The sequence below is a fragment of the Telopea speciosissima genome, chromosome 3 (genome assembly GCF_018873765.1).
Source record: "Telopea speciosissima isolate NSW1024214 ecotype Mountain lineage chromosome 3, Tspe_v1, whole genome shotgun sequence".
Taxonomy (NCBI): domain Eukaryota; kingdom Viridiplantae; phylum Streptophyta; class Magnoliopsida; order Proteales; family Proteaceae; genus Telopea; species Telopea speciosissima.
In genome coordinates this window covers 50733780-50805868 of record NC_057918.1, presented here as the reverse complement: position 1 = coordinate 50805868, position 72089 = coordinate 50733780, and the positions used below count along the sequence as shown (strand labels likewise).

At 40.7% G+C, this 72089-nt stretch overlaps 1 protein-coding gene across 2 annotated transcripts; it reads left to right on the top strand.

Annotated features, from left to right (window-relative positions):
- The first annotated feature begins 16450 nt into the window (after positions 1 to 16450).
- LOC122655907 (probable membrane-associated 30 kDa protein, chloroplastic) lies at positions 16451 to 68613 on the top strand. Of its 2 annotated transcripts, none has more exons than XM_043850287.1 (11): positions 16451 to 16784; positions 25976 to 26085; positions 26194 to 26304; positions 26438 to 26502; positions 26586 to 26667; positions 32607 to 32681; positions 53866 to 53936; positions 54037 to 54119; positions 67428 to 67492; positions 67715 to 67789; positions 68152 to 68613. In XM_043850287.1, the coding sequence occupies exons 1-11, from the start codon at positions 16658 to 16660 to the stop codon at positions 68269 to 68271; spliced, it is 984 nt and encodes a 327-aa protein (XP_043706222.1). In that variant the 5' UTR covers positions 16451 to 16657; the 3' UTR covers positions 68272 to 68613. The 2 variants fall into 2 exon arrangements, with proteins under 2 accessions (XP_043706222.1, XP_043706223.1); XM_043850288.1 differs by having other exon boundaries at positions 16452 to 16784; positions 25982 to 26085.
- Positions 68614 to 72089: the final 3476 nt, after the last annotated feature.

Below are 72089 nucleotides of genomic sequence, written 5' to 3'. Positions count from 1 at the left end.
TGAAGATGGGCTTAGAGCAAATTTGGATTTTTTAGATGAAGTACGAGAAAAGGCTTTATTATGGAATGTTGCATATCAACATAGAATAGCTCGATACTACAATTCACGAGTTCGACCACGAACCTTCAGTCCGGAGACCTGGTCCTTTGCAAAGCAAGTGCATCCAACCCACGAAACTTGAGCAAGTTATCTCCAAATTGGGAAGGACCATACATAGTTTCCAGAATGATCCGACCTAGAATGTATCATCTAAAAACTCCGGGGGTGAAGAAATACCAAGGCCATGGAACTTTGAGAATTTAAAGAAATTTTATCAGTAAAATCTAAGCTGGCCCACTACTTTTTAGTGAAATTTTGTATGACTTTCGGCTACTTATATCTTCTGTACCGACTACAAAAGCAAGAGGAATACTCAGATTTACAATCCAAAATTACTTGTCTTATTAACCACATTATTATCACAGAATACTGACCTCAGGGTCAGGAAAGTCTTCGCTCGTGAGGCATAAAAGTCCTCATCCGTGAGTTAGATTACTAACCTCAAGGTCGGGAAAGTCCTCACCCATGAGGCAGATTACTGACTTCAGGGTCGGGAACGTCCTCATCCGTGAACCACAAAAGACCTCATTTGTGAGGCAGATTACTGACCTCAGGGTTGAGAAAGTCTTCACTCGTGAGGCACAAAAGACCTCATCCGTGAGGCAAATTACTGACCTCAGGTTCGGGAAAGTCCTCACCCGTGAGGCACAAAAGACCTCATCCGCGAGGCAGAGTACTGACCTCAGAGTCAGGAAAGTCCTTACCCATGAGGTACAAAAGACCTCATCCGTGAGATAGACTACTACACTCAGGGTCGGGAAAGTCCTCACCCGTGAGGCACAAAAGACCTCATCCGTAAGGCAGACTACTGACCTCAAGGTCAGAAAAACCTTTACCCGTGAGGCCTAAAAGATCTCACCCATGAGGCCCGATAAGCAATACTGACCTCATGGTTGGGATAAAACCCCATCCGAAAGAAAGGAAATCATATATAAAAAGATAAAGGAGAGACTTTTAAAAGATAAAGAGGAATGTATATCACATGAACCCAAAAGATTACATCATATATATATATGAAGAGGGTTATATATCTATATATATATATATATGTAATTCCCATGAAAATTATATAAAAAAACCCTTACAGGGTTAGTCAACAATGTTCGCCTCCTCATTGAGTTTCTTCAATTCTTTGGGGTCAGGAATGGCCAACTTGGACGCTTCAACGGCAGGTACTTGGGAGGTAACATTAGGGTCTATGCTCTTCAGGTCTTCAGTCTGAGCAGTGGCTTCGGATCGGCACTGATGATCGTCAACATCATCCTTCTTCACCTGACCATCCTTCGCCTCTACTTCCTCCTTCTGAGTTCTTACTTCAGCCTCAGCCACATCCTTTGCCACCTCAGGATCATAATGCTTATAACCTAAGAAGCTACACCCAGGATCGGCCTTGTGAACCCAGTTATAGGTGGTGTTGGCACCTAGAGAGAAGGCCTCACCATTATACTCATAAACCAAGTCCTTGAATTCTTTTAACAACTTGAAATCCTTAATGGCCTTCTCCCTAGTGGCTTTCATCTCAACCCCAAAATCCTCCTTAAGCTTTTCCTTTTTCGACCTGACCCGCTTCCGTTCTTCCGCCATTGTCTTAATACTATCATTGAGATGAGTTTATTCATCTAGAAGCTAACCATTATGCATCATCAACAAAGAAAGCTCATTCTTGATCTTGGCCAGGTCGGCATCAGCCTCGACCTTGTTCTTGTTCAGAGTCTCTATGTACTCAGTTGCTTCCTTCGGCTTGTGGGCTAGCTTTTGGTTCATCTTAAGGAAGTCTTCGAGACGAGAGAGGGCTTCCAAAGATGTAAGCAGACCCTAAGAAGGGCATACCAATATACATATCATGCCAAAATAATAATAATAAAAAGGTTATAAGGATAAAAGTATTAAGGACCGACTGTGGCCACATCCTTATATGCGGAGTTGGCGAATTTGCCATTAGGAATGGCCTTTAGACGAGCGACATCCCGAGGGAGCTGACCTTCTTTAGGACTTCGCGCACCACTGCGAAAACATCCATTGTCGAATCCTGAGGACCGACCTTCCATCTTGGATGATAGAAGTTGGGATGATTCGAACTAAGGTGAGCCAAAATCACAGTGAAAGGAAGTTATTCGTCACTAACCCGATCTAAAGAATGGCTTCCCTCAGCATGCTTGGACAATTTGGCCCGACAGTCAGGGGCGAGTTCCATTTCTTCCTTTTTTCCTCTTTTGAGTAGAGGACTTGACATCGGGCTTGGGGGAGGAGTAGGACCTCTAGTTGCCGAGCCCTTGGGGATGGTAGCTCCAATAGCACCCTTCCCTTTCTTGCCTTCAAAATGCCTAACCCAACCATCTGCTCGAGCTTGGACTTCGCAGCAGCATCAGCTGCTTCCTTCTTCTATAACGCCTTGGCCGTTTTCAGCTTAGTAGCCATAGCACTCAGTTTTGCAGGATCCAACTTCACTGAAAAACAAAACGAATTTGTTAAGAATAACTACAGAAGAAATCAGAACAATATACTGAATGGAAGAAGGATGGTCATACTGACCCGAACTGAGACTCCATTTGCGTAGGAAAGCCTCAAAGGATAAGTTTCAAAACATCAAATTTTGGCCCACGAAGAGTGGCTTTAACCAACTCATGTTCTTCTCAAGTTAAAGCAACAACTCAGTTCACAACTTTAAGGTTGATCTTTGGCCACCCCGATCTCAAAGGATCCCCCGGGATGACCGTAAAAAAGAACCGACCCTTCCAAAACTTGTTCGAGCTCGGTACTTCGTCATAAAAATTGAATTCCTTCCAAGCTTTACCAAGATCCCGACGAGTGAAGTAGTACCAATCCCTTAAATTTATGTAACAAATAAAAATGGGCAAACAATAGAAGGGTCGGCTCACACCCTCGGATGGATAAATAAATAAAATAAAAAATTGAAAATGGCCTTCCAGGCATTGGGCATAGGGGTGTCAATTGGTCCAGTTCTCTAGCGGTTTTGGCTCTAAGTTGTCAAGACCAGATCTGGACCAATAAGCTCACCAGTTCCAACTCTGAGATCCAGGACCATTAAGTAATGGGTAGTCCAGTTCCGGTTCCTAAGCGATTCCAAACATTATTATAATGTAGAGCCTAAAATAAGGACAATAGGGGCTGCTCTAGAAAAATGGTAGACGTTCCAATGTGTCAATGTATATATTATCATCTCATGCAAACAGATATGTTAGACTTGAACTAATTTTCGTGTCTACAACTTTTACATAATTCCTCATATTTAGACATTATTTATGCAGAGAAAGAGAGAGAGAGAGAGAGAGAGTTTAGAAATAGCGAACTATTATAATAATTCGCCATCTATCATCACCAATTTGGTGGTTCGTGAATAAAGATTTTTATTGAAATAATAATTTATACATTGCATTTGTTAGGTATGATTGGAGATAATATAAAAAATATATCTTCTGAAGTTGTTTTTCTTTTGTATGACATCATTTGTCAAATTTTATTAGATGATAATCTAGTCCTGGTCATTTCTTTCGGTTTTAATGGTTCCTGGGACCAGACCAGATCCAGACCAATAACCTATCACTAAGACCAGATCCGGACCAATAAGCTATTGGGTAGATCGGTTCCCGTTTCGATCCAAAATTGACACCCTTAGTTGGGCATGAGCTGACATGGTGCCAGTTCCAAGTGATCAAGTACATCAATAATGAACCAATGAACGGGAAAACGAAAACCGACCTTGAAAGCATCCAATTGGAGACACACTTCGGGGTTACGAGTTGATGAAGCCCTCTCAAGCCGATTTGGTCGACGAATCATTACATCAGAAGGAATAAAATTTTTATTTTTAATCCTGTCCAGATCGGAATCCTTCAGAGTACAGGTATATTCTTCGACGTTGATCGGGGCTCATTCTTGGACTTCGAGTGTCACACCCCAAACCACGTCCTGGGAGGATTAGGTAGGTGACCCGAATTGCATGTCAGCAATCTGCCAAATCCCACGGATCTAGAAGCAGTTACTCCATTCATAAGCACACACTTCCATCATACTACATAAAGTAAAATTCAGAGTACTGTGGAAAGCTATATTTACATTAGAACATTTTAAGAGAGCAGTAGAACAGAAAGAGAAAATATATACATAACTGTGTTTGTTCACTCTCTCACTCACTTTCAAAACTACAGTAGTACCTACCCCTACCATATACAACTCTTAACAAAAAGGATATATATACAGGGCAAAGTAACCCGAGCCCCAAAAAGAGAAAGTTGAAAAAGTAAAAAGGAAACAAAAAGAGGAAAAACTCCAATAAAACAAGAAGGAGTCCCCAAAGACAAAGAGAGTAAGCAGCAACACCCTTCACGGGTCATCCTCAGCTGTTATTGAAAACACTCGCACCAACAGTATGACCTCCATCCAAGTCCATACCAATACAATCATAACCACCATAGCTCGCCTCCGGGTGATAAGTCTCCCCGCTACAGTAACATCCACTTATAGGATCATCTAATAGAAAAACATACATAACAGAGTGTGAGCTCCACCGAGCCTGTGAATGAAATACATCACCAGGCATGCACATGCAATCACAACCATATGAGTCCTACATGAGGTGCAGTTCATTTTATTTATTAGCTACCTAACATCACAACTAAGGCAGGTTAGTGCTACTACAATCCCCAATACATGTATCATTGGTGCGGGCTTTTATCCTCTTCCCGTGATACACCCATTGAGTTGTTGGAGAGGACCAATCAGCTCCCGCATCAGTCACTAAGGTCAGCCCGACCAGCCCTCTGGGATTAACCTATGAGGCATCCATCCTTTTTATCACTTTTCTTTTCTCTGGCTTATAGCCCATAATCACCTTTTCAGTGCAATAACATTTCTTTCTTTTCTTTTCTTTTATTTTCTTTTCTATTCTCATTCATATGGTCACTCTCACAGGCATCCAATACCTTAACCCCTGTTGGCAAGGGTGCATAGCACGGGTGATGAAACTCTAGCCCAATGCATCTATATGGCATCGTATGAGTCGGGTGGTGTCAATCGCATCCCATTCTACGGGCTACCACAAGCCTCATTTCCAAGTCGACTACGGCATCTAGTCTAGCAAATCACATACAACATTCAATGTTCATTCACAAATTTCAGCAGTCATCACATCTTTATTTCAGAATTTCAAGATTTATGAATTAAGTAAATAGAATAATATTATTATATTATAATTCATTTAAGCATATTTGTTATGTTACATTTACATACACGATGTAATTTCATTCACCTTGTTCTGGTCCTACTGGTTCAATTGTTGGTTCAGTTTCGGCTGGTGTCTGGCTGTGCACCTCGAGCACGGGGTCAAATCCTAATTCATTAGATCAGAAGTGTATGTCAATTAATATTCATAGTTGTTTTGATATCCTAGTGTTGGTCTAGCCTTACTAGTCTGGCTTTGTGTTTAGTCCAGTGTTACCTGGAACTCTCCGGGCCTTAACTGGGCTTTCAGGTCCATGTCCCGGTGCATCATCCAGAGATGTGGGATGGGATCTAATTTGATACATAGCAGTATGAATAGTTTGTACATGGTCTAGATAGTCATATAAACCAGTGCCCAGGTCAGCAGTTCAGTTGAAACCATTCCTGACATGGTCACCTGGTCTTGTGGGGCCCACTTGGGTACCCAAGGTGTGGATATCATCAAACATATGTGAAGAGGGGTATTTTGGTCATTTAACACCTCCACACACTGTTCATAGCCCACTGGTGAAGGCCCACAGAGATAGGACAACGGTTCAGCCCAAAACATATCTCTGGGCGTTTCACTGGGTGATTGGGCCAATTGCCCAGTGCATCGCCCAGAGCCTGTTTGAGGCGAGTTCAGGCTTGGTTTCTTGGATTTTGCTGCATGGGCAGCCATGGGATCGATCATGGATGCATATATGATGGTCATGGACCATATTTAATGTATGATCCAATGGTTCCATGGGTTTTGGGCTCAGTTCACCCATTTGGGAACCAGGAGCTATTTTGACAGCTCTGGCTGTGTTCCAGCTCAGAGCCACGGTTTGGGCTGCATGCAAGGGCAGTTCTACATGTATAATCATGGTAGGATGCTGTTCCTACATAGAACCAAGCTAGGAGCAGCTTGCATGCAAGGATCCATGCCCAGACTGCCTGTTCTGGGTGCAACTGGCCGGGTAATGCAGTCTGGCACAGAGACTGATCTTAGTCCCATCAACAAAACAGCAGCATAATCATGCACATAATGCTCAGATCTTACATACAACAGGTTTGCATGTCCGATCAGAAGCATCCCAAGGAATATGCTTGGTGTCATGGGTTTTACTAGCCAAGAACACCACCAACAGAGCAGAGATCAACTAAGCAATACAGAGGACAGCAGCATGTGATGGTAAGATTTATTACCTGAGATGGAGATACAGCAGAGGCAGAGTGTAGGTAGCTATCCAGGTAATCTCCCTCTCCCTTCCTCTTCTTCTTCCTCTTTCCTCTCTTTCTCTCCTTTTCTGTTCAGCTAGGTAGTAAAACGAAAATGAGGGGCTGGCCCCCTCCTATTTATAGAATGGGCCCTACAAAGGTTTGTTTGGCTTTAGGCTCCCCTCCTCCAAAATGCATTTTTAACTGTATTCTATACCACTCTGGCTTCTCTGGTGGGGTCCACATGGTTCCAAGGGTGGGTAATTGCTCCTAAAATTCCCATCTACCCCTAGAGGGTGTTCATGGTCTGTATGGGTGGTCCCCACATGTCTGGAGTCCAAAAAACATAATTCAGCCACTCTGGGCGATTCTCTAGGCCTTTGGGCCAATCGCCCAGAGAATACAACATTGTTGTATAGGCCCTGTGCTTGCACAGGTGCTTGGCCCAGGGCTTGGGCTTTGCACCAACACCTCATCCGATACACATCTGAATAGGTGTGGGCCCCACATTTATGGATTGGAGAGAGAATACCTGGGGTTGATGCAATACATCATGCTGTGGGCAGTACAGCTGCATGGGTGTGCAGTCCATCTTATGGTAGGTATATAGGAGGACATCCTCAGGGGTTCAACCACTGAAGTGATGCTCCACAGTGTGTTTGGGTGACTGGTCAGAGGTCCCTGTACTTCATCCAAAAATTTTCAGTCAGTCAGGGGCAGGCTTGACATTTCTCCCCACCTTAAAAAAAAATTCGTCCTCTAAATTGGCTTACCTTGTAGTTCAAATAGTTAAGGATACTTCTCTCGCATTTCCTCTTCACGTTCCCATGATGCCTCCTCTATGGGACAACTTCCTCACCGAACCTTGACGAATGTGACTGTGCAGTTATGGAGGTTATGCTCCTTTTTGTCCAATATCTCCGTTGGCTGCTCTTCATAAGTCATATCCGCATCCAATTGTTCAGGTTCAGCTGAGAGTACATGTGTCGGGTTGTTGATGTACTTTCTTATCATCGACACATGGATAACATCATGGACACCTTGCAAGGATGGCGGTAGTGCCAGTCAATACGCTACGGGTCCCACTCCGTTGAGGACTTCGTAAAGACCAATAAATCTTGGGCTTAGCTTGCCCCTTTTGTTGAAGTGTAGCAACCCCCTTGTTGGAGACACTCGGAGAAATACCTGTTCTCTCACTCTAAACTCAATATTCTTCCTCTGATTGTCGGCATAGCTTTTCTATTTGGATTGAGCCGCTTTGATCTTTTCTCTGATTATATCCACCTTCTCACAGGTTGCCTATATCATTTCGGGCCCAAGATATTTTTGTTCTCCTACTTCGTCCCAATACAACGGTGTCCGGCACTTCCGACCATTTAAAGCTTCATATGGTGCCATGCCAATGGTGGAGTGGTAGCTGTTGTTGTATGCAACCATGCACAAAAATGCGTTAGAGATTTTCACACCCTCTGCCTTCATTAGAAATAGGGGTGATGTCATGTCGACATCACACTCCACTATAAATTAATTATTTCCTTTATTTCCTCCTTTTTCTTTTTCTTTCTTTTTCTTTTAATGAACCAAATCTGATGCAAGATGCCGATCCGACGCTTGAGAAAATTCTAGAGTTTTAACAAAACAAATGAGAACATCTGTATACAGTATAGCATTTAAAAATAAGCCAAAAATTTTGGCTATGCATATAAGCTTTTGCCTATTCTAGATTTGCTCCATTTTCGCACGTCAACGCAAAAACATTTGTAACTTTCTGGTCCGACACTGAAATGATGCAAAACCAGTTGCTTTGGAACCATGACACAATAAAATTTGTTTCTCATGAAGAGTGCTTCACCAAAAACTGCCATTAAACCTTCCAAAAATTTCCTTAAAGTCATTGCCATTGCATGAACCTGTGAAATCACAACTTTTAATACACGGAGCCTTCACCTGCTGCTTTGCCCCTTTGCCAAACATTGTATAAGGACTTAATACTGTTAAATGGTGTTCTTCAAATGTGGGTACCCCTGTAACCTTGCCAAATGACCAAAATACCCTTACTATTGTGTAGGTGACTGTTTGACCATTTCAGCTCTTCTAACTCACCAAATACCACTGTTGCATCACCAATATGGCTAATAAAGGGCTAATAAGGTTGCCAATAATGACAACACCACTCCAGCAAACCTTAGTTGATCCAGTTGACCAACAAAATGTTTTAAAGTATTTTCAACTCATTGGGCGTTAGTTGTTTACCCCTTGTGGAATCTCTCTTTTTCAGAGCCTTTAGAAGTAGAAGGTGGCGACCTCATTGGGTGACGAATGATACATGAAGATGTTTTCCATTTGTGGTTTTGTACAAGTGTTGTACATGCTTGTATAGGCATTGTTGTTTTATACATGATAAATGATTTTCATATAATTATTTTGTAATGCCATCAGGGAAGGGAGACCATGTAAGATGTTCTTCAGTGTTATCTCCGTTGCATATGTACTCTGACAAATACTTTTTATGATGATGAAGAGCTTACATGTTCTGTTTATTTATTCATATGTGATTAAATGCTATGATTTCCTTATGATCTTAGGATCACTGCTCGTGAGGGCTGCACTTTCCCTAATCTTGGGACAAGGGTGCTACAATATATTGCAATAGTTACACAGTGTTTCCAACTATCTTCTTACATATTGCTTATGTGGAAGATTTCAAATGATGTAACTATTTAAAAGAATAAAAATATTTCAGACGCAAGATTCCACAACAACATTTATCACAATTGTTTTATGACAATCCAGTTGAGATGCATTCCAATATGATGATAAGATGAACATCCTATGGAATATGATGTACCAAAATCTAATTAATGCAACTGTCAAATACAACAGTTCTTAAATGAAAATTATCTTTCAAATGAGTAGTACATTATATGTGGAGACGTCAGGTGTTCCCATGTCTCCTTTTGTCTAAATAGGTCAAAACCAGACAATGGGTTGTTTCATTGCTTAATTTACAAACTTGATAAATAGATAGAACATCGTCCCAAGCTGATCCTCTTATACAATATGTACCGATGTTAATATTGGTTTTCCAGCAAACTCATATAGTTGGTTCTTATGTGGATTCATCAATCACATTCTTGACACAGAGGAACATACCTCAATAATAAGAGATGAGATTCGAGGAATCAGTTCTTCACCATTGTGCACAATTTTTTTGAAAGTAAGACCTTATCATAATCCCATCCGTAGTTTGCCTTTTGATCCTTCAGCCCTCGATTCAAGTGCCTTGCAGTGCGTTCTAAGGGGAATGTGTCCACTGCAACGGTATCGAATACTAATGTACGGCCCAATAAATGCACGAGGAATCGAATCTTCTTACTTCAGGAACTGGTTTTGTCCACTATCCTACTTTATTGAACGAGAAACCTTACCATATTCCCATCCACAACATCATTACATTATTGAAACGTAGGAGTACAATTGGTTTCGTTGGAAAGCTCCATAAGTTAAAGGCTGGGACTGATGAATAAAGGGAGAACACAACTACCAACACACAACAAAGAGACGATTTCTAGTCTTACATGTCCTACAGAATCATGATTTTGACAAACATTAGATAAGGTAAATTTCCTTGTTACCCCTACACTGTCAAAAGGATGGGAAATTGTGTGTCAGATGTCAAAAAGATTGAAAATACCCTTAAACTCTTGTGCATTGGGGGTAACACGATCATAGTTACAAGCTCTTTGTAACTCACCATGGTTACATGGAGGTTGATCCTCTTTTTCATATCCCAAATTTTAAAAAAATTTCGGCCATGTATTGCATGCAGGGCTTCTGGTTAATGATACAATTTCGAACTGGAGTCAGATTGATTCCACTTGTGCATTCTGTGGCACTTGTGTCGAGATCCACTAACATATCTTCCTCGCTTGTGAATGGGTTAAACATGTTTGGGCAGCTGGTCCTTTGGGTCTAGGAATAGAGTTTATCAATCACCCCTCTTTGGAACAACAACAACAAACTCAGCCTTATCACAACTTAATGGGGTCGGCTACATGGATCCAAACAAAACGAAGTATGGGAAACATAGTTTTAACAAAAAAAAAATGTGGAAAGAGATGAGAGAAAGATGGGAAATAATTAGAGAAATGAAAGATGTAAGATAGTAAGAGAAATGAAAGATGAAACCTAGTAAGAGGAAAGAGGCATAGCCCAATTCGACAGGAGAATCTCAGCTAAATGGGGTATGTGACATGGATCATAGACCTCCAGTAGGCTCTGCCTGAGGTCATACTTGGAACGAGCCCTAGCCCTCTCCTATGGTCATTTTAGGTCTGCCCCTAGCTCTTTTAGCTCCTTCAAATGGAATCATATCACTTATCCTTACTGGGATGTCACTAGGCCGCCGTTGAATATGACCATACCACCTTAAATGACTCTCTTGGAGTTTGTCATTGATTGGGGCTACTCTTAAGTCTGATTTAATAAGTTCATTTCATACTTTATCCTTCCTTATTTTTCCACACATCCATCTTAACATCCTCATCTCTACTACACAATGCTTATCAATATGACACTTTTTAACTGCCCAACATTCTGCCCCATACATCATGGCCGGTGGAACAACAGTCTTATAGAATTTTCCTTTAAGCTTTAAAGGAAAATGCCGATCACACAACACTCCGGACACTCCTCTCCACTTCATCCATCCCACTTTAATTTTTGTGAAACATCATCCTCTATGTCACCTTCTTTATTTTTTATAGATCCCAGATATCTAAAATAGTCACTTTGCGGTATCTCTCTTTCCTTAATTCGCACCATATCAGTATCTATCATAGTGTGACTAAAATTGCACATCATATACTCCGTCTTCGTTCTACTAACCTTAAGGCCTCTTGTTTCTAAGGTTGTTCTCCAAAGCTCTAGCATAGCATTAATCCCTTCTTTTGTCTCATCTACTAAAACTGTCACCCCCCATTCTGGGTAGGAATAAAGTATAGTAAAGGGGGTGACTAGGACGATGTGTGCCATCCCTATAAGCTACCAGGATCACGAATGCAGTCTCCCAATCCACAATCAATAAACAATGTAAGGCAAAGCAATAACAAAGTGCGAATGTAAAAGGAATAATCCATTCCAAATTAGATCAGTAACAAACGAAAGTGTTTAACTAGTAGTTACAATATGTTCAACAGGCTATGTGGTATATTAGAGTTTAGTATTGTTTATCGACTGACCATGGCGTAACTACTCAAAATATATGTATAATAGAAAATATTTATACACAGCTCAAAGCTCAAAAGTAAATCAAAATAAAGATGTCCCAAGCGCCACTATGGCCTATAGGCATAATCGTCGTAAGGGCATCCATCATCATGATCCTCAGTCACGGTCTCTGGATCCACGATGCCTATATCATCATAGCTCGAGGTCTGAACCTTGAGGACAGTGAGATAACCGTCATCTGCATCAAAGTCTAAAAAGATATGTACACAAGGGGTTAGCTCCACTGAGCCAGTGAAGGGATGGGGAGATGCACAAACACACAAGTCACAAATAGTCCATAATGAATGTATATGTTAATTAATTTTTCACCTAACACACAGTCTAAGTCAATGGTGTATGCTACTGTGACAACTCAGGAGACACTAAGGGTCACTTATATTATCGCCACAGTGAAACCTCAATTGTCACGAGGGGGTCCGTGTCGGTCGAACCCACCAAAACCACTCAGAGGCAGACCTCGATGATCAGTGGTCATCCTTGACCTAACCTCTCTCCCCCACAGGCTAAGAAGCCATGATAACCCAATACCTAAACCCCTATTGGTAAGGGTCATAGCATAAGGGAAATTAAACCTAGTCATAGATATGCTACAAGCAAATCCTATCATCCCGAGAAGTATTCCGGGTGCATCAACGTCACATTCCATCTAGCACCTGGGTACTAGTAAGACACGACACATATAGACCAATATGACAAGCAACATATGTTCGTAAATAATTCTAGGGTTTCGGTACCGGCACACCCGACACCGTCATCTGATACAATATGGAACAAGCACATAACACAATCATATCTTTGCACAATTAAAATAAGAATATGCAATTATGCAACATGCTTGATGAGTATGCCTTACCATGGTTAATACATGTATAAATAATAGCAAACCCAAACCAACTCACTTGTTGTCCATGTATCATTCGGTGTGATTGCTAAGGATTGCTTTGGTACACACTCTCCCATAATAATTAGATCACCTAAGGATGCGTGAACATTGTTAGAAGATGTAGGAGGGATCCTAAGGGGAGTCTCCAGGAGTTAATGTTGAGTATTACAAAACACAGCACGAACGGACTCAGGAATGGAGGCAGTAGCATGAGTCCGTCCCTGGATCCGTCCAGGCATAAGGGCCAAAATATAAGAAACGGATTAAAAAATGGAGTCTAGTGTTGGATCCGTTCGTGCATCCGTTCATTATCCTGAGACATTCCTGAGTGGAACGGAACTACGGACGGAGTCTATTATTGGATCCGTTGGCCCATCCGTTCCTAACCCTGAGACATTCCCTAGGGGAATGAAACTACGGACGGAGGGAACAGGTGAGTCCTTTCGTTAGTCTGTCCGGTTATAACACCTAGAATGTGGAACGGATCTACGGACGGAGTCCCGATGCTGGATTTGTTTGTTGATCCGTCCAGGGTTAAACTAGAATTTTGTAGGTCTTTATCTCCCAGTCTTTTCCTTAGGATCCATCAGCTTCAAAGGCTAGGATAGGGTGTCCTAAACCTTCCTAGGGTCACAATGTTCCCAACAATCCCTCGGTTTTAGGATTCATAAGATATCTAGCTTCCATTGTTCAAATCTAGGGTTTAGAGCTGGTAGGTCATTATGATGGTAATGGGGTTCTCATTTAGGTTTTAATAGACTCATGAAGGAGGGTGGAGCATCATTAATGAGGCTCAAAGCTTAGTTAAGTTTGAACCTTGGGTTCCAAGTGGAACCCCAGATTAAATCCATTCCTTAGAGAATTTCCCCCAAACCCAAAATAGAATAGAGGAAAAAAAAGAGAGATGGGAAGAGAGCCTACCTTAATCAATGTAGTTAACGTCACCCACCACCAATCGATCAAGCCTTGAACTCCAACCTTCTTCCCCACCTTCCTTTCTCTTCCCAAGCTCAAGCCTTCCACGATTTGGTTGGTGTGGTGAAATGAATGAGCCAGTAAAGGCCAAGGCCCCTATTAACTAAGTTTAAGGCCTTAGGGCCTGTTTGGCTTGGGTCACTTAAGGCATGCAGTATATTTAAATAGATTGCCAGACTTGTGGGTCCAACTACATGGCACACACAATACAAGGAAGTCAAGAGTAGGGTTTACCATGCTCGGGGACATAGTCACGATGTTCGGGTTACAGGGACGTGGGTCCCGCACAAGAAAACATCCAAAAAGCATGAGACAGCATAGACGGAACATCGGACTGATTCAGTCCTTGAATTTGTTCCTATTGTCAAGGCTAAAATCTCAAAGAAAGTTGTCGGGCTTCGACTCGCACTTCAAGGCCATTGAGGGGAGGATAAACAAGTATTCTTGAGGTTAGTAACTTACCCTTTGATTGTCACAGCATGTCCCCCATTATTTCGAAGAGTTTCCCTACAGCGATGCTGAGTTCATCTCTGAGAGAAGTGTCTAAATGGGGTGACACTGGGTGTGCCCTCTGGTACTCTTCGCTCTTAGGGCTGGTACTAGGAGGGTAGTCGATGAAGTCGCCATCGACGAATTTTTCCCACTACTGGTTGAGGAACCTTTCTTCGACGGTCAAACCTGTGAAGTGGTCAATGATCATATGATTGGGCTTGACCACCAAGGAGAACATCTCACCGACATACGTGTCAGCACCATCTACACGTTATAATGATAACAATAAAATATTAGGGTCTCAGGTGCAGATATAACAAAAATGCTATCATCGGCGAAGAGCATACACCACGGGACCTCACCTTGAATGCTCTTGGTTAGTTCATCCATGATAAGCACAAATAGATAAGGGTTTAAGGTAGATCCCTGATGTAACCCAATCGTAATTGGAAATTCCTTCCCTTGCCCTCCCACAGATCTTACACTAGTTACCACGCCTTCATATATATCTTGAATTACCTGCACATATGTACTCTACACTCCTCTCTTCACTAGAGTATGGTGGATTAAATCTCTAGGGACTCGGTCATAGCCTTTTTCCTGGTCAATGAAGACCATATAGAGATCCTTCTTGCTATCTCTATACCTTTCCATGAGCCTCCTCAATAAATAGATAGCCTCAGTTGTGGATCTACCTGGCATGAAGCCAAACTGGTTTACCGAGATAAGAGTCTCCCTTCTCAAATGGGCTTTAATAACCTTCTCCCAAAGTTTCATAGTGTGACTGGATTAGCTTTAAACTTCTATAGTTATTACAGCTCTGGATATCACTTTTATTTTTGTAAACTGGGACTACAATGCTTCTCCTCCAATCATCTGGCATTCTCTTTGTGTTCAAAATTCTGTTAAAAAACTTGGTTAACCGATAAACCCCACAACTACCTAAGGCTTTCCAAACTTCTATTGGAATCTCATCAGGGCCTGGAGTCTTGCCAGCTTTCATCTTTCTTAATGCTTCTTTAACTTCACACGCACTAACCTTTCTTACATAACTATGATGTGTGGTATCGTGTTGACTAGAGTACTCGATTGGGTCAATACTACTCGGCCCATCTCCATTAAGTAAGTTATAGATATACTTGTCCCATTTCTTCACAATGTCCTCATCCCTAACCGACACTCTTCCATCTTTACCCTTGATACACCTCACTTGGTCGAAATCTCTACTCTTCCTTTCTCTAATCTTAGCTATATATATAGCTTTTTTTTTTTTTCTTTCCTTCTTTTGTGTTTAGGCTGGTATAGAGATCTTCAAATTTCTTCGTTCTAGCCAATCCCATAATCTTCCTAGCTTCGTTTCTGGCCTCAAAATACCTCTTTTATCCTCCGTCTCTTTAGTTCTTTGCCATGTCTTAAAATAATTTTTCTTGGTCTTAATGGCTGCTTGGACCTCATGGTTCCACCACCAAGTCTCCTTAGGGGTTTGGCGATTATCCTTTACTTTCCCAAACACATCTTTGGCCGCCTTCTTAATACAAGTCATCATCTCATTCCACAATACATTGGTGTCTCCCTCACAGTCCCATTTTCATTGTTTTACTAGCATACCAGTAAATGTCTTAAGTGACTCCTCTTTTAGTTCCCACCACCTTATCTTAGGATGCAAAGGTTCCCTCCCTTCTACACTTCTGTGCACTAAGGCACAAATCCAAGACTATCAGTCTATGTTGGGTGGTGAAGCACTCCCCCAAGGATAACTTTACAATCACCCCTCTTTGGAACAATTATGCATTTCTATTATGTTGAATCACAAGCTTGACAGACCTTCTCTGATGTGGTTTTTTTCGATTTTTATTATAACTTGTTATTTTATTTGAAACACCAGGAATTGTATGATTTTTAATTCTGCTAAGCCTAACCCTCTATTGGTCTTGAGGAAGGTGGAACAATGGATGACCCTCTTTTTAATAAAAAAATGGGAAGTAGTTTTCTGTATAGGAGTGTGGCTTACACTAGCACTCCCATATGTCTATCTCTCTCCTCCTTAAAACAAGGGGGCTAGTGTCTTTTCACATGGGGAGGAGAGAGATAGACTCATGGGAGTGCTAGCACAGGCCACACTCCCGGACAGAGATCTTTTTCCCTAAAAAAATACTTGAAATTATTATAAACCGGCCTGGCTGAAACTAGGCAACTTTTTGGTTCGCCATCCGGACCGGTTGCGAAGACCATAATTGAAAGAGGGAGCCCAATCCGGTGGGAAGAAATCCCAGTTTCTCTCCTCCAGTCCTCCTACTCCCTGGGTTCAAAGCTCATCGTTGCCGGTTGCTCACCACATACAAAAGCACCAGGAATTAAAAGCAGGAAACCAGCAAAAAACAAAACACCCATTTGCATTTGAGAGAAACCTTTCTGAGAATCAATCCTGTCTACAAGTTTTCTCAATTTATCGCTTTTCATCAATTACTGTGGAGGGTTCCCCCCCTCTCTCTTGAAATGGCGATGAAAGCACCCATTATAGGGTTAAGCTTGGCATCGTCACCATCTTCTTCCTTGCAGGCCTCTTCCAATAGGCTTGTAGCACCCAGGAGGCCCCTGAGAACATCTTTTCTCAATGATGGAGGTATGCTCCGTTGGTTAATCTCACTCCCTTATCTATTTAGTAATTTTCACTTTTTCCTACAATCTTCAATTCATGTGGTTGGAGTGCTATGTTTACAATCCTTGGAGGTCTCTCTGTCTTCATTGGAATTTTCTGCCAATAAATGTGACATTTATGTGATCGAATATTGGGTGAAGAAATTAGAATTTGGTTTTGTTCGATCTTCGGGCTTCTATAGTTTCTATTATGTAGAATTTGGAAAAATTGTTTGGTGGGTCCGAATAGTAACATTAGATTGAATTCTTTCTGAATAAAGTGAGGATTAAAAAAAGAAAGAAAGAGGAATGACCTATCAAACATTAACATGCATGTAAGATTCAAAATTGCCATGTCTAGTGGTATTGGTGGAAAGTGTAATTAGGGAGAAAGAATGTTACCTCTTCTGGGTTACGTTTGTCCATCTCTCTGATTTACCCAAACAAAAAGTTTGCCCATCTCTCTGCATGCTAAGGTGGTACTTGGAAGAAAGCGTACAATTTGTGTCTTTCTAGTTTACATGTTACATCTCTTTGGTCCTTTGTACTTGGAACAGAAACCAAGTTTCAGTTTATTTAGGCTTTTGAGATGCTCTTGAATGATTCTAAGTTTTTCTTCAGTTGTTCTACTACTATTGAGGACATTGGAACTTTCTGAAGATAAATTTTGTTCATCAATTTTATTGTAATATGGTATATAGTTTGTTCTTTCACAAACTACTTTGTAGGGCTGTTGTGTATGCTATCTATCCGTGTATTGGATCACTTAATGTGGTAAAGACTTTTTGAAGGTGCTTGTTACTTAGCCCACCAAAATATAAATTTAACACCAATGAAGACCAGTGCATTTCTATTTTTTTCCAATTCCATATTCTTTTTGTGTAGCAAAACTACAAGGAACTTATCAGATTAAGAAAATATTAATATTTGAGTTGGGGGGGGGGGGAGATGGAGAAATAAAATATGAGCTTCAAACCGACTTACAATGTATCAGCCTCTATAGGTACATACTGTAGCAGATCACTCTCGGATAGTGCTAAACATGAGGCTTCTTTTACGAGATTGGGAACATGAAGGTTAAACTCCTTTGTTTATGCCATAAAGGAGGAAATGGATTCTGCTTTCGTAGCATCCTTATTGGGATTTATCACTATCCATAAAGGAGCTCATGTGGCTCTCTTGACACAGATACCACTCTGATTCTGAGTGCCTTTCAGTTCTATAAATAGCTATGTTGAATCACCTTACTGCTTGGGATGGGCGATGAGTTGACACTTTTATAAATGGATTAGGAGGATACTAAACACTGTGTTGCTTAGAGACTAGTGTCATATGCAAATTGGTAGAGGTCAAACTGTTAAAATAATTTTTGAGCGAGGGAGTAGAATTTATTTCCAACAATCCTCCTATTCCTGTCTCTCTGTGCAAACCAGAGGACCTTCCCATGTTTGCAAAATGGTTTAACTTGCAAAGAAACTTTGAAAGCTAATTTTATGCTCATGGGACTGATGTGTAACAGAAGGGTTTTTCTTTACTAGTAGCAGGCTCTGTAGTCACACTAGCTGCAGGTTTTGTATTCTTTCAGCAAGTGTAGATTCCCGCATTTGATAAAAAAATTGAAGAAAATTAAGAGAATTCAGGGGATTAATAAGAAATACCCGGCGCATGGGTAGTAGAGTAGTTTCTCAATGTTTTGGATTAATAACCAGCTAGAAACTCCACTTCTAATTCTTAAGATGCGCGCACAGTAGCAAAATCCAGCAGTACACATTGAGATGATTGATTTAAACTTAAGAGTGAAGATTGCAAAGGTGTTATTTTTTTTGATAAGTCAAATTGCTTTATGACAAGATAGGGCCTCTATACTATAGAAGGCATCGGAGAGAGGCTATGAAACTCAGGAATCTATGAAAACAAAGGTCTCTTGTGGGATCTGATTCAGTGCTCGACATTCGAGAAAAATCTTTATAAGGGAAACCCAAAAATATTATCTCTAGGGACAACCGATTAAAATTCTCAAGTGCCAATAATCCATGAGAGAGAGAGAGAGGGCAGTAACTCTTAAACAAAGGTTTGTTGATGCCAAAAGTTTAGGTAGGATTGGACAATTCCCCACTCCTTATATAGAAGCTCAAAGTTTGGATCCAAACCAATGAGAGGACTCTAATTTAGCAATTAGATTATATTCTTTAATTTGCTCAAACTCAAATTGAGTCCAGACATAGTACTTGTGATTAGAAACTCCTTCCTTACTAATTCCCATAACACAAGAAAAAAAGTAAAGAAACCTCTTAACTCTCTTAACTTACTAAAAACCCAATGATTAAGTATACGATATGGTTTTCAATTATTTAAACCACTTTCTAATTTTTTTGATCCATGACTCCATTTTACTAATTCCAAGCTTGTCAATTGTCAAACTATCAAGTCAAAATTTTCAGCTGAAGTAGGGGTGAACGAAGGCCTATTTAGCTCCTTTCTTTCTGAGAACCAATTTGCCAAATGGATTTTATGATGTTATTCCTTCTAAGATTGGTCGGATCACCTGCCTTATTAAACCCTGCCTTGATGAAACCCAGGCCAAGCAACACTTAAGATTGGTGGAAATAATAGGACTGCAGTCGATGGATAGGATGTTTGGAAGGTAATATGTGGATTGGAAGTGTGTGGGATAGAATTGGGTGAGAATGGGATGAGTTCACCTCCTTGGACAGGCCTTGGTTCAAGGTCTGGTCCAATATTGTTGAAGAAATAGGCATCTTTAAGTATTAGGATTTGTAGTAACAACATGACAAAATTTTCATTTAAAACTTGCTCCAAAATGCTTACGGGCAGCCCCTTTTATAGAGTGGCTGGGAAGGTTTTAGACTCTCATTGGGACTTTTACGTAAGGTCTACACTATATTTAATGAACTGTACATTTTCAAGGATGTTATGATATACCACAGGGGTTGTTAGTTATGTACCACGATTGGGGGGGGGGGGGGGGTGTCCCTATCGTGGGAAATCTTAGCGATAGAGTTTACATATTGTATTGCTTGATTTCCTCTCCTAGTCAGACTTGGTTGTTACTTTCCTAGTTAGATTAGATACTTTCTTAGTTAGAGTTGTTTAGTCTTTCATTCCATCACAAAGACTGAGGAAGTCCTTGCCTTTTTGTCCTCTTGCAATATATATATAATGGGAGGAGGATTGAAATCTATCGGCTGTTATTCTTGACAGTCCCTTTTCTTCTTCTCCCGCAATCTCTTTCTCTCTTCTGTCATCTCTATTCCACTTGCAGGAACTGGTTCCAGGTTCTTGGTTTGTCACATGGTATCAGAGCTATGACCAACACTTGCTTTCTCTTTAATAACCATTTTGAGAGTTGTTAGCTTTCTGGTTTGAGGTGTATAGCCACCTATGCTATTCATCCCTCTTTGTGAAACCCTAGTTGATAGAAGAAGAGGAACTAGGGTTTCATATGGGTTTTTTACTGACAAGATTGATGAATTGGTATGAAGTTCATATCTGATGATTTCTGAATTTTTGGTTTGCATCATTTGCTGGTTTGCTGTTATATCCACTGCTGGTTTGCCATATGAGATTATTTTTTGCTGGTTTGATCTTGATTCTTCTGCTAAGGGTTTGCTGGTCATGATTTGCTGAAGCCAAACCCTCCCTTTATGCTTCGAGATCTTGCTGGTTTCGAGCATGCCTTTGGAGACGATTGAAGGATTCAATTTCTGGAGTCATGGTTTCCGCTGCTAGTTTGCTGAAGAAAGAAGAAAACCCATCCATGATATTCTATTCTTTTCAAGTTGAGTGGTTTCATGGCTGCGACAACCTTGCAATCTCTTAGTTATTTTGCTAGTTACGTGAAGAACCCAGTGTCCCAGTCATGATATTAGAATGGGTTTGTGGTGTGTTTCTATCTATAATATAATTGTTGATTTCCAAGTTTACCCCTTTCTTTACCATGAAGTCCCTCATGTCCTTATTCTAACTCTGCTTCCAAGCCTACCCTTGGTCAATAATTATAAACCCTTTCTGTATCCTTGGCTATTTATCTGGTTTATTACAATATTGCCACTAGTTCCTAAGTTTGAGCCATTTGATAATTAGGTGGGCCCTTAGCGAACCCAAATAGGGCTTTCTTCCACCTGGAATCGCATGAATTGGTATTAATTTATAGAATTCATCCATCAATGTGGCCAAAATTTATAGAACTACCATTGGGCTTGTATATTTGCAATTTTATTGCATTGGTGGGCCCATAGCACCTAATTTAGGTTCTTGGACCCCTAAATCACATTACTTTGGGGTTGCAATTTTTGACAATTGGTATTTGCATGGTGTGATGGTTGTTATTGCTATTAGTGGATATTATTTGCTCAATTTGTTTAAATCTGGCCTATCTGGTATTTTATTGGCCACTGTGAGGGGAGGTTGGAAATTATTATTGGGATCTTTTTTTTGATGAATAAAATATATATTAAGCAAAGCACCGAGAATCTTTCCCCCCAAAAATTAAAGGGGAAAGAACAAGGAACAAAACAAGGAGAAAGCTCCACAACAAAATAACAGACTAACCTACAGCTAGCGTAATCAAGCTGAAAGGAAACCACAGAGAAAGTAACAAGGACATAATCAAACTCAAACAACCAATCATCTGTATACAAAGTTGACTTTCTTCCCATTAGGATTATAGGGAGGAATGGAAGGAATCACCCAACTCGGATTGGGATGGTTCTTGATAGCTAAGGAAAGACTCTCTCAATCCATAAAGGCATCATTAGATCCAAAAACTCCCCTACCATTGACAACAAAAGCACTGTCATCCGCACTAGATGGAGTCGATACCATGTCTCCATTCGGATTATCAATTGGAACAACCTGTGCCAATTCAGATTGGGGATCCAGATGGGTGAGCGAAGCTTGCAACAGACCACCGGCTCCTAAGTTAGGCCTTGGGGGCGACTTTAATCTTGAGGACCTCCTAGGAAGTCGTTGCACATGGCCAGCAACAGCCTCTTCCTGGCTAGAAGAATCAAAAGTAGAAGTGCCAATGGTAATTGAAGGCCCGGGAAGGGTGGAGTTCACAGCCAATCCAGGAGAGCCAAGGAGAACCGGGTGGCTAGAAGACTCCACTAGAACTTCTGAAGGCTGAGAACCAATGGGCATATGGAGGCTTAAAGGACGGTCAAGATAGGAGGCAGCATCTGCAGCCTCGGAAAGAGGAACCAATAGATGCATAGTGCTAGAAGTAGAAGGGGTAAGTGGGGTATGAAGGTTGGAAAAAGAAGGATTGACTGCGATAGGTTGAGGGTCCAAAGAGAGAGATGGGAGGATTTGAAATCTATTACTCGAATTGGTAATAGCCGAACCCAAGGTAGACTGACCAGCTGAAGCCAACCCAGAATTGTGAATAGTCTCTGCTGCAGCACAGGTAGCAGCAAAAGAGGAACTGGCAGCACCAGAAGAACCTTGTTTCTTGCGCTTCTTCACCTTCCGAGTCTTCTTCTTAGGCTCCGGCAAAGCTCGAGCAGCATCCATATCCGATGAAGCCAAGGAAATAGGAGGTCCCACATTGAGAACAATTTCAATCTCACCACCAGAAGCATGCATCACTTCATTACTAGTCTCAATCAAAGAGTCAACCATAGCCTCCCCCAAACCTGTTGATGTGGAAGGGAGTGAGCCATTAATTCTAAAAACAGTATCATTTTCTTCCTTATCACCAGCTACAACGTCTGGAACAGCGGGGACTCTAGCAGAGTCATCACCTACATCTCCATTTCCATTCCCAACCGGTTTTTTCCAGAAATAGACAATCTTTGTCAAGATGGTCATAAACTTTGCAAGCTAAACACCGTGGGGGAACCCAATCAAACCCCACCTTCTAATCAAAACAACGACCCTTCTCCGGCATTACTTGAACAGTGGAACCAAAGGAATAGGTCGCTGGAACCTCAACTAAAATACGTGCATAAGATAACCTCTCTCTTCTCATGGTGTTTGCATCTGAGAGGATGGGACGACCAATGGCACTTCCAATAATGCTCAAAGCCTCCTCTGTCCAGAATTGGAGAGGGAGGTGAGGAAAGGTAACCCACAGAGGCAGCGTACTAAGCTCCTTAGGGTGGAGATTTGCTTCAGTTGTCCAAAGCTTAATAATCAGAGGTTTCCTAAGAATAAACCCGGGACCCTTCTCCAAGATAGAAAGGAGATCATCTTCATCCTTAAACTTAAAAATGAAACAACCATTGTCCAGCATAGATATTGAGAGCTCCCTGCAATGAGCCCACAGCTTAGAGAGAATCTTCTTAACTACTGAGAAAGGAGGTCTCTTTCCAACGAAGAATCCAACTGCAGTGGACTTCTAGAGAGCTGCTCCAGCCGAGATGACACTTTCAGGACATAAGGCAACGGGAATTCCATTAACAGAGTCCAACTCGACAGTCTTGAGCTTAAAACCATCAACAGTGGGGACCTGAGAGGAGATGCGGTCAGCCCAAGACTGAGGAAGACCATTAGAATAGCTGGGAGGGGTGGAGGAAAGATGAAGCAAAGGAGGCTGGAGGTTTGAGGAAGGACGGACAGAGGTCGCATGTTGCAAAGGAGAAGCATGGACGGACAACGATGGAGGAGGAGGAGGGTGTGGATCAGAGGCAGTAGCATGCAGAGGAGAAATAGGGGTGGGAGTCTCGAGGGACTGCGAGGCAGATGAGCATGCGTTAGCGGAAGGAGGAGGGAGGGAATGAAGTTGCAGAGGGGGGAAGTTCTCAGGAAGGAGGTCTCCCAACATCTTCAGACATAAAACTCCCTCTATTATTGGGATCTTATTCACAACTGCTATTGATTATAGAGATGGAACTTAGTCACTCGCGGCGATTAGTCATTTCTTTCTGCTTGTGCGCTTGACCATCAGGGATCATAGACCAATAAGGAGAGGGGCCAGTCTTGCTACTCACCATAGCATTTCCTTGGGAAGACGGATATATATATATACGATGGGAGGGGGACTGAAATCTATCGGCTGTTATTCTTGACAGTCCCTTCTCTTCTTGTCCCTCAATCTCTTTCTCTCTTCTCTCATCTCTCTTCCACTTGCTGGTACTGGTTCCAGGTTCTGGGTTGTTCACAAACGACTTATGTAACCATCAATGAAACTGACTTCTTGACTGAAATATTATTTTATAGGACTCTACAATTTTAAATAGTATTTGTAACTAACAAGTTAATGCTTCTTATGTTCCCACCATACTTGTCACGATGTCTAGGTGAGGGCGACCCAAGGTGTTGGAAGGGGCCTGGACGCAAGGTGACCATGGCGCGTAGACGCCTAGGCGATGCCTTGGCAACTATGTTCCCTACACAGGCATTTACTTTTGATACTTTTTTGACTAAGACTTGGACTGGATAAGGACTGGTTTGGATTTATTCAAAATATCTCCTAACATAGTTCGAGATAAACCGAAATAATTTGGATTTCAGTTGGGCATTTTGGTGGTTAACTAGCCATATTTTGGCCCGAAACTTCAGGAAACCCTAATTAAGCATCTGTAAACATATTTGAACCTTTAGATTGTAAAAAAACAAACCCAAAATGGTAGAGTTTGGCTTCAGACCCTTAGTTGATACTATACACAGTATGTTTTGGTATCCATCAAGTGTTGATTCAATAGCAAAATGAAAAACCACTGTTTTGTTTCAAGGCTTCTCGAAACCAAATATTTTGCGAAATTTCGTTCGAAATCTCGAACTTTGACTCGTAAACAGGAACAAGCATTTCCCAGTTTCCAAACGATTAGGAATTCTGGCGACCTTTTATTTCTGGTTTCTCCTTTTGTAAATTTTCAGCTGTCTGATTCTCATCATACAGCCGACCCCATTTAGGCCTGATTTGGTATGATTTCTATTTCAATTTCTTGGGGTAATTTCTATTTCGGAAATTGATTTATATATTTTATTTATTAATTGTATAGATAAGATCTATAGAAATTTTTTTTTACAAATTTTATCAGCAATTCCAGTTCAATTTCGATAACGCAAGGGCTCAAAAGGAATATCTTCAATAGAAAAAGATGGAATCTAAGTTGACCCAGCCAAAACTAAAGCCATCCTTGAAATGAAACCATCAACTAACCAACAGAGGGCCACAATCAAGAAAAAGGGAAAAAATTACGGTTTACAGGAAAAAAACCTTCTCCATCTGATATACCCATAGTTCAAAAATTCGTTTCGTTTCATTTCGGTTGAAATTTTGAATATTTCGAGTTTTTCGGTTGAGTCGAAACGAAATGCAGCATCGAATTGAAAAAATGCAATATTTTGAAAATTTCGGTCATCTCTTTTCGGAAATTTCGGAAATCTGGGTCATTTTGGCATTTTGCACCCACAAATGACCAAGCAAAACTCATAGAAAAAAATACCATATTTCGACGAAATTTCAGTATCTCGGAAGTTACGGTCAGACCGAAACACCGAAACGAATGAGATTTCAAACCTTGGATATGCCTAGTGAGTAGGATTCTTGAATCTGACTGTGGTCTTTTTCAGTTCATTTTGTATTTTTCATACTTTTTCTATTTCATTTGATTTCACTCTTGCTCTTTAATGAACACATGGTTAATTTGATGGGCAAAGTAGTAATTTCATGTTAAAATTAAAACACCACCCTTCTTCTTCTCCTAATGGTCTCACCACCACCACACCACTGTTACCATTGCCATCATCAGCCCGCCACCGCCACTACTCTGCTGCCACCACCACTACCCTTCCCAAAGAAATAAATAGAATCTATTCTCAGAAATTGAACTACCAAATCGATTTTTTTAATTTTTGAAATATTTCACATTGATACAACCAAAACAATTTCAATTTCTTGACCGAAAATCTATTTGTTGACTATTTCATGAAATCAATCTGAAATTGAAATAGAAATCATACCAAATTTGAATTTAGTTGGGATAAGGATGAGTTGTTGTTGATTGATTCTCATTATACCTGTTTTGTCCCCCAAGGAGAAAATTTGGATCCAACCTTAATGGAGTCAAACTCTTATGGCAAAAGGATATCCTCTCTCTCTCTCTCTGTCCCAGGCTACAGTGTTGCTTATTCCCAAAATTATACAGTTTCATCAACTATTCAAAATAGCTTTTGTTTGTATGTAATCTTTATTTTGGCTTCCAAATGTGGCAGGGATGCACATTACATATTCTACTAGATCGAGGTGTAGTGGACAAGGTAGGGGAGCTCTTGGTGCTCAGATGAATCTGTTTGATCGGTTTGCTAGAGTTGTCAAGGTGAGATGTGGTGACATTGCTTCCATTTAACAACATACTGTAACAGCATCAGTTTATTATTTCATCCATATACTGCCAACATAATTTGCTTTTCTGCCACAAGTGTAGTCATATGCAAATGCTATCGTAAGCTCTTTTGAAGACCCAGAGAAGATCTTAGAGCAAACGGTGCTTGAAATGAATGATGACTTGACAAAGATGCGGCAAGCGACAGCCCAGGTATGTCTCATGGTCATTGACTCCCCCTTATCCTTCCCCTGTATGCCGCACGATGTTGAACTCCCCCCCCCCCTCCCCCAATTTCTCTTTCTAATTACTTTGTAGTTATGCAAAAGTTGTCATTTATCTGAAGGTGCTGGCATCCCAGAAGCAATTGGGAAACAAATACAAAGCTGCACAGCAGGCTTCTGAAGATTGGTAATATTTTTTAGGCATTTTTTCCACACCTCTTTATGTTGGTTAATGCATAAATGTAACCCTTGTTCTTTGTTCGGACATAGGTATCGTAGGGCACAACTTGCTCTTGGGAAAGGAGATGAGGATCTTGCTCGTGAAGCCCTTAAGAGGCGTAAATCATATGCTGTAAGCAGTTCATTATAAAAAAAGTGTTGCACACTTCTTGGAATTGTAATTTTTCAATAGAACATTTTGAATCAAGAAACTTACCTAACCAGTGACAAATTCACAAGATACAATGATACATCTCTTGTTCTCCCTTTTATTATCCAATAATTGAGTTTTTTTCTGAAAAGAAAAGGCAGGAAATATTTTCCAACATACATTGAACTAACTTTTTGAGTGTTAGTGAATGCGCCCATTCTTTTTTTTTTTTTTTTGGGTTGGGGGGGGGGGAGCATTACGGGGTAAACAAGATGTTGAGCTCTAAATTTGTTAGTGTAAGGGGAACATCTGCAGCCAGGGTTTCAAATATTAGGATTGGGTTGGCGTATCGCTTGATCATAAATAATTGGTATCACCGGAGTCTGAATCCCATCTTCCTTCTTGGTCCAACTGATGCAGGTTCATCACCAAAATAAGCTTGTTTTATTAAGAATAAGTCTAGGCCACTTTTATGGGCCTAAAATATGGGTAATTAGGTTGCATACGGGATTCCTTAGTTTTATTTTTATGTAATCAGTGGTCATGTGATTATTTAGGCTGGGCTGGATTAGGACTCAATAAGTCCAGCCATGTTTTGAGTCTATTTCCTTTGTTATTTCACTTTCCTAGTCAGTTTAGGTTACTTAATAGATTAAGGATTGGGTTAGGCCTTTCCTTTTTAGTGTAGGAGTATATTTTTAAGTCTTTTATATAAGGTTGTAAGAGGGGGGGGGGAAGTATCAAGGATTAGGCCTCGGTTTTACCACTGCTTTCGCTAGGTCACGAAACCGAGATATATCGAGATCTCGGCGAGATCTTGCATTTTTTTTCTGGCTCAACTTGATGGTTGGTTTCGGTGGCCATATGACCAAGTTAGGTCCTGAAACTTGACATCCACCCTATTTTAAGCCTTCTAAACACAGTGGAATCATTAGTTTTTACAAATTCGAACCCAAAATGGTACTTTGACTTTGGACCCTAGGTTTGTAGTCTACGACATATGTGAGGTCTACCCTAGCCTATTCCACACAATATTTAGAACACATATAATAAAAGTAGAGGTGTAAAACAACTTAAATAAGCATTAGGAATTAAAAAAAAAAATCAACTATAAGCCATTTAAGCATTAGGCATTATATTCATAATCATACATGGTGAAGGTTTGACGGTTTGACGGTTTGTTAATAATTGTTAGGAACTTGGAAAGAGATAGATTAAACAAATACAAGTGTACTTAAAACTGTTCTTGAGATGCAATGCAGCTCCCTATCCTGATGTTGAAGCTTCAATCTTGAATCTCCAAGCTTTAATCTTCAGTTGAGGTGAGATTTGCCAAAAAAAGGCACCAAAACCCTCACCTCCAAGTGTTTTTCCTTCACAACAAAGAGAGAGGCGAGATTTCGAATTGAGGACGAAATCTCGCCAAGAAGGTGCCTTTTTATAGGTTGGTTTGGTCTCGAGTCAAATCGAGACCGAGATAAGTGCCGAGATCTTGATCAAGATATTATCATTTTTCTGTATCGCCACTGGTCTCGTCTCGAGACCTGGCGAAACCGAGATAGTTTCGAGATCTCGCCGAGATCTTGTACCTTGGCAAGTATTAAACACGAATTTTGATATTAATGAAAAGCTTTTACTGGTCTTCTATTCCATTGATGATTTTTGTCCTGTGTTTGATCAAGGCTGGTGGGATCGGTGTTTGATCCGATTGACACCTTGCGGTGGGAAGCTCGGGTGGTTTGTTGGTGGGATTGGTGTTTGATCCAATCGACATCTTGTGGTGTGAAGCCCGAGTGGTTCTTTTGAAGCTCTCCTTCAAGTTCTAGTTAAAGATTCAATTTTTATTCAAGTTTCTCAATCATACAAGCTGCTGCTAAGGAAATTTTGCAATAATAGTGAGTTTGATTCATCCCAACCTTAACATTTCTTCTTCTAGTCCTCTAAACCACCAAACCCTAACATTCCCCCTTTTTGTTTCACTTTTCCCAATTCCTAAATTCTGCCAAGATCGAACCAACCAGCAAAATCCCTCATTTTTTGGATCAAACTCTCCTCTCACCATATAGAAAACTCGGTAATAGTTGCTCCCTCATTTGACTATCATAAACCCTAAAAATCCATCTTTTTTCAAAAACCCGTAACCCCAACCCTAACCTTGTTGCCCATTCTAGTTTACATACCTAACTCCATCAAAACATTTCAGGACCTTCACTGATAGACTCCCCTACCTCAACTTGACATAACCCATATATCAAACCCTAACCCTAATTTCACCAAAAACCTATTTTGACCTAGCCAATTCACCTGTTCATAACAAATCCTGGTTTACTGGCTCCTAGTTGGTCTTCTACCAATCTAGGATTACATTACCAACTGATTTATTATCTGTTGCAGATAATGGTTTTAGAATCTCTTCTGTGATATTTCTTCTCTCACCTGAAAAAGAAAATACTAACTACATTGTTTCCAAAAACCAATCCCTTTAAAGGTTTCTCTTCAGCGGACTAGCCAGGATCGGATAGATTCAGATCAGGATTGGTGGAGACTGATCATGTCCTGGATCCTGTGTGATTTAGGTTCTGGTTCAACTTTGCCCATGCTAGCCTCTAAGTTGTGGGTCGTCTCGATTGAGAAATCCAAACCTATCTCATGACTCGTCTGTAAAGGCATTCCGATCAACCAACTACCATGGCCTTAAATGAGTTTGAGGTGTCTAACGGAAGACAACACATAAGCTGGGCATGCTAGATTGATGGCTTGCGGAGCCTCTCTTTGTCTTAGGCCGAGTGCCAGGTGAGAATCTTCCCAACCTGCTCTTCTGGAGTCAGAGGACCCCTGTGAGACCCCGTTCCGGAGTTACCTGTGCCGGATCTGTTGCCTGGAGGCCATGCAGAGGCTCTCCCTCAATTAAAATTATTGTAAGTGTAATTTACATATATTTATATATATTGATGTACAACCAAATAGAAATTCAGGGGTATTTTAGTCAAATTGCCCCTGTGGGACCCAGTTCCCCAGTGGGGAATGCTGTTCTAGACAGTTACCCGTGTTCGGATGATCTTTGATGTCGTCCAGCATCATGTTATGGTTAGAATAACCTATAGAAACAGATTTAAAACTATAAATAGCTTTTAAAATCAATTTTAGAAATGATTTATAACCAAAGGACAGAATTGCCCCTTAATGGTTAAGTACTATATATAGATATCTATTTTAACTTAACTATTCACAAATCAAAAACTAAACTAAGGAAGCTGAAGAATTCGTTCCAGCTTGGGAGAGAAGGAAAGAAAGAGGAAAGGAGAAGAAAACAAGGAAGAAAAGAAAGCTGTTCTTGAAGGTTTGAAGTTCATACCTGAGACTGAGCTTTGGAATCCCAAATTGAGACTGAACTGCATAAGTAGAGGCTGCCTGCACTATTCTCTGCTTCAAAACTAAGGTAAGCGATGAAAAACTTGCTGTTTTTCCCTTTGCTTCCCTTCTTCTCCAACTCTAAACCACCTAATTCAACTTGCCATCATTAAAGCTTCAAGGCCAAGCCTTGGTGTTGAATTTTGGACATAGTTTGGACTGTTTTGATTAGTCCCTGACCATTTAGGCCTGAAAATTATAGAATTAACCCAATTCTGGCCCCAATTTCTGAATCTGTTGGCCCTATGGTGAACCCTAAGCCAACCAATTTTGGTTTAATTGGTAAAATCCCCAAATTAGGGAGTCAAACATGAAATTGAAACCCCAAATAGAAAGACCCACCTTAGTTGTATCTTAAAACATCAAATTAGGGCCATGCATGCAAGGATCTGCCCAAATGAAGCAAAAACCCCAAATTCGGACAAGCTCCCGGATGGAGTTGCAGGCTCAAGGCGGATGATCCGGCCCTGAAGCCCTCTGCATCCGGCTGGTCCTTTTTGGTGTCCCTGCTGCCCTGTTATGTTAGGAAATGCCCTAACATCTATTGGGACCTAATAAATGCTATTTTTACAAGTTGATTAGGTCTGTTTTCTGCTGTTTTCGTCTGCTTTGCTGGTTATTGGAGATTTGGTTGACTAGGGATAGGCTACGCTATAGGTAAGGGGACCTTGACTGTAATTTAAGCGTGTTTATCATTTTAATTTCACTGTTATGCTGAATGCCATATCATGCATCATTACAAATATACTGATGCATATAGTTTTCTAGCTTATGATTTAATGCATTAGAATGCATGTGAATTAGGCTGCACATTGGCATACTGCATTGCACTGCATTGATATTTTTATTATGTGGAAACTGTTGAAGGTGGAAATCAGTACTCTATAACTCGATCCATGCTTGTATCATCATAATTAGACTGCACTGGGTTAGGTTGATATTCATTACCCAGTACTGCGCCCCTTACCAACAGGGGGAGAGGTGTTGGACAACCCGTGGTACAGCCGAAGGGACATGCCGAGGTGCCATCTTCTGTCCCATATTAGCGTGTCCGCTCCGCTGTGGGAATAAACAGACAGGGTTGGTCTTTGGGGGTCTGTCGGGTTTGCTGCCTGGTGTCATGCCGATCTAGCGGGTCCTCACCGTGGTAGAATGGCTTTACTCGGGTGACCGATGTGTTAATTCCGGGACCGAGGTTAGCGTCTACCATCAGTAGTACTTAGACCTCATGAGACTTAGTATCTGTGCTAGGAGCATGTTAGTTTAGCACATGCATCATGAATATAATTGTGTTTGTATGCGTGTACCCCCTTACTGGGCTCAGTGGAGAGCTCACCCCTATGGATATCCTTATTTTTCAGGTGATTTAGTTACTTTTAATAATGGATTTGCGGCGCTGGAGTTTGAAGTGCACGATACTTCGTGCGCACATGATGATTGCGCAATCTCCTGATCTTGGCCTGACAGTCCAGGCTACCTCCCCACTCTTTTATGCTTTATACACACTTTGTATAGTTATAGTATAGTTTCTTGTGTAATTTTACCTTTTGGTACTTTTATGAACTGTATAGTTGTATCACAAGCTTTATTCTTTATATGTATGAAATATCACTTAGACTTCTCTTACTAATGATGTTATCTTTATTATTTAAATTGTTTCCGCTGCCTCTGAATACTGTATTTGTGAGATAATGATTGTAAATAGGGTACTGCACTTGCGATCCTTGGGGGATTGGTTGGATGTCAGAGACATCCAGTCTCTCCTGGCCCTTAAGCACCAAGCCGGGGTGTGACATCCATTATTTCTGAGAAGCAATTGATCAATCTCTCTCTGTTTTCTGTTTTGAGTCATATCCAGTCTTTATGTCAGACTTGTTTCACCAATCATCCTGTGGGAACTCATGACAACCTACTTGGTTAGGTAAAAGGATGACCTTTTTGACATTCCATGAGGAAAATCTCTTGTTCTATAGTCTCTCCATCTAAATTTTCAATTTCTGACGTGCATTCAATCCTGGTTGGCACACTTTTGCCTCCTCATTCACCCCAGTGAGCAAATTTCTTAGCTTCAACAGAATTTTCTGGCTTCCTAATTATTGTTCTTGGAACATTTAACCCTTGGCCCTATGCTGAAAATTTACTTGGTGGTTGTTAACATAGTTTTCATGGCGTCTAGGTGACCTAAGGCATTGGGAGGGGGTTTGGATGTCAAGGCAACACCAACAAGGCGCCTAGGCAACACCTTGACAACTCTATAGCTGTTAATTTGTCAATATGACAAATTGAGTGAGTCCCAAGAACTATTGTGGCTTCTCAGGATGGTGGGATCTGGCATTAGTCATGATTATGGTAGTAGTAGAAGTTGAGACATGTTCTAGCTGTAATGAAGATTTTTTTTTTGGGGGGGGGGGGGGGTGGGGATTGTAAATAGGAAAGAAAAGATACTGGCTATCGTGTGTTCTAATTGATTGAGCCTGATCATGTACCATTTGGTTCATACTGTTTTACAGGATAATGCAACTGCGTTGAAGACGCAACTGGATCAGCAGAAGAGCATTGTTGACAATCTTGTCTCAAATACTCGGGTTTGTTACACTGTTAAATATTTAGTTAATTTTCAATTATTTTACATTCTAATTGATCAGGTCACTTATGTTGAACCTTATTTCTGTTGTCATATTGTTTAACCATGACAAGTCTTTTTTTTCTTTTTAATTTCTTTTAAAGTATGGACTATGCAATAGATGTGATATATGGAAAGCTAGTCTAAATCACCAATGCAATGAGGTAGTTAATGAACATATGGAATTTTCCTTCAGCTTTCTTATATGAAAGGTTTGGACAGCTTAATGATTCAAAACCTTGGAATGATTTGTAGCTGCATAAGTTTAATTTAATATCAAATGACCAAAATACCTTCACTAATTAAGCCACATTCCCTAATCCTCTCAGATCAATGATGAGGACTTTGGTCCTTTATTCACAAAAACTTTAAACTAGCCAACTCCAAGTCATTTAAGTATTTAAGGCAGCAAAACTCGTCTGCATCTTCAAGTGGGCAAACTGGAGGAGTATGCGTACTATCGATGGATGCTGTGCAACTATGTGGTTAAGGGGAAGTAATTGGTTTTTTCTCAGCTTTTAGTTGATGCTGAAGAGAAAAGTAGAAAAGGACTGACGGTTTATGATAGGGTTGAAGGTGATTTGTGCAGAAAGATGACTCCTTTTCAATAGAAAGGAATTGCAAAACCAACCTGGTTGTCTGTGTTGAACAATGGCTGACACTGAGAGGGGGGGGGGGGTTGAATCAGTGACTTAAAGCTTTTCCCTTGTTTTCTTGGCTGACTTAATGGTTCTTCCCTGACACTTACTCAACCACAAACCATCTTGGCAAACACACACTCACACAGCCACGGCTCTCAATCACTGGGTTACTAAACCGGTGGCCATCCCCTATAAGGTGGCACTATATATAGATGGCCTGCATTATCTTACCCATGGTCTGCTCCTTATCCCCATCAACCTCTCTAAGAAGACAAAAGAGTGACATCATAATCATATAAAGTTGACGCACCCTTTCCCAATACTCTGTGGAGGTGACAAGGTCTTGAACATTTTCCCCAATTTTAGACCTTGCGTAATTGCTAGTCAACCGGTCGGAAGAGGTGAATATCTTTAGCAGACATTTCTTCGGGAAAGGAGGTTATCAATTGCAATATAATTTGTGGCAAATCTTGAGGCTGCAGGCCTCACTAAATCCCCTCTCACGTGCCTCCTCATCATTGCCAAAACCCAATTGTGATTATAAATAAAGTTAGTGATCCTCCTTTCATCAGCAACCACCTTTTGAAGCTTTGGCATATCTCCGATGCCCTAGAACATCAAATCAATACAACGGGTTGCACATGCTGCCCAAAATAGATGCTTCCTTTTCAACATAAGCAGATGACCGCCTTTCTTGTAATCTGCTGCATTGTCAGTCACTATCTGGATGACATTATCTTCCCCTACTTCTACAATCTCATCCATTAACTTATTCAAGTAATTTGCATCCTTGATATCACTAACTGCGTTGACAGATTTGTGGAAGATCGTTCGACCCTCGCAATATATGAGGAAGTTGATGATGGACAATCTTATCGGTTCACTCCACCCATCACACATGATGCTCACTCCATAAGTCCATATAGAGGTCACTTCTCCTTGAACCTCTCGATTTACTCATCCACCTCTTTCACATTGTCATCTAAGTAAGGACCCAACAATCTCACAAGCCGTGGGTGGCTTTAACATTTGGCCCAAAACGCTGAATCTCCTTTACCATAACCTTGAAGTGGGGATCTTTGGCCTTGTGAGGTGGAATCATAGAACTGTGAAACCATCTGGTGATGCTCTACCTATCTTTTTACTCAATGTCTTTGGTTGAAAGCTTTTTTCAATTGTCTGTTGGCCTTCATCCCTCCCTCTATAAGCAATAGGATCCATGTTACGGAAATCTGGGTTCTTCTTCCTTTTACCCTTGCCACTCTTAGCAAACCGGTTAAACATTCCCCTAAAACTGGTTACTCTACTAAGGCCAGCAAGCTCCTTACCCTTGCTCTTACCTACATGTGGGCGACATGAGGGAGCCAATACCAACATCTTCAAGGCCCTGACGTTGTGGACCTTGTGGTTGAGCAGATTGACTTCTTCTCAATTGCTCATCTCTCCACTATTTCTCTCTTGCTTCATGTTGTGACTGATGCATTGTCCATGCCAACTCTGGATCCTCCTTTGCTTCGATATCTGAACCTTCATAATCCTCAAGATTCTCCATCAAATTTTCTACCAACGTCTCCTCAGCATCTTGTGTCCGTTTGGATTTATCTTTAGCCTCCCTTAGACGTTTTTGCATTGTGTTGCTTAACTCTACAAGGCATTTTGTGCACTTGGCAACATCCACATACCCTCCCTCCTACCATTTGTTGTTTCTGCTTAATTACCCCACCTCCAAGATGGTCAGTGTCACAAAATTTTCACATTCTATGCAATTTGTTGTTGCCTACTTTAGTATAATAATTCCACCCAATGTTTGGTTGTCGCCAAGGTTTAATATTTCGCGATATCTCGGTATCTCGGGCCTACCGAGATATCCAAGATACCCGAAATATCGCAAAATATGACCGAAATATTGCATTTTTTCTGCAATATTTCGGGGGTCCATCTCGGGGGGTATTTAGCCATATCTAGGCCTGAAACTTCATGGACAGCCTTATTTAAGCTTAATAAACACATTTAAACCATAAAATTGTAAAAATGTGAATTCAAATTGGTGTTTTGGGCTTGCACCCTTGATTGACATACGGTCGCCGACCCTAATGTATAAATAGTTAAATACACATAGATTAGGCAGTTAATATTTAATAATAGTATTTAACTTCATCACATATCAAGTTAAAGCCAATACACATTGATGAGTACCATGATTCTCATAAACTCCATAATATTCAATAACTCGCTTAAAGCCTTAAAGGCAATACACTAAGTGTCAAAGTTAGTAAGTCACAAGACTCGCAACTCGCGCAAGTCACAACTCACAAGTTCATAGATCAATGAAATCACAACTTAAGTTACAAATTGCAAGTGCTAAACTGCTAATAGTAGTTGCTGTGCCTCCCTGGATCAATCCCACTCATGCCTCGCTGGAGTCGACGTCCATTGCTCTCTGTTTGAAGGACATATGTGGACCACGGTATAGAATCGGAGAAGAAACGAGTGTAGTCATCCACAAGTGTCACGTAAATGGAATCATCAACATACTGTAGGTAACCTATCCTAGGATATAAACTAGGGTTACCAATCGATCCAGTCCGTGAAGAAGATGATCCACTGTGATATGATGTTGGCGCCGGCGCAAGAGGCGATGGCATTGGCTGCATGTATGGCTGGTGAGGTTGGTAGCTAGGTCCGCTAGGGTATGCAAAGATGTTATCTACAAAAGATGATCCAAGATGTCCCCTGGGATGGATCTGTAGTCATAGTCCCCTACCCCACTAAACTGCCCATATGATGATGATCCATATCCATATCCACCGTAAGGTTGTGATGCACCATAATCCGATGCCAATGGAGTGGTATGTGCGTCAAAAGATGGGGCATGCCAATGTCCAGTTGGTCCTCCCTCCCTATCACCCATACTCAAACCACCAACAGAGCTAGATAGGTTATCAATGTCCATGTGATCAGGTTGCAATTGTGTTTGTCGACCCCTACGCTTCCTGTTGTATGTATGTAGGGGGCCTCTTGAGGGTGGGGGTGCGGGGGCACGTGCTCCGTGGTCCGTATCTTGTGTGGCATGATCAAACTGTCTCTCCAGTGAATCGGAGTGGCTCTACAGGTGCCGTATCCTGGGCCTCCTGGCCTACCACATAACGCTCTCGCATGCCGTCAAATTCTTCTCCAGCATCACCACCACCAACATCACCACCACCAGATTACCACCACGCATCACCATCACCACCACCAAGATCACCATCATCACCATCATCATCATTTAAGGACTTAGACCAGTCTTCATCATGCAACATTGCCACCGGGCTGGAATGGTATGGGTGAGGCTTCCTTGCATTTATCGACCCTCGTCGCCATATACTCGCCCACATCAGCACCAATCTCAGAAGCTATCATGGGGTCGGGCCTACCTCCCTCCTCATCCAACACTGGCTCACCTCTATCCCTCACCCAATCCACAATAGGGTCCTCATCGTCTGAGTCAACTTGAAAGATGTCAGCTAGATCAATGGTGCCCCTCTGTCCCTCATGTCCCATGCGTATTTGTTGCAGTTTCAGCCTCAAGTTGTAGTGCACATACACCATGTTAGATAAACGTTGAGACCCCAATCTGTTGCGCCTCTTGGAGTGGATGAGTGCAAAGGTACTCCAGTTCCTCTCACAACCAGATGCAGAACATGTTTGGGCAAGGACTTTAATTGCTATTCTTCTTAAGTTTTCAGCCGATTCCCCATACAACATCTACCATTCAGCTGCATTACAAGTTTACAACAAAAAAGACATGTGTCAAATGTTGTTTCAACTTTCAACTTTCAAATTTCAATATATATGTAATTTAAAACTTAAAAGAATTACCAGCATCACCACGTGCTGACAGGTCTCTCTTGTTCCCTCTGTTCTCTTTGTTCCCTCTGCCCCCTTTGTTGACTACTTTCCCCCACCTTTTGCTTGCCCTTCGCACGTTGTCTATCATGATCCGCCATAATGATACTTGTTTACTGCAATGTAAGTAACACAAATAATTAAAATACTTAATGTAGACGCACTTCAATTGACACTTTTAGATTACTAATACACTTGTATAGTTTTTTTATAGTTTTCCCCTAACCCTTATATTTTTCACATAATTAAAACCAAATTTTTATATATAATGTTAATATAAGTATTGACCTAACACAACAAAACCAAAAATTAGTAAACATAATATACATGTAATGCATTTCAAAACATATAGAAATAACTTTCATATTTTTTCATTATTTTTTAAACTTAAAACTCATATTTTTCCTTATTTATTTCTGTTTTTTTTTCTTTCTTTTTTATATATTTTTCTTAATTTTCGAAAAAAATAATTATTTAAAAGTAGAAAAATAAATCCGACACCGTGAAGCCATAGATCGGCCATTGGTGTCTAACATATATTTAATTCATTACCATCCAAGTCATATTACCCCTAATTATTTTCTATTTTAATTGTAGGAAAAAGAATTTTTAAAACCAGAAAATTAAAAAAAAAAAATACATGTTGGAAAAAAATTTCGACACCGTGAGGCTATAGATCGGCCTCCGGTGTCTAACATATATTAATATCATCACCATCCAACAAAATTTGTACATAGTCTTTTCAAAAAAATAGTTTTAGAGGAATAGAATTTATCTTAAATAGTGGAAAAAGGCTTGGATGATGAGCTTAGATGACCCTCCGATGAGTTTACCGGCGAAAATCCGACAACAATGTGCTTGAACAATGGCTAGAGTGTTGGATGAGAGTTTGGAAGAGTGGAAGAATAGGCAAAAGACTGAAATTCCTTAGCAAATGCAGCTCTCGGTCGAAATATGGACCGAAATCTGCGAAATATTGTATTAAAGCCCCCTTCACGTGACACTTTAAGCCAAAATACCATATTTCGTCGATATCTCGTGAGATATTGAGATATCGACGAAATATGGTATGTTTTCATTTCGACCTGATTTCGCATCTCGGTAAGCTCGAGATATACGAAATTAAGCGATATTTCGGCGAAATATCGCGAGATTTTGAACCATGGTTGTCGCAGCATCTTCCTAAACACCAAAGATAAGTATGTAAACATCATAATAAAATAGATCAAGTAAAGAACATGATGCATTTCATGCATTGCAAGTATTTAACAAAGATTCAAAGTACATTAAACTAATTGGAATCAGTATTCTATTTTTAAAACTTTATTTTCACTTTATTTTTATTTTTCAGAAAATAAAAACAAACTAATATAGAAAAATACATCAATCCTTGTTTATGATGCATTTCATAAATTAAAGGTTTTTTTTTATCGAACTAGATTGCAGTTTTTTTTTCATGGAAAATCCTTATTTTTTAAAATTCCTGAAAATAAGCAAAAAATAAAAATACAGAAAATTCATTGCAAGAGTTGAAATTCATAGATCGGTTGTGTGTTCAACATATAAATTTTTGTGGCCACTTCTCTTGTTTTTGGGAAGAAATCGAAAAAAAAAACTTTTGTGTTTGAAAGTTTTCGTTTTTTTGGTAAAGTTCATGAATCAAAGTTCAAATTCATGAATTAACTCATGGTTGATGGTTTGAATCAGTTACTTTAGGCTAAACCATGTAAACTCATACAAAAAAAAAAAAAATGATATAAAAATAAAGATTTTAACAAAAAAAATCAAGTTTTTGCAAAACCATACCTTTTCTGTCTTCGTCAAACCAAGATGTGTGAATGTAGAGATGATCAAAACTCAGTCCTTTTCCCTCCCTTAAAATCATTTTTCATTGTTTGAGCAAAGCCCCAAGTTAATAACTTGAAAGAAGGGGAAGAAGAGGGGCTAAAATCGATTTTTTTGGGTGCACAAGAGTCCGCCAGCAAGCCTTTTCTATCTCTGGTTCATGGACTCAGTAAACATGTGGTTTTAATTAAATGTATCACAGGGTATTGACATATATCGATCATATCGCAGCATATCGGCCGATACATTAGCTATACGTATCGATACACTTTAATTTTTTTGCCCTTTAAATTAACGTATCGCGTGTATCGATACGTATCGGATTATATCGTGCCGTATTGGCTGATACGATGCGATACCAATCAATCCAATATATATATATATATAAATATAAAATAGAGACGTATCAGCCTTTATCGTATCACAGCCGTGCAATACCGATATGATACAATACAGGCCAATACTTAAAACCTGGCACTAATCTGCATGCTGCAAACTCCTCCTATCTGCAATAATTCTGGGAGTTCTCTCCCCCATACCTTTTCTCCTTCATACAGTGATGACATTCTCTCCCCCTTGACAACAAGTCCAAAGGGTGCTGTACAGGACTCCCCTGAGTCCAACATGGGAGTAAATGATATACAATCAGTATGCTCCCCTACCTCTTGTTTGTCCTGTGCACTTAGTGCTTGGGAAGAGTAACCACTCCCAACTTCTGTCGAAGATATTCAAGGACTTCCTTGGATAGTGGTTTGGTGAAGGTGTCTGCCGCCTGCTCTGCTATGGGGATGAATTCCAATTGAACTTCTCCTTTAGCAACCTTCTCCCTCAAGAAGTGATACCAGATGGCTATATGCTTGGTCCGAGAGTGCATCACTAGATTCTTGGAAATGTTGATGGCAATTGTGTCGTCACAATACATTGATACTGACTTGCTCAACTGAATGTCTAAGTCCTTCAACATCTGTTTCATCCACAGAACTTGAGTACAACAAGAGGTTGCAGCTATATACTCTGCCTCTGCTGTAGATAGGGAGGCTGATTCCTGCTTCTTCTTGTGCCATGCAACCATCCTATTGCTAAGATAGAATGCACTTCCACTTGTGCTCTTCCTATCACCCACAGACACATTCCCTGTCAGCATCTAAGGATGAAGATAGAGTGAAATCCTTGCTCCTAGGATAACACAAACCATGCTCCATGGTCCCCTTAAGATATCTGAAGATCCTCTTTACAGCTGTCACATGAGATTCCATGGGGCTGGCCTGGAATCTGGCTACCATATGCACTGCCTGCAGAATGTTTGGCCGGGTAGCTGTCAGATACAGTAGACTTCCAATCATTGACCTATACATAGTGTGGTCAACTGATGGAGAGTCATCATCATTGCTCATTATATCCAGTCATGATAGGTGTATTGACAGGGTTACAATCTTCCATAGTGAACTTATTCAGCATTTCCTTCACATACTTGATCTGAGATATGAATATGCCCACACATCATAATCAAGTGCCCCCATAATCTGTACCATCAAATTTTCGGTGCCTTTCCTGAAGTGGATGAGGAGTCTTCCCTGAAGCCATACTATTCATTGGATTTCTCAGATGCCGATTAAGCTAACTCTAAGCCTGTCGCTTTGATACCAATTGTTGCACAATGGCTGATACTAAGTGGTGAATCAGTGAAAAAAACTTTTCCCCTTTTGTCTTTGCTGACTTAATGGTTCTGCCTAGCACTCACTCAACCACAAACCTCCCTGCAAACACACAGCCACGGCTCGCAATCACTGGGTTACCAGGCTGGTCAAATATATATATATATATATATACACACACTTAAACTTTCACGTGCAAATGCACATGGGGGCATTTGTCAAGAGAGACGTGAACTTGGATCCATATTTGATAAGAGGAGAGAGGGGAAACATATAAGTTTAGACTAATTTGCATGAAATACCTTTTCATTTGAAACAATTGGTAGCGTATATCCAATTCCTCTTTCCCACTCCCCACCCTTCCTTGCAAAGTGATGAGCCCATCAATAAAATTAAAGGATAAACTGCTAATGGTGTCTAGATGACTTAGCGAGTTAGCGTCTTCAATACTGTCATCGTCATAATCATCATCAAGTTAAGGTAAAGTTTGTTTGATCTGTGTTTAAAAACTTTAGCACCTAAATTTTTTTTTTGATTGATAATGCAAAATGAAGAATTTTCTTAGCAAGAAAATGGAAAAAAATGTACAATTACAACAGAGAGCCAACACTGAACACAAACAACTAAAATTCAATATTACAAAAAATAAAAAAGGTTACAGCAATGAACACAAACAACTCAAGCTATACATTGCAAAATTTAAATTTGCAGACAAAATTATCTCCAAATCCTTAGAGAACATTTCCATCCCTGGCTCTAGCCCTCCAGATCTTGAGTACTACACCTGTAGAGCCAAATCCCTCACATATGGAAGTCCAACATTAGATGCCCCTCACTTAGCCCTCCAAACTTTCAAGATGAAGAGAAAATAGACCAAAATTTCCTTCTATGTGATCCATTTCTAGAATCTAAATAACTCTTCTCAGAAAGTAAGCCTTGAAACGTGAATTGATTTCTCAAGCATGTCCTTGCATTCCTATTCTTGTCTAGTGTTAGAACCGTAGGGGTATTTTAGACCCTAAAGTTTTTTTATGTTTCTATTATGTGGGCTTTAGTCCCACATTGTTTATTTGTACTTTTGTTCTCTATTCTCATTGATGTAAATAAAGAGCTTGGGATGGTCATTAATCATCCAAGCCTTACTCTAATTCTAAATCTGTTAACATGGCATCAGAGCAGGTTTTGAATTAGGGTCCTCTACCTTCTATTTTCAGCTGTTTCTTTCTCTTCTCTCTTTTCTTCTTTTGTTTTCTATTCTTCAATAGGGCAGCACTGATGATGTGATCCATAGATCCAGCTGCTGCCCTTTCTCACCTCATTCCATGATTCAATAAGTTTTTCGATATCAACAAGACCTTGGCTGTGATATTAGAAGCTTCCCATATTTGATTGATTCCACCTCAACTGTAAGGAATTAATCTCCTTTATTGAAGATCAAGAACTGCAGCAGGTTCCTTTGTTGAAGTTTTTTTTTTATCTAATATCTGCCTTGAAGACCCTCTAGATCGATTTCTCCAAAAACAAGGTTTTTTTCAAAACCCTGACAAATATCGATCTAGGGGTTGCTGTCCTCTGTTGGGGCTGATATTTGGAGGGGTGCTTAGTCTCTTCTAGATCCACACTCGAGTCAAGTTTCAGCTCAATCCAGTGCTTTTTTTTGCAGGTTTCTCTCCCTACATTGATCTCAACAAAATCAGGGTTTTTTTCAAAACCCTGAAAAAATCAATCTCAAGGTTTTGAGCCTTTGTTGGTGCTGGTTTTTTGAAGGCTGGTTCTCCACTTGTAAAGACATATCTGCCTTAAATTTGAGCCTCAACAATTCAGTTTTGGGCCTATTCTTCCCTATATCGATTTCAGCCTAGCAGGGTTTTTTTTCTTTCAAAACCCCAAAAAAATCGATCTAGGGGCTACACTTGTCTGCTGCTGCTGATATTTGGAGACACATCCTGTGACATTGAAAGGGGATTCTCCTCCAATTTTCAGCCTTTAATTTGGAGGATTTCTTGTGTTTCTTGTTACCACAGCCCTTCTCTGCGATTTGGTTTGTTCTGCTGCACTTATGGCTGAATCTGAAGTTTCTACTGGAACTTCTACTGTTAATGGGTATAGTAGGAATGATACCCGAGATCTTCTCCCTAATCCTATCAAATTGGATGGGAGCAATTACCTGATATGGTCTCGCTTTGCCTACTTTGCCATTGCTGGCCGTGGGCTTACTGGCCATATTGATGACACTACTGTGCTTCTGACCAGGTGGATCTCCAACAATGGTGTACTTATGTCCTATTTGATTGGCTCAATGCACTCAGACCTTGCCTATGGTTTTCTTCTCCTTGATACAGCCCATCAAATTTGGTCTGCTTGCAAGGAAACATATGGACAGCTTGGTAATGATGCACATGTGTATGAGCTCCAGAAGAAGGCCAATAATACTACTCGGGGGGAGTTATCTGTCTCCAAATACTATGCTACTTTGCGTAGTCTCTGGCAGCGACTGGACCATTTTTCTGATTATCATCCCACTACAGTTGCTGATATCACTGCATATAAGAAACATTTGGACAAAACCAGGGTCTATGATTTTTTGGCTGGTTTGAACATGGAGTATGACCAGATTCGTGTTCAAGTATTGGGTCATTCCCCTTTTCCCACACTTGAACAATCCTATGCTTTGGTTTTCTCTGAAGAGAACCGTCGGGCTGCTATGCTCCACCTTCCTCACATCGCATGTGATTAGCCCTCCGATCTGCTGCCCAGGCTACTCCGCCCTTGCCGGACATGTTTCTCTTGGTGATTCTACTACAGGGACTGTTACTTGTGAGCATTGTCACAAGCCTTACCACACCAAAGAGAAGTGCTGGAAACTTCACGGGAAGCCAGCCGACTTTGAGGCTAAACGGGCTGCCAAGAAAAAGACAAAAAATAAGGCAAACCACTCTGAATCTGTTCCTACAGCCCCGGCTACTGACACTGGCCTATCCCAGGATGATCTACAGGCTTTCCTACGACTGCTAAGGTCTTCTGCTGCTACTGCCTCTACTACATCAGCCCCTGCCATCTCTTCTGCTCCTTCAGGTTCACACTTTGCCTGGTCAGGTATTCCATTTGGTGGTTATTGTGCTTTTGTAGCTTCCCATCCTTGGATCATAGATTCTGGGGCTAGGATTACATGACCGGTTCCTCTAGCCTGTTCCATCGGTATTCTCCCACTTCTGGGAAAGACAAGACCAAAGTAGCTAATGGTTCCCTTTCCTCCATATCTGAAAAAGGAATCATCAACTGCACTTCCTCCCTTACTTTGTCTTCAGTTTTGCATATTCCTAATTTTACTACTAACCTTCTTTCTATTAGTAGTCTTACTCGTGATCTTAACTGTAAAGTGATTTTTTTCCCTTCCCGTTGTGTGTTTCAGGATATGGCCTTTGGGAAGACGATTAGATTGGGTAAAGTGCATGGTGGCTTGTACCTGCTTGATGATGGTCGTCTCATTCCACCTCCGTTACCATCTCCACATCAGAACTCCTTAGTCTCTTCTGAAATTTACCAGTGGCACTCTAGATTAGGTCACCCTCCATTAGGAATATTAGGATTTTTATTTCCTACTTTGGTCAAATCATGTGATAAGATCGATTTTTTTTTTGTGAGGCTTGTGTTCTGGCCAAACAGACACGTTCTACTTATTCAGTTTCAAATAAAAGGAGTTCTTCACTTTTTCAGTTGGTGCATTTTGATGTTTGGGGCCCTAGTCATAAAACTTCCTTTTTTGGTCATCGTTGGTTTGTTTCTTTTATTGATTGTCATTTTAGGCATGCATGGGTTTATCTTATGCACACTAAGAGTCAAGTTTTTTCTTCCTGTTTTCAGCATTTCTATAGAATGGTCCAAACTCAGTTCCAGGCTAATCTCAAGGTTTTGAGAAATGATAATGGAACCGAGTATAAGGAACACCAATTTCAAAAGTATTTGGCTGATAATGGGATTATTCATCAGATTAGTTGTGTTGATACCCCAGCCCAAAATGGTGTGGCTGAAAGGAAGAACCGACATTTGTTGGAGGTGACCAGGGTGTTTATGTTTTCGCGTCATTTCCCCTCCCAATATTGGGGGGGGGGGATGCTATCCCCGCTGCAACTTATCTCATTAATCGGTTGTCTTCTCGTGTTCTTGACTCTCGCAGTCCGGCTGAACTTTTACATGGGAATTCCTCCTTTGTGGTTCCTCTCAAGGTGTTTGGTTGTGTGTGCTATGCCAGAGACATGAAATCTCATTGTAAACTTGACCCTCGTGGGTTGCGGTGTGTTTTTTTGGGTTACTCTCCAACCCAGAAAGGTTATAAGTGTTACCATCCCCTTTCCGTCGTACTCTGGTCAGTATGGATGTTGTTTTTGACGAACGTCTTTCCTATTATCCATCTCCACATCTTCAGGGGGAGAATTCTGGTTCTAGTGAAGATGTGTTTGTGCTTCCTCTCCCCGTTTAGGCTCCTCCTACTTTGGAGTCTATGGCTGCTATCCAGCCTACTTTGGAGCCTACTTTGGCTGCTGCCCCTTCTCCTATGGCTGCTGTCCAGCCTACTTTGGAGCCTACTTTGGCTGCTGCCCCTTCTTCCACAGGGATTCCTTTACAAGGGGAGCTTGTAGAAAATAATGATGGTCATGTTCCTAGTCAGGGGGAGTTGACTCTAGTCCAGAAGACCATCAGTGAATTTCAGAAGAGAATTGACAACTCGAATGTTATCACCTACCAAAAGAGTTGCTCCAAAAGAGGGCAGCATCAAACCAATGTGGCACCCATACCTATCCAATTGCCGGCTCAGGATCCAGATCCTCGTCCTCCTCCTCCTGGTGAGACTTCTCCTTCCGAACTACCTATTGCTCTTCGCAAAGGTACTAGGACTTGCACCTTGCATCCCATTTCTCGCTTTGTTTCTTATAGTTCTCTTTCTCCGTCTTTTCGTGCATTTGTGTCTTCTCTTTCTTTTGTTTTTGTTCCTAAAAATTGGCAGGAAACTTATGCAGATGGAAAGTGGAAGGCAACTAGGTTGGAAGAAATGAAAGCCTTAAGAAAAAATAATACTTGGGATCTTGTAGATCTTCCTCTAGGGGAAAAAACCAGTGGGATATAAATGGGTGTTTGTGGTCAAACAGAAGGTTGATGGCACTGTGGATCGGTATAAGGCACATCTGGTTGCAAGAGGCTTCACTCAGACATATGGGATTGACTACCAGGAGACCTTTGCTCCTGTTGCAAAGTTGAATACAGTTCGGGTTTTGCTATCTTGTGCAGTCAATCTTGGATGGGATCTACAACAGCTGGATGTGAAGAATGCCTTCCTAAATGGAGAACTTGGTGAGGAGGTGTACATGGATATTCCACCAGGATTTTCTTGTGACAGTAATCAAGGTAAAATGTGCAAGTTGAAGCGAGCACTTTACGGGCTGGAGCAGTCACCTAAAGCTTGGTTTGGTTGGTTTCACAAGGCCATGATTTCTGTGGGCTATAAACAGAGTAATGCTGATCACACTCTCTTTATAAAGAGGGTTGGAAAAACCATCACTGTTCTTATAGTCTATGTGGATGACATTGTGGTTACTGACAACGATGGTGATGAGATCAACTGGTTGAAGAAGTTTCTTAGGCAGGAGTTTGAGATTAAAGATCTAGGGAAGCTACGGTACTTTCTAGGGATTGAGGTTGCATCTTTCTCTCCCAAAGGAAGTATGTCCTAGACTTGTTGTCTGAAACTGGTTTGTTAGGATGTCACCCTTCAGATACTCCTATGGAGGCTATTGTTTGTCTCAAAGAAAAGTAGGGTGAACCTGTTGATAAAGGCCGGTACCAAAGACTAGTGGGGAAGTTGGTTTATCTCTTATACACACGTCCAGACATTACTGCTGTTGTGAGTACTGTAGGTCAGTTTATGCATGACCCCTATTCTTCTCATATGGAGGCTGTCCTTCGGATTCTTCACTACTTGAAGTCAGCTCCTGGAAAAGGCATTCTTCTGTCTCCTCATGGTCACCTACGGATAGAGGCATATACCGATGCTGACTGGGCTGGTTTTGCTGATCGGAAATCTATCTCTGGGTATTGTTCTTTCGTAGGGGGCAATCTTGTCATTTGGCGTAGCAAGAAGCAGAATGTGGTGGCTCGGTCTAGTGTTGAAGCAGAGTTTCGTGCTATGGCACAAGACATTTATGAGTTACTTTGGTTGAAAGGCTTGCTACAAGACCTTGGTGTTCCTGTTCATCTTCCTATGATGTTGTACTGTGACAACAAAGCTGCAATCAGCATTGCTCACAATCCAGTACAACATGATCAAACCAAGCATGTTGAAGTGGACAAACATTTTATCAAGGAAAAATTGGAAGACGGATTGATTTGTGTTCCCTTTGTGAAGTCTACTGATCAGGTTGTTGATATTTTCACCAAGGGATTGTCTGGAAAATTGTTCCATCCTAATCTAGTCAAGTTGGGCATGATTGACATATTTGCTCTAACTTGAGGGGGAATGTCAGAACCGTAGGGGTATTTTAGAACCTTTTCTTATGTTTTTTTTATGTTTCTATTATGTGGGCTTTAGTCCCACATTGGTTTTTTGTACTTTTGTTCTCTATTCTCATTGATATAAATAAAGAGCTTGGGATGGTCATTAATCATCCAAGCCTTACTCTAATTCTAAATTTGTTAACAGATTCCAAAGCTTTGACAGTAGAGTGAGGTAATCCATAGATGCCGGACCAGAAAATATAAGAGGATTCCAACACATATTTGATGAGAACTAAGCGACCCGCATAAGAGAGAAGCTTTCCTTTTCAGAGCTGAAGACGTTTCCTGATGAGATCCAACATAGGGGTGCAGTGATGCGCAGATAGCCTACCAGGAATCAGAGGAAGACCCAAATATTTTACAGGGAGCTGGCCAACAGTGAATCCCACTTTTTCGATTAGAGCATCTCTTTCCAAATCAGAAACCCTAGCAAGGAAGAGAAGAGACTTTGATAGATTTATGCACAGACCCTAGATCAATTGGAAGTGCTGCAAACAAGACATAATGGTTTCAAAAGAGCTGATGGAAGCTTTGGAGAAGATCATTAGGTCGTCCGCAAAAGCTAAATGGGAGAGCTTGAGAGCTTTGCACTTGGGTATGGGAGAAATGAGGTTCTAATCCGTGCAAGTTTGGATATCCCTAGATAGAACTTCCAAAGCCAAAGTGAAGATGTAGGGAGAAAGAGTGCACCCTTGTCTGATTCCCATAGAAGTTGAGAAGTGGCCTGCCGGATTGCCATTTACTAGAACAGAGAGCCTTGTAGAGGAGATACAAGCATGAATCCAATTGACAAAAGCGGGAGGGAATCCCATCTTGGTCATCACATTGATGATATAATCCCATCTAATGGAGTTAAAAGCCTTGTGAATATCAATCTTCATAAGGGCAGCAGGGGAATGACTGGATCTAGCAAAGCCTCTAACAATCTCATTGCAAAGAAGAATGTTGTCAGAGATGTTCCTGCAAGGGATGAAGGCTAACTGGTCATCGCTAACAAGCAAATCCACAACACTCTTAAGTCTGAAGGTAAGGATTTTGGGAATGAACTTATAGATCAGGTTGCAAAGAGCAATGGGACTGAAGTCTTCCTGGGCTCCCTGGAGAAATCTTTTATGGTTTAAGCATCACATCCCCCGTCACTGCTTCACCGCTTGGAGAGCGCTCTCCAACTGTCTTCCAACGCAGTCCTTCCTCCGTCATCGTCAAATTAATGCCCCTCCTTCATGCTGCTTTTGTTGGAACAATGCTGAAGACACTGAGCATCTTTTCTTCGCGTGTCCTTTCTCTTTGGCTATCTGGAAGGGAGCTCTAGCTAAATGATGGCCTTCAAGTCGAAGAATCCTTCCCTTCAGTAGAGAGTAGCTTTGGATTGACATGACTTTTGTGGGTTCCTCTATTTGGGACACTGTTGGAAAGTTAGTTTTTTGTGCTACGATCAATCACATCTGGATGAAGCGTAACCTAAGGAAATGGACCTCCAAATCGCGAACTCATCAGCAGATTTGGGATGCCATTTCCTTCGAGATCAATGCTAGGCTTTCTTCGCCCCCCCTTTTCTTGTAATGACACCCCAAGGAACAGGCTTATTGTTGTCTCCTGGGGTCTCTCCTCAACCTCCCTCCGATCCTCCTCCTCTTGAGGTTTCGGCTCTTCTCTTTTGTTCCTCTTTGCTCCCTAAGGGAGCTGCTGTATTTTTCTCTCTTTGGTAATGAATTTATTTATTCACCCAAAAAAAAAATGATATGATATGATATGATATAGGACCGCCTTGAGAAAGTAAATGCAGATGGAAGATGAGCAATACACAACCACCTCCGAGCACACCCACACCACTAAATATTTACGTGGTTCAGCTGACGCCTTCATCAACGGAGCAATGCTTCAACTAGGCTACATATATGCTCAATACACTAATTGTTTTAGTCAGCTACAACTGACAAGGAGCTACTACACCTGGTTTACCCAACATCAATTGGGAGGGCGCTACAATGCGAAGTTTTAGGTAGCTACAACTACTGGGGAGCTACAACCCCCATGTCTAGTTAATGTAGTCCTAGATTGGTAGGAGACCAACTAGGAGCTAGTAAACTAGGATCTGATATGAACTGGTGAATCGGTTAGGTCAAAAATAGGTTTTTGATGAAATTAGGCTTAGGGTTTGATGTTAGGGTTATGTCAAGTCAAGGTAGGGGAGTCTATCATTAGGGTTTTGGGGTAATAAATCATAAGTACTCCTCAAGTTTCTCATCTTTGAAAAGAGCATTCCCTTCTATATTTCTATAGTTCCAATCCTTTCCTCAATAGTCATGTCACTATGAGCTTTCCCTGGTTGATTAAGAAGGCCTTGGGGATGTGGAGGATTAGGAGAAGAAGTTTGGGGATGGGGATGATTCCAAATTTACTAGTAGTTGCAAATAGTTATTGGCAACAGTTTGTTGATGGAGTAACTTGAATGAAATTTGAATCTTTGACTGAAACTAGAAAGAAGAACTTGAAGAGAACCACCTGGGCTTCACACCGGAAGGTGTCAATTGGATCAAACACCAATCCCACCAACCTTGATCAAACACAAGACAAATCTTCAATGGAAGAGAGCAGCAAAAAGCTTTTTAATTATCAAAATTCATGTTCAATACTTGCCCCCCTTACAACCTTATATAAAAGACTCAAGACTCCTACACTAAGAAGTGTTGAATAATGTAAACCAGAATACCGTGGGGGTATTCTGGTCCTTTTACAGTTGTAATTTTATGTTTATGTACCTTCTAGTTAAGTCGGCTAAGCTAGGGGTATTTTAGACATTATGCTTTAATCTCTTTTATTATAAATACAAGGCTTGTTTGATCACATTGATCATACAAGCAATATTCTCTAATTCAGATCTGTGAAAAAAAAGGAAAGGCTTAACTCAATCCTTAACCTAATAGGTAACTTAGATTGACTAGGAAACTGAAATAGACTGAAAACAGAGTTCTAATCCAGCCCCACTAAACCCTTAGGAAAACTACTAAAATCACTTAAATTGAATCATTGATTGAACCGGTTCAATTTAAGAACAAAAACACCGAAATAAAACTATATATGGAACTAAAACAAATAATCCCGTATGTAACCCTATTACCCATACTTTAGGCCTATAAAAGTGGCCTATTATATAGAAAATCCATGGGATCAAAGGCCCAACATGTATATAACCTAACCCTAGACTTATTCCCATGAAAATAAGCCTCATTTGGTGATGTATCTGCATCACCAGTACCCAATGAACACCCAGTACAATAAAATAACTTTGCTCTACAATGCAAGCACAAGCTAGTCTAGGTATTTAGCAATACACAACCTAGGTCTAGCACATAATGAGTACTCGAATACAAATAAAACCAGCTACAGAGTGGAAACCCTTACAAACCTTGCTCTATTTTGATTCATGGTACTTTGGGAAAACTCTGAGTTGCCAACTGTTCCTTTAATAAACCACTGGAATCTTCAACTAACTCCTGGATAAGAGGAACTTGAATCTTCAAGTAGACCTTTGCTTGTGGGATCCCTTGCTCTTCTTCTTCCTCTCTTCTTTTGCAAACACCCACTTGGTTTACATAAAAGCTCAACCAACAAATCTCCTTGTGTTCAATGATGCAATGAATCACTCAAAAGTGGTTGGTGGAGTGGATTTAAGCAAGGAACCCTACTCTCACTCCCTCTCTTCTTCTCTAGGGAATTTTCTCTTTTCTTTTAGGAGTTGAAGAGATTTTTCTCTTTTCTCTTAGGAGTTCTAGTGTTTGCAACACTAAAAAAGCGACTATAAAGAGTTCTAACTCGCAGCGAAATATGGACCAGGTTGAACTGCCCGCGATTCGACCATATTCTGCGTACTGTCGGCAAAACGGCCATCCTGCTCATCTGGTGTTGGATTGACTTGATTCCGTCGCCATTGGAAAGAAGATTTGAACTCTACAACTTCCATGTTTTGAGTTTCCTTTGAGTTGGCCAGAAAGATGCCCGGAAAATCATTTTCAGAGTAACAATCCAACTCCGGTTTGCTGCTCAGATTCCGGCATCAACACAACATTCAATGGTGCCGGCAGACGATATGACAATGCCGGTAGAATGCGTTGAACTCCACTTCACACCAGACAGAGATTGCTTTATGTTGGCGTTTGTCAGAGCCTTCTTCGCGTCTGTAAGAACACAAGACTGCCATGTTGGCTTTTTTTCTGCTCTCAGCCATGACTCCCTAGCTGCCGCATCTGCCACTGCACTGCACATCACCAGGCAGTGTTGACAACAATGACAACCATAGCTCAGCAGTCTGGTCATGCTTGGAGATCTTATCAGTGACCAAAAGGGAGATGGATGACCATGATCCTGCCGACGTTACCTGGAATCAAGGTTTACTATCAATGACCCTCAAAACCTACTTCATTTCTGACACAAGACTGCCATGTTGGCTTTTTTTCTGCTTTCTTCTCTGCTGCTCTCAGCCATGACTCCCTAGCTGCCACATCTGCCACTGCACTGCACATCACCAGGCAGTGTTGACAACAATGACAACCATAGCTCAACAGTGTGGTCATGCTTGGAGATCTTATCGGTGACCAAAAGGGAGATGGATGACCATGGTCCTGCCGACGTTACCAGGAATCGAGGTTTACTATCAATGAACCCGCAAAACCTACGTCATTTCTGACAAAGTCCACAATCCATAAGTGAAGAAAATCCATGGCATTATTCTCACACTGTGGAATCAAATCGCTAATTTACCTCTCATTTATCTCTTCCATATCAGTGGAAACTGAGATCAGCAAATGCAGTGGGGATGAACTTGCAAAACAAGGGGAGGTGAGGCCAACACACCATGTTTCAGGGAGGATTTTCCTTTGTGATGGGTGCTGTTTCATGTTTTGGGGTTGAACCTATGTGCCCTTGGTTTCTGATTTCTGGCATGTTGCTGTATTGTCATCTTGTTCTTTTTTTTTTGTTGCTTCAATAAAATTTTTATTGGGGGAAGTTTTCGTACACGGCCGTGTAAGCATGCATGGTCGTGTCCCCTCTCACAAAGAGTTGGAAAAGTCAAACCCCCACCCATTAACTAATGCCTTGAAACTCCCACCCTCTCACATACATGGCTTACACAGCCGTGTATGAAAACTTTCCCCATTTTTATTTATGCAGAAAATAAGAAGTGAAGAAAACAAATCTACTAGCAAAGTGGGAAAAATAATATTAAAAAAGAAGAAGAAAATGAATACTTATAGTTAGTTTTTTGTGTGCGTAGGTCCAGTGATAACCAAGGGTATGGAGAGTGATTTGGAGGATCTGTACAAATATTCTGGTGATCTGATTATTTGTTAGATTGATGTTTCCAACAAACAAGTAACTGTATATTATTTTTTTGATATGTAGAAGTTACTGTATGAACATGGGATGGGTTATATAAAACTCCACTGAAATCAAAAAGGGAGGGGGGGGGGGGGAAGGGTTGGTCATGCAATTATGTTTCCTTTTTATTCAATTCTGTAATGTCTGGGGCCCTGTCCAGCTGTCTAGCTGCCTTAGTTAATTAGATGGTTGGCAGTTTTAAGGTAGGCTTTATTACTCAAGATTTTTAATTATGTTTAAGGGCCTGTAGTTGTTAGGTTGACCATTGACTAGGGTTTCTAAAATAAAGGGGGCGGGAGAATTAATTATATAAATAGGAGTATTCAAATACAGTTATAGATTAGAATAGGGAGGAGTATAGCAACGGTTAGGTTTTGTAATGATAATGGGTTTGTCTTTGGTGCTGTACTGCTGTATGTTGGATCTCTAGCCAACAAGTTGGACGGTAAAACCTTGGAGACCTGTTCAATGTGAACAGCTCAACTGTTTCTCTCTCCCTCCCCCTTCCTTGTTTCTCATTTCAAGTCAACAGATCAGATAATTCCTTTCTCAATTGTGTATTTCCGTTTCAGTATCCTAGAGATCGATCTGATACTTCTTTAGGTTCAGGTCTTGAAACTGGAATTCAGATTTACACCTATCTCTTGGTGCAATGGTTAAGGTGCACTATTTGAACTTGTTGGTTGCGGGTTTGAACCTTGGAAACAGCCTCTCCTGCGAAGCAGGGGGTAAGGCTGCGTATACTTGCCCCTCCCAGACCCTGCAGTAGCGGGAGCCTTGTGCACTGGGTTGCTCTTTTTTTAACTTATCTCTTGCATTTGGTTTTTCTGGTTTCTCTGCAAACTTATTTATTGGGTTCATTATCAGCTGGTTCATTAATCTCTGCCTGCATCAGAGAGGAAAAGTTCTTTTGACTGAAATTGTAATTCTGACAGACAGAGTTGATTTTCAAGAGGATAGGAGGGGGCCTTTTTGATAACATCAATAAACTTCCACTCCATAAGCTTTCTCAGATTGAAGAATAACAGTTAATTAAGCTGAAATTGATGGTTCAAAACCAGTTAACTTGGCATATTGTGGGATTTTACACAAGTAGACATTGTTTCAACTTCGTGTGTGAGTGTAAGGCTACATACTGATATATCATTGTTAATCCAGTTGTGTATAACTGAAGTATGGTTTTGTGTAGCTTCTAGAGAGCAAGATACAGGAGGCGAAGTCCAAAAAGGATACTCTCAAAGCACGGGCACAGTCTGCGAAGTTTGTCCAGACCTCCATTTTCATCACTTATTTTCCTTTTGGTTATTTTCTTTGTACGTAATGCTAAATGAATCAATGGATTCTGTTATATTGCTTTTAGGACTGCAAGCAAAGTGAGCGAGATGTTGGGGAATGTCAACACAAGCAGTGCTCTTTCAGCTTTTGAAAAAATGGAGGAAAAAGGTAAAGGCTCCTAATGTTGTTTGTCTAGACATATCTTACAACATTTGGTTGCCAGCAATCAGTCCTTGGAAAGGTAATTATACCACCAATCTGGACTGTTCAATTGGTGAGATGCACCTCTTGGTTGAGCCATTGTCCCAAATTGTGCAATATTTAATGCTACTCATCGCACTAGTATGCTATTCCACACTCACTGGAATATTCTGATAGTTTAGTGATTTCACTTTGACTATTGGATTCTTCCTAGCAGTCTCTCACTTGATTGAATTGATGTAATTATTCATTTGATAGAAATATGTTTAATAGGCTTGGAAGCCCAAACCTAGGAAAAAATGCAGCTCAGTTTCCAAGGCTGTGGGCCTAGAAGATAGGCCCGTATGAGTGTCTAAACGGGTAGATGAGGCTAAAAATAAGATGTCGTAGTTAATATAATAGGTTGGGCTTTTATTTTTGTGTTTTCTGTTGTATTGGGCCTGTTCAAAAAGCCCATAATTTAGGGTCCTAACTGTTACATTGGAATTAGCTTAGAAAGAGTTCTTATTAAAGTCAGTACGGTCCTCACTAGGGTTAAGTCTTTGTTTTTTTTTACCCAAAAAAAATTCTTTGTTTTTAGAGTCTATTAATGTATATAAAATGTACTAATCAATTTATGTTTTGAAAGTAATAAAAATGATGTTCTGATTTTAAGTTTGGTAGCTCAGTTAAATGAGTTTAGTGATGGGGAATTATCATCGAATTCAGCAAGGGTTTGGAACAGCTTGATTGACAGCTTGCTTCTCTCTCAGTCCAGGTTGTCTCTTTTTCTACTTCATCTTCTTTTCTTCTCTCTCTTCCTATGCTGATTCTTCCATCTCCTATCTCTTTGTTTCTATTATCTGGTCTGTTTTATCATTTCTTACCACAAGAGAGCGGACCTTGGTGCAACGGTAAGGTTGCTCCATTGCGACCCAGTGGTCGTGGGTTTGAGTCGGGATACAGCCTTTCCGCGAAGCGGGGATTAGACTGCGTACATTATGACCCTTCCCAGACCCTGCAGTTGCGGGAGCCTCGTGCATTGGGTTCATCCCCTTGTTTCCTTTTTTTATCATTTCTTACCACACCTGTGTGGTACTCTTTTTTCTGGGTAATTTTTGGACCATCAAATTTGGCTATACATAATACTTTCAGATTGATCTGGTATTTTGCATATATGCTGCTGCTCTTGTTTTCTACTGACCCTGAGTAATAATTTCTAGTTTGTGTCCAAATCAGTAGAGGCACAGCCCTGCCCTGTTTTAGGTTTCGATATGTCAGTACCTGTGTTTTCCAACTTTTCTTCTTCGATTTCGGTGAGATTTTGCACGTTAATAGGGACTGATACTAGTGGTTCTCAACCCAAATTTCAGCCCCAACCAATTTTTTCGTTTTTGGAGTTAATCAGTTTTCTCCAATTTTCCCTTAAGTCTGCCCTCTTTGAGATTATCGAGTTCTATGATCTTCATTCTCTGATTTCTGGTCCGGAATGTAATGTTTGATGTAATAATTCAGTTCTCTTTTTCTGTTCCTCTGTTTAAAGATCAAATAGCATAAAATCTTCACGGGACCTTAGGGGTGTCATAACCTGCTTTCAGTTTCCCATTTCAAGTAAGAATAGTGCACTAGATTCCACAAGTGATGGGGGTAAATGTGTAATTTAATAACCCATTTAAAATTTATTTGAAATTCATGCCAAACGAAGACCCATGATTAGGTTAGTGAAAATAGTAATCTTTGTTCCGTCATTGTGTATACATACACCCATGGTTCTAAATCTCGGTTGAAACATGCAGTTTCGACCGAGATATCTCGGTTTCGCAAGAAACCGAGACGAGATGGATTTGGATTTTATAAAATCCCATGTTTTGACAGGTTTCAACCTGTTTCGACTGAGATATTGGTAATTTCGCAAGTTTTGACACTTACTGCCATCGAAACTTGAGGAAACCTAGCTCAAAATTAGGACAGACCCTTGTTTATGCCAAAAGCCAGGACAGGCATTTCTTTATGCCTAATATCATTTAAGTAAATGTTTTTATATTCATTTACTTGAGACATTATTCATAAATAAGCAAATACCCCCTTATTTGAATCCCATAAAAATTGTTAAAATAAAATTCGAAAAGGATAAAAAGTCAACCCCCCCAGTTCAAGAACAAAAACTGGATTTTTGGCAATAGGTGCAATTTTCAACTTTTAAATGCTGGGGGTTTTCTCAAATCTATAAATTCCATAAATCTTAATATGGTAAAACATTGCTAAAAACCAAAAGTATAGTGAAATATTCATTTGTTTTGATGTCTAATTTTTTTTTTCCTCTCCCATTTAGAGCGATTTGGACAGCATTCGCGGACACCAAATTAAGTTTGACCGAAACATAACTTTGAGAGAGTCGTTTAAGGTAGTATGGTCATATTCAACGGAGGCGTAGGGACGCCCCAGTAAGGAGGAGTGATATGATTCCGGTTAAAGGAGCTAAAAAAGCTAGGGGCAGACCTAAAATGACCATAAGAGAAGTGGTAAGGAAGGACATGCATAATTTAGGTCTTGTACCAAGTATGACATCGGATAGAGCCCATTAGAGGGCAAGGATCCATGTCGTAGACCCCATTTAGCTGAGAATCTCCTGATGTGCTGGGCTATGCCTCTTTCCTCTTACTATCTTCTATATTTTCATCTTTCATCTTTCTATTTATTTCCCATCTTCCATTTGTCTTTTTTCCTTTTCATTTCTCACCTCTTTCCCCATCCCTCTTTTCCCATATTTTCTTTCCCTTTTTGTTTAGAACTTTGTTTTCCCTACTTTGTTTTGTTTGGATCCATGTAGACGACCCCATTAAATTGAGATAAGGCTGAGTTTGTTGTTGTTGTATATTTGGCATAAATAAGCGTTGCCCCTAACAACTATAATTCTTAGTCCACTGTACAATATCATTCAGTGTACACTAGTAAACTTGGGTCAAAAACCACAATTACCATTTTGAGTGTTTTTTTTTTTTGGGGGTGAAAGTAGTTCATATATTGTGTTTAGAATGTAAAAAATAGGCTTTATAGAAAAAATCAGATAAAAAAACCATTTATGGTCCTCGAAATCACCAACTGGAGTTGGCTTGGAAAAAATCCCTGGTTTCGACCAGTTTCGACCATATCAGTGTCGAAACCGAGATTTAGAACTTTGTCTACACCATCTCCTTCTCTCATATTCGCGGCTGTGGTGGTAGTAGTGGTATTGCAGAGCTAACCTCGAACGGGTGAATGCCAATGGGAGATCAGCTTGTGACAGGATTGCAGGTTTTGGGATGGAACCAAATTAAAAGAAAACAGATAATTCGATCGCAGACCTTTCTGAAGATGATGTAGCAGTATAGATCAAACACAACAGCTTCTCAAAGTGATGTAGACAATGAAGCTCACACACAACAGCACTTCTCAAGATGATCAAATGATTTTTTGCTTGCACACTTGCTGTTCTTGTATATTGTATTGATACATAACATCAAGTGACTCCACCTATTTTGCTTGTTCTGGTTGCCTTGCCTTCCTGTTGATAATGTATTCTTGTGCACTAACCTTCTCCATCTCAGTAAAACTTCTGGCTGGTTATTGGAGTAGTATTAATAAAAATAACTTTATTACATCTATCCTAAAAAGAAATTACATTCTAATACTTGCCATTATGTTTGAGGAATAAATTAACAACTGGATAGGAACAATGTGGGTTTTATTTCAGGTTGTGATTTTAATTGAGGATTCGATAATATGACAACACTTGAAACACTAAAATGCACTGCATTAAATATAAGAAACAAGCAGTCTCTCTCTACATATGCAATGGGATGGGGTCCCACTTTAGATGTCCTAGGCAGAAACGATTAAGAGGGGAGCTTCTAAGTGATCCAAGTTCTGGAATTATTGTGTTCACTTCCCCCCCCACCCCCTAAAAAAAAAAAAAAACAAAGAAACTGGGGATATTGACCGATCTGGACTCTATTATTTCTTGAAGATTAAGCAATACAATCGCAATTACTTATGATAGTGTTAACAAAACAATTGTAATGAATGGCTTGAATGATCAATACGATCAAGCAAGCTCTTATATTCATAAGAAAAATATTACAACCTAAAGGACAGAATTGTCCTTACTCTAGGCAGTACATAAAAATATAAAAGACCCAAAAAGTCCAGAATACCGGGTATTCTGGTATAAGCACTCCCCCTCAAGTTGGAGCATAAATGTCAAACATGCCCAACTTGACTAAAGCATGATGAAACAACTTTCCAGGCAGCCCCTTGGTGAAAATATTAGCAAGTTGATCAGCAGACTTCACAAAGGGAACACAAATCAGTCCTTCTTCCAATTCTTCCTTGATGAAATGCCTATCCACCTCATCATGTTTGGTACAATCATGCTGTACTGGATTATGTGCAATGCTGATTGTAGCCTTGTTGTCATAGTACAACATCATAGGGAGACGAATGGGAACACTAAGGTCTTGTAATAAACCCTTCAGCCATAGTAGTTCATGTTGAGGTATGTTACCCGATATTATAAGGGTATTTTTGGTATTTTATTTATGCTTTATTTATGTACTTTTGAACAAGGGTAGAATTGTAATTTGGGCTGTGGTACTATTCACATGAACAGTGTCGTGAACAGTGTTTCCCTTTGTAATCTCTTCTATTATTATTATTATAAATAGTGAGCTTGACTGATCTCATTGATCATTCAAGCCATTCACGAAATTCCTGTTTTGTTAACATGGCATCAGAGCCAAATACACTCTGATCTAGGTTTTCAAAACCCACCTCCCTCCCTTCGATTTTTTTCTCGTTCCCTCCATCGAGCTTCTTCTCTTCTTCTTTCTTCCTTTCTTTTAGTTCTTCTCCCATTAGGGCAGCACTACTGAGGTGATCGTAATGATCTAGCTGCTGCCCCAACATACCTCCTTTTTTATGCCTCTTTTTTGGATCGCGTGAAGCTGAAGAACTGTTTGCGATTCGAAGATTCCTATTTTTTTTGGAGATCAGGCCTCTACATCTGTTTCGGCTGCATCTTCTATTGTGGGATCTTTATTTGATATTGTTCTTAGCCCCTATTCACTTCATCAGATTGGTTGAAGACCCTAGGCCCTTATCGATCTCTCTTCTCAGGGTTTTTTTCAAAACCCTGACATTAATCGATCTTGGGGTTGGGCTGTTGGTTCCTGTTGCATCTGATTGGCACCCTTGCTGCCTTCATTCGACATCATTCCCAGCCTACATAGCTGAGATTTTTTGCTCTAATACAACCCTCTTCTATTGGGGGTCGATTCCAGAATTTTTTTTGGATATTTTTTGGCTGTTTGCTGCTTCATTGAAGATTGGTTACCTGCTGCAATGACTGGTTTAGATTCTTCTTCGGCCTCTTCTGACATTGATGGCCAGCCCCGGACTGCTTTTCTTCCCCTTGCTGCCCCAATCAAACTTGATGGCTCTAACTACCTGAAGTGGTCTCGGTCTACCTATTTGACAGTAGCTGGCCGTGGCCTCACTGGCCATTTTCTTGGGACAACAACTAAACCAGTGGAAGAGGGTTCTCAGCTCAACAAGTGGTTATCTAATGATGCGATGGTGATGTCCTACTTGATCCATTCTATGCAAGGGGATATCTCTTACAATTTTCTTCTACTGGACACAACCCATACTATCTGGAATGGTGCCAAAGAGACTTATGGTCGCACGAGGAATGATGCACAGGTCTATGAGATTAGAAAGAAGGCTAATGCCACTACCTAACAGGAGCACTGTCTCCAAATACTATGCTGCCCTCAAGAACATGTGGCAGCAATTGGATCATTACTTCGACTATCAGCCCTCTCAAGCTTCGATCCGCTTGCCTATCGCAAACACGTTGACAAAATACGTGTCTATGATTTTTTGGCTGGACTAAATCTGGAGTTTGATCCTATTCGGGTGCAAGTACTTGGGCAGTCCCCTTTTCCATCCCTAGAGCAGGCCTTTGCCTTGGTTCATAATGAGGAATCTCGTCGGGCTGCTATGCTGCATTCCTCTCTGTTGATCGATCGCCTTGCAAGTTGCTTCCAGATACTCCTTCTCTTACCACTACGATGGTGGTATCTGCTGTCCCTAAAGGTCCTGTCAAGTGTGAACACAACATGGGCTCTATCATACTAAGGCTCAATCTTGGAAGCTTCATGTTAAGCCTGCTGATTTTGAGGAAAAGAAAGCCCGTGGGAAGTTTAAGCCCAAGGCTCATATGGCTGATTCTCCTACTACTGCTGCTCTGCCCTTCATCGACATTGGGCTTACTCGGGATGAGCTCCTAGCTTTCCGTCGCATGCTATAGGCCTCTTCCGGCTGCTTCCACTACGGCATCTGCACCTGCTGCCCCTCCTGGTTCTAATTTTGCCTCGTATTCCGGTCGATAGTCTATGTGCATCGGCTGTATCCAGTCCTTAGATTATAGATTCCGGTGCCACTGACCACATGACTGACTCCTCCCATGTATTTCATCTCTATTCTCCATCTTCTGGCAAAGACAGTGTTCGAGTAGCTAATGGTTCCCTTTCTCCTATTAATGGGAAGGGTTCCATACGTTGCTCACCTACCCTTTCATTAAAATCTGTTTTGCATGTTCCGTCTTTTTCTACCAACCTTCTTTCTATTAGTAGTCTAACTAGAGATCTGAACTGTAAACTGACTTTTTTCCCTTCTCATTGTGTCATATAGGATCTGGAGACGGGGCGCACGATTGGGGGTGGTAAGATGCAGGGTGGTCTTTACTTACTTGACCTGGGTCAGCCTTCTACTTTGCATTCAGCTTCCTCTACAGCTCATCATTTACAGTCCATCTCGTCCCCTGACCTTCATCTCTGGCACTGTCGACTTGGTCATCCATCCCTTAGTACTTTGTCTCTTTTGTTTCCGCGCTTGATTAAGCATTGTAATAGGAATGAGTTTTTTTGTGAGGCTTGTGTTTTGGCCAAGCAGACTCATTCCAGTTATTCTTCATTAAATAAAAGAAGTGTCTCCTTTTGCTTTGGTTCATTCTGATGTGTGGGGCCCTGCCCGTTGTACTTCCCTTTCTGGTCATCGATGGTTTGTCTCGTTTATTGATTGTTATACTCATGCCACTTGGGTGTACATGATGAGCCATAAAAGTGAGGTCTTCCGCTGTTTTCAGTTATTTCATCGTATGGTTCAGACCCAATTCAATGCCACCTTGCGCATTTTACGCAGTGATAATGGTAGAGAGTACATGGAGGGTCAGTTCCAACTTTATTTGGCTGCACATGGTATTGTCCATCAGACTAGCTGTGTTGACACACCTGCCTGAATGGGGTTCTTGAAAGGAAAAATAGACATCTCCTTGAGGTAGCCGGACCATTATGTTTGCACGGCGGGTTCCTTCTCACTCTGGGTGATGCCATTCTTACCGCTTATCTCATCAACCGTGTGCCTACCCGTGTCCTTGATGGTCGTTCCCCCGCTGATCTCCTCCAAGGTTCCTCCTCCTTTGTGGTTCCCCCAACGTTTTTGGTTGTGTTTGCTATATCTGCAATCATCATCCTCATGGGAAATTTGATCCACGGAGCATTCGGTGTATTTTTCTGGGCTATTCTGCAACCCTGAAAGGATACAAGTGTTACCCTCCACCTTCTCGTCGTACTTTTGTCTCCATGGATATTGTCTTTATGAGTCCTTGTCATATTATTCCCAGACACCTCTTCAGGGGGAGCAGGATCCGGGTTTTGAAGATGTGTCTGCTATTCTTCTGGCTTCTATTCAGGGGGAGCCCTCTGAACTTCAACTCCTACAGTGGCTCCTATTCAGGGGGAGCGTAAACCAGTTAGTCAAATCCCTGTTGATAAGGTATATACCCGGGAGCGCACATGACAAGTTGAGATCACCACCACCACCATACCACCTCCACAATCGTCTGCACTTGATCCAGATCCAGACCCTGCTACATCATCCGGTAAGGATCCTTCCCTTGACTTACCTATCGCTGTTCGTAAAGGCGTTAGGTCATGCACCCAACACCCCATCTCCAATGTTGTTTCCTATGATGCTTTATCTCCTTCCTATCGTGCATTTGTTTCTTTTCTTTTCTCTGTTTCTATTCCTCAGAAATGGCAGGGGGCGATTGCAGATCCAAAGTGGAAAGCAGCCATGATGGAAGAAATGACGGCCTTACTTAAAAATGAGACATGGGAGCTAGTTGTTCTTCCTTCGGGTAAGAAACCAGTCGGGTGCTAATGGGTATTTATTGTCAAGCAGAAGCCAGATGGAACAGTGGATAGATATAAAGCCATGCTTGTGGCCAGAGGCTTCACTTAGACCTATGTGATTGACTACCAGGAGACATTTGCCCTTGTTGCGAAGTTGAACACTGTTCGGGTCTTACTGTCTTGTGCTGTCAACTTTGGCTGGGACCTACAACAGTTGGATGTAAAAAATGCATTTCTTCATGGGGAGTTGGAAGAGGAGGTTTATATGGATGTTCCTTCGGGTTTTTCCTCTGACAAGACCTACGGGAAAGTTTGTAGGCTCAAAAGGGCACTCTATGGTTGAAGCAATCTCCATGGGCATGGTTTGGTAGGTTTCATAAAGCCATGGTCTTCTGTGGATACAAACAGAGTAATGCTGATCACACTCTGTTCATCAAGCGAAAGGGAGAAAAGGTCACTCTTCTCATAGTTTATGTTGATGACATAGTTATGACTGGTAATGATACAGATGAAGTTTTTCACCTGAAGGCTTTCTTGGGACGGGAATTTGACATAAAAGATCTAGGACAGCTAAGATATTTTCTTGGGATTGAAGTTGCCCGTTCTCTAAAAGGCATCTTTCTCTCCTAGAGAAAGTATGTTCTAGATTTACTATCAGAGACTGGTTTGCTTGGTTGTCATCCTTGTGACACTCCCTTGGAAGCTACTACCCGTCTGCTAGAGAAGGATGGTGAACCTGTTGATAAGGGTAGATATCAACGATTGGTGGGCAAGCTGATTTATCTCTCCCACACCAGACCAGATATTGCCATTGCTGTGAGTCTTGTGAACCAGTTCATGCATGATCCTTATTCCACTCACATGGCTGCTGTTCTTCGTATCCTCCATTACTTGAAGTCAGCTCCAGGAAAGGGGATCCTTTTGTCTCCTCATGACCATCTTCGCATTGAGGCTTACATAGATGTTGACTGGGGTGGTAACCCTGACAGGAAATCTACCTCCGGCTATTGTACTTTTGTTGTTGGAAATCTGGTCACATGGCGGAGTAAAAAGCAAAATGTTGTGGCAAGATCTAGTGCTGAAGCTGAATTCCGTGCTATGGCCCAGGGCATATGTGAGTTACTGTGGCTTCAGAGTTTACTCCTTGATATCCATGGTTTTGTTCATCTTCCAATGGTGTTGTACTGTGACAACAAAGCAGCAATTAGCATTGCCCACAATCCAGTGCAGCATGACCGTACCAAACATGTGGAGATTGATAGACACTTCATCAAGGAGAAGTTAGAGAGTGGGTAGATTTGTATCCCTTTTGTGAAGTCTGGAGATCAATTGGCTGATGTCTTCACCAAAGGGTTGAGTGGGAAGTTGTTTTATCCTAGTCTAGTCAAGTTGGGCATGTGTAATATCTATGCCCCAACTTGAGGGGGAGTGTTGAGATGTGTTACCTGATATTATAAGGGTATTTTTGGTATTTTATTTATGCTTTATTTATTTACTTTTGAACAAGGGTAGAATTGCAATTTGGGCTGTGATACTGTTCACGTGAACAGTGTTTTCCTTTGTAATCTCTTCTATTATTATTATTATTATAAGTAGAGAGCTTGATTGATCTCATTGATCATTTAAGCCATTCACGAAATTCTTATTTTGTTAACAGTTCACAAATACCTTGTGCCATAGCACGAAACTCCGCTTCAGTACTAGAACGAGCCACCACATTCTGCTTCTTGCTACGCCAAGTTACAGGATTGCCACTTACAAAAATACAATATCCAAAGATAGACTTGCGGTCAAGAGAACCAGCCCAATCAGCATCAGTATAGGCTTCTATCTGTAGGTGATTATGAGGAGACAAGAGAATACCTTTCCCTGGAGCTGACTTCAAGTAGTGAAAAATACGAAGAACAACCTCCATATGGGAAGAGTAGGGATCATGCATAAACTGACTCAATAGTACTCACTGCTATAGCAATGTTTGGACGTGTGTGTGAGAGATAAATCAACTTCCCTACGAATCTTTGGTACCGGCCTTTATCCATAGGTTCACCTTCCTTTTCTTTGAGACGAACATTAACATCCATAGGAGTATCTGAAGGGTGACATCCTAACAAACCAGTATGTTAACAAATCTAGGATATACTTCCTTTGAAAGAGAGAGATGCCTTTAGAAGACCTAATAACTTCAATCCCAAGAAAGTATCTTAACTTTCCTAGATCCTTAATCTCAAACTCATGTCCAAGAAACTTCTTCAGACGGCTGATTTCATCACCATCATTGCCGATTACCACAATATCATTTACGTAGACCATAAAGACCGTGATCTTTTCACCAACTCTTTTAATAAAAAGAGTGTGATCAGCATTACTCTGTTTGTAGCCTACAGAAACCATAGCCTTGTGAAACCTGCCAAACCATGCTCGAGATGACTGTTTTAGCCCATAAAGTGCACACTTCAATCTACACACTTTGCCTTGGGTTTTATCACAAGAGAACCTTGGTGGAATATCCATATATACCTCCTCATCAAGTTCTCCATTGAGAAAAACATTCTTCACATCCAACTGTTGTAAATCCCATCCAAGATTCACTGCACAAGATAATAAAACTCGGACAATATTCAGCTTTGCAACAAGGGCAAAAGTCTTCTGGTAATCAATACCATATGTCTGAGTGAACCCTTTTGCCACGAGTCGTGCCTTATATCTATCCACATTGCCATCCACCTTCTGTTTCACTACAAACACCCACTTACATTCAACATGTCTTTTCCCTGGTGGAAGAACCACAAGCTCCCAGGCTTCCATTTCTTCCATCATTGCTACCTTCCACTTTCCATCTGATAGAGCTTCCTGCCAATTTTGAGGAATGCGAATAGAACAAAGAGAAGAAACAAATGCACGAAAAGATGGGGAAAGGGAGTCATAGGAAACACATGGGATATAGGGTGTTGAGTATAAGCCTTAACACCTTTGCGAACAACAATAGGTACTAGGTAGCTCAAGAGAAGAAGTCTTACTAGGTGGAGAAGTAGGTTCTGGATCCGGGTTTGGCAACTGGATGGGTACTGGTGTTGTAGTTGATTGAAGCTGCTTATGTCTAGTTCAGTTCTTCGTATAGACCTTCAAATTTGAATCATCAATCCTCTGCTGAAATTCACCAATGGTTTGGAGTTAGCTCCCCCTGAGCAGGAATTTCATTATTATCATTATTTGTAGTCTCCTCTATATAGGAACATCTCCCCCTAAAGTAGAGGGAGGACTAGGAACAGACTCATCAAGCACATACGGGAGAGGGGGGTCTATGGTCAGCACATCTTCACTAAAACTCTTCCCCTTAAGAAGTGGAGATGAATAATAGGAATGAATCATGAAAAACAACATCCATACTTACCATAGTACGGCGGGTAGGAGGATGGTAACACTTGTACCGCTTTTGGGTGGCAGAGTAACCTAAGAAAATGCAGCGGAGACCATGGGATTCAAGCTTACTAGGGGATCTAGTGTCCCTAGCATAGCAAACACAGTCAAACACCTTAGGTGGAACTACAAAAGAAGAGGAGCCATGTAACAGTTCAGTCGGGGATTTGGACTCAAGGAACCGAGTAGGCAGCCTATTAATCAAATAGGCTGTAGTGAGGATAGCATCCCCCCAATAAGAAGAGGTAACATTCCGGGCAAACATAAGGGCACGAGCCACCTCCAAGAGATGACGATTTTTCCTTTCAGCCACACCATTTTGGGCTAGAGTATCAACACAGCTGGTCTGATGTAAAATCCCATGGGCAGCAAGATATTTTTGGAATTGATCTTCTATATATTGTCCCATTGTCACTTCTCAAAATTTTTAGTGACATTAAATTGGGTCTAAACCATCTTATGAGAATGCTGAAAATAGGAATAAACCTCACTTTTGGTGTGCATCAGGTAGACCCTAGTGGTTCTAGAGTAACAGTCTATAAATGTGACAAACCAACGATGACTAGAAATAGAAACTTTTCGACTAGGACCCTACACATCAGTATGAACCAAATGAAAGAGGGAAGAACATCTTTTATTAGAAATAGGATAATTTGAACGTGTCTGTTTGGCCAAGACACAAGCCTCGCAAAAAAATTCTTCCTTATTACAGGTTTTAACCAATGTTGGAAATAAATGAGATAAAGTTCCTAAGGGGGGGGTGTCCTAATCTAAAATGCCATTGGTGCAATTCAGAGGAGAAGGAGGAAGGCTGACACAATTGAGAAGGTAATGCTAGAGGAGGAAGATGACCATCATCAAGCAGGTACAATCCATCGTGCACTTTACTACATCCAATCGCTCGCCCCATTTCCAGTTCCTGAAAGACACAATGAGTGGGAAAAAATGTTACTTTGCAATTTAGATCTTTAGTAAGACTACTAATGGAAAGAAGATTAGTAGTAAAATTGGGAATGTGTAATACTAAAGACAAAATAATGGAGGAGCAACAAATAGAACCCTTTCTTGAAACGGATGAGAGGGAGCCATCAGCCACCCGGACTTTATCCTTGCCAGAAGTGGGAAAATATTTATGGAAGAGACTAGAGGAACTTGTCATGTGATCAGTGGCACCGGAGTCTATGATCCATGGAGTGGAGACAACCAATGCACAATGACCAGCAAATGAAATATCTGAATTTGCAAAGTGGGAACCTGATGGAGTAAAAGAACTGGTAGGAATAGATGTAGTTGAGGCAGCGGAAGTTTGTAACATGCCTGAAAGCCGGTAGTTCTTCCTGGGAGAGACCATGTTCAACAGTGGGGGCTGTCTCTGATGCCATGTTAACAAAACCATTGTAATGAATGGCTTGAATGATCAATACGATCAAGCAAGCTCTTATATTTATGTGAAAAATATTACAACCTAAAGGACAGAATTGCCCCTACTCTAGCCGACTCTACTAAGAGAGTCGGTAGTACTTAAAAATATAAAAGTAAGACCCAAAAAGTTCAGAATGCCCCCACGGTATTCTGGTATACATTATTCAACAGATATTAACTGACAGGTAGGGGTAGCGGCTGATAAACATTTTGTCTCCTGCAGTGTTGGCCATGGAGTCCCAAGCAGAAGCACTTGGTCAACTAACTACTGATGATCTTGAAGGGAAGGTAATTTTGTCTTTCTATTTCATATATATATATTTTTTTCCCATTTTTTGTCAGAGTATCAGTTCATGTTTCAAGTCTTGCAAATATAGTAAGATGTTAGAGAACTCTTAAGTTGTTCAGATAACTGACAGTTTTTAATAGATGCTTTCTGGAGATCTTGAAGGGTTTGGAATGAACAGATGAAAATAACATTGTTATCTTATTCTGATGTGCTTTTTACAGTTCGCCTTGTTGGAGAGTTCGTCTGTTGACGACGATCTTGCAAGCTTGAAGAAAGAGCTGTCAGGAAGCTCGAAGGTTTGTTCTCTTGCTCTTCTCAGGTTGTGAAAGTTGAAAAGCTATGTGCTTGAAGTCTCTACAATAGCTCATTTGGACATGATCTTGATAATGACTCTGTATCATAATGCCAGTTGACTGAAAAATGGCTATTAGTGACTGTTCCCATTATAGTGGCCATTGTACTGTTGTTTTTTGTTGCTCATGATGTTCTTTTCTCTTATGAAATTTGAATCACTGTATGAACCACTGTTTGTTAGTTATGTATGATTAAGACAGCAAAAGAATCTATAATAACAGTGGGTAAAGAATTAGATTTGTGAATATTCCATGTCTTAAATTGGTAACGAGATTTTTTTTTCTTTTCTAATTTTTTTTAATAGAAAGGAGAGCTTCCACCTGGCAGAACAACTGTTAGCAGCTCTACTACAGCGTTTCCATTTCGAGACGTGGAGATTGAGAAGGAGCTCAATGAACTGAGGAAAAAGGCCAAGGATTTCTAGGTTAAGCCCAGTTTCTGTTTGAGAAGCTCAAGATGATTTCGAATTGAATGTTATGTAACTTGGAAATTGTTTTGTTGCTCCAGAAAATGCTGCACAGTTGAATTGGGGATATCATTTAGAATTTGATATCTGTAGATGTGTAACCTCATCAATACATGAGGAAGAAGCAGAGTGAATTAGGTTGATGTATAAAATCCTGCTCCACAGTGATCCATATTATCTGCAATTGCCTTTTTTTGTTTTTGGGTTAAATTTCTTCAAAACAGTTCATTTATGTACATGTATGGTTTTTATCTAATGAATTACTATGATTTCAAAGATGTGTCATTTGTGTCTGCAGCAGCTTTGTAATATTGCCAATTTACCAGTGTCTTAATTGATTATATGCTTTTGTTTGCTGCACGGTCCGCATTGGGAGGCTTCTTGTACGGTCACTAATACATGGCAGATCAAGAAACATCCTAATTTTGCAAGGTAGTGCTGAGGCTTACCTGCCATTCATGTTAAAAATCAGGCTTAACAGAGTTTGCCACAGGGAGAAATGAAGCTTTGAAAATTCAAACTTCTGAAAAATGATTGAACCTGTTAAGGAGTAACAAGAGCCCGATGCAGAGAACATGTTTTCTTTGTTCAAGTTTTAGATTAAAAATATCATGTGTTTCAACTGATAAGAAAAACAATAAATTAAAACTTAAAAACAAAAATACAAGTTACATCTAAGAAGGTTTGGCTAAGATGTTCAGTTCGAGTTCTATTAGCTATTGTGTGAGAGAAAAATCATTGCACTCTTTTTCTTAAGCGAGAGATCGCTGTCTGGACATCTAGAGCTTGCACACGTGCAAGCTTTGCCCTGGGTAGGATTTCCACCTTTCCATGAGGGTAGTGATGCAATATTTTCGCATGATTTTGTGTTTTGACGCAAGAGCCATGCAGGTCATGTGATCAGGTAGCCTTATTTTCCCCTTTTGTTAATAACATTCACAAAATCACCATCTTTAGATAATTGCCTGATGTTCCATAGAATGGAAAAGAATGTCGACGGCCAAGAGTCCATATCTCCCATTAGTCAGGCCACAACATTTTAACAGTCAATCCCGACTTCGATAGCCTGAATTCCTACTTCTTGAGCTAAATAACGAAGTCAAATACAGAAATAGTACCCTTTTCTGACACCTTTAATTTGTATAAACTAACTGAGAGACTACAGACATAACTGCTCTAGTTTGAGTAGATATAATTACAAGACCAAACTCTCAGAAAAACCAAAACATCAAGAAGCAAAGGAACCAAAACCCATGGCCAACACTCATTATTGGTAGAATCAAGCCATCACACCACCTCATCAAAATCTGTCCATATATCTAGTTTCGTGAATCCCAAGTGCAACAACTCTTAGGCTTGGCATGATAACACTTCTGTTTCTGGGCCATGTTTCTTTTTTAGAAATGATTTTTTGTATTTCTGAAATAAAAAACGTGTTTGGTAACGCATAGTAATTTCTATTTCTGCGTTAGAAAAGAAACAAAAACCGTTTGTTATACTCAATAATTTTTGTTTCTGGAACTCCTATAAGTTTTCAAAAATGTCATTGAGTACCCAAAAATTTGGTGAGGTGGTAGGTGCTGGTGTTGGTGGAGGAGGTGGAGGTGGTGTTGGTAGCTGTTGAAGTTGCATTGGAGGTGGTGTTTTATTTTGAACATAAATTACTATTTTAGCCATCAAATTAACCATGTGCTCATTAGAGAGCAACTCCCCTCCTTATTTTGGTAAATGAAGTTACATCCTAAATTTAAACTATTTTTTATGCGCGTTTTACATGCAGGAATCCCAGTTAAAGCCATTCTCTCAAAATGGATTTCGGTTGAACCACACTGTGTTCTTTGTGATTCTTGTACAGAATCAATCTAGCATCTCTTCCTTTCTTGGGAATGCTCTAAACATATTTGGGTTGCAGGTCCTCTGGGACTGAGAACATAATGCATCTCTTATTCCTCGGTGGCAAATCTCTGTGTCTTTCCTCTCCAATAAATCTCTCAACAAACAATCTATTTCATGGTTTTTCTGTGTTTATAACAACTTGTTATTTTATTTGGAATATCCAAAACAAGGTGCTTAAAGGCTTAGCTAAGCCTGATCCTTATATGGTGCTTCATTCGGTTTCTCAATGGTTATATGATCTTAATATGTACCCCCTGTAATTTATCTGTTGACTCCCCCTGTATCCCTAATGTGCATGTTTCCCTTTATAATTATCCCATTTTAATTTGTGCAAGAGTTGCTAACCCAGCCCTAAACACCTCTGCTTGGGCTAATTGCATTTTGTAAGGAAATTTTATATTGGTAGTTGCATAATTTTTGAGTGGAGGCTGAACTTGTTGGTATTCAGGAAGGAGTTGGTCAAGCAAAGAAATTAGATCTATCATTATGGGAAGTCTGGTGCAGTAATTGGAAGATCTGCCAATTGCTTCCAACTCCCTCTAATGAATCATGGCCTTGGAACCTTCTTTCTCAGTTACTGCATTACTTTGTTGCTACTCCAAGTAACAGCTCTGCCTCCTAGGATAAACGCATACCCCGAAGTGGACTTGCGTTCTTCTCTATCACTAGCCCAATCAGCATCACTATAACCTCTTAGTCTCAAGTCTGAACCACTAAAGGTGAGCAAGAAGTCTGTAGTCCCACGTAGGTATCGGAGGATTCTCTTCACTGCTTGCCAATGAACTGGTCCTGGGTTGCTCTGGTAACGGTTAATCATGCCAACAACAAAGCATATATCTAGATACATGCACATCATCGCGTACATCAGACTACCTATTGCCGCCGCATAAGGTATTTTGGACATTTGGTTTCTCTCTTCATCAGTCTTAGGGCACTAGTCTAGGCTCAAAATGCATGCCTTGTCCATTGGAGTGTCAATGGGTTTCGAGTTGTTCATATGGAATCGCTCCAAGACTTTCTTTATGTAAGTCCCTTGAGACAGACAAAGAAGTCTCCTAGGGTGGTCCCTCACAATCTTCATGCCCAACACAAAGTTGGCCTTACCCATGTCCTTCATCTCAAAAGTAGAGGACAACCACTCTTTAGTGCTGACAATCATCTCAATGTCATTCTCAGCCAACAGAATGTCATCAACATATAAGGATAGAATAAGGGATCCTGCCTTGGACCGTTTAACATATATGTAGTGGTCCTCTTCAATCATGTCAAAACCTTTAGAGGTAATGGCATGATGAAATCAAGTGTACCACTGCCTAGATGATTGCTTAAGGCCATAGATGAAACGTTTGAGACGGTATAATTTACGCTCTTGTCCCTCCTTCTCAAAACCCACTGGTTGAGCCATAAAGATTTTCTCGTCTAGTTCTCCATTGAGAAAAGCAGTTTTAACGTCCATTTGATAGAGTTCCAAATCCAACTTTTTGACAATGGCTAGAATGAGGCGTATGGAGGCCATTCTCACTACAGGTCATCATAGTCTACACCCTCTCTTTGGGTATATCACTTCGCCACAAGGCATGCTTTGTACTTGTCAATTGAACCATCTACCTTGCGCTTGACCTGCAAGACCCATTTGTTCCCGATGGCTTTGTGTCTAGGTGGAAGGTCAACTAACTCCCAGACTTGGTTCTTACTCATAGATCTCAATTCATCTTCCATAGCAGCTTGCCATATTTCCTTAGCTAGAGAGGAGAGTGCCTCACGTATTGAGACTGACTCATCCTCATCCCTTGGAACACAGACAAGGACGTCCCCCTCAATCTCAAAGCGATGATGAAGAATGTGTCCACGTGCGCTCCTACGCGCAAGGGGATCTTGAC

Excerpts from the sequence above, each read along its gene's own strand:
- LOC122655907 (XM_043850287.1), top strand. The coding sequence starts at position 16,658 with ATGGCGATGAAAGCACCCATTATAGGGTTAAGCTTGGCATCGTCACCA. Across the intron at positions 16,785-25,975 it reads ATCTTTTCTCAATGATGGAG|TGGCAGGGATGCACATTACA; the intron begins GTATGCTCCGTT and ends GGCTTCCAAATG. Across the intron at positions 54,120-67,427 it reads TGAAAAAATGGAGGAAAAAG|TGTTGGCCATGGAGTCCCAA; the intron begins GTAAAGGCTCCT and ends TGTCTCCTGCAG.